We start from the raw sequence: 67,774 nt of genomic DNA, 5'->3' as shown, positions 1-67,774 counted from the left end.
ATTGGTAGATCCCATTTCTTCTAAATTTTACCCACTTAAGGAGAGTTGTTGTCACTCCCTAGTTTGAAATAATTATATATCTCTAAATATGTACTTACTTATCCTTTATTCCACTTTCCATTCCAATAATATTGATCCAAATATTTTTGAATGATTCTTTATTTTATTTTCCATTGCAATGCAATTTAATTTCTTTTTCCATTTCCATGTCAATCATGAACTAAACATACCCTAAATGATTGTGGACTTACCTCCATTTTAGGATGGGTGGGGTATAAAATATACGTCTCTTGGAACGCATATATAGTATTAGTCTATATTTTCTAGGATAAATTGTACATTTGGTCCTCAAACTATAAGGCTGCCACACTTTAGTTGTTGCAATTTTTAGTTGTTGTAATTTTTAGCATGAATTTTTAGAACTGTTGCAATCAAGTTTTACAATTCGATTTAATTAACTAAATATTTTTATACAAAAAATAATTAAGACACAAGTTAAAGTGAAAGTGTTCTTCGGACCTACAAATAATATTAAAACCATATTCTTCCTAAAAGTTGGTCAGATGATAAGCAACATCTCGGAAAATATAGGTACGTCGTTGAAGTTTGGCTTACGCGCACAAACAATAATAATAATAATAATAATAATAATAATAACAAAGTTTAAAGCATGCATGCACAGTGTGACCATCTGAAAATTTTCTGTTTTTAACCTACTTAAGTATTTGTATAAATTTTTCTACAAGCTTTTTGTTTTTGTTTTTAATCCATAAAAGAATTTTTCCACAAGCTTATCGATCCGGTCGAGCTCTTTGAGAACTTCATGAGTGATCTCAATTTCATGGAACTGATCATCTAAGTTTCGCATGCATCAAGATAGGTAGAAACAAACGTGCTCCAAAGACTTTGTTGGCGATTTTGTCGAATTGGTCTAAGTTTGGGATCAAGATACGGAGAAACAAAACTACTAGTTTGAGTTTCGCATCCAAATATGCAGAAACAAGTCAGAATATGTAGAAAATATGTATAAATTTGGATTTTAAATAGAACTTAGTCATGAAATGGCCGTGCTTTGCTATGGAGATATACTTTTTAACAATAAAATAGATAACCGACCGTCCCTAGAGCAAGTGGTAAAGGGTTTGGTGGTTGCATGGTACCCGAGACCCAAGTTCGAATCTTAGTTGATTCACATTTCCAACTAAGCTTATTTCTGAATGAAATAAACGACGCGGGTAGCTAGCGTGCTATCTATCCCTGAAAAAAAAAAAACAATAAAATAGATAAATTGTAAGTCTTTTCCTACAAGATTGACTAAGACCAGTACGACGAGTCTCACATCGTCTGATACTTGTGATTCTTTTAACCCGGATATAGTATTTTTTGTGTTGGCTAAACCCAAGAGGTTAAAAAAGTTATGCGTGCTAGAACTAGAATAGTTTTAGAATAGATGGCTTCCTGCGAAGTGGGGCGTCACAGTTGGTATAAGAGCCAACCACCAGTCAGAAGTGTGGTGTTACAGTTGGTGTAAGAGCCAACCACCAGTCAGAAGTGTGAGATAAGTCTTGACCAAACCAAGATCATATAGTAGGCAAAGCACAACTCCCCAACTGACAACTGTTGCGGATGAAGCATAGCTCCTCACAAGATCAGTTAAGATTAGTGATACGAGTCTCACATCATTTGATAATTGTAAATTTCTTAACCCGGTTATACTATATTTGGAGGTGGTCAGAACCGAGATGTTAAGAGGATTAAGTGTGCTAGAATAGTTCTATAATACATAACACCCCGAAAAGTGGGGCATCATAAAGTGTGAGTTAATATATGGTTGGGGTGGAAGAAATTCTTTCCTCCTCATCATCACACTATTTAATTATAATGGTGGACTTAATCAACACCTCATCTAAGAGGGGGTCAATTAATAAGGGCAAATGAGGGGAGCATGACAGATGTATCTAGAAGGATGAAAATTTTGCAGAGAAGTTCATTATATCGCAAATCAAATGCTAATCCAAATTAGTTTTTTTGATATTAATTCGATTTCAAAATTAAAATTCAAGACCATCTTGAACTCATAACCAACATTAAAATCTTAGATTTAGCCTTCGAAAAGTGTTTTTATAAGGATTTGATGCCAAGATTTAGGTTTGGATCTAATAACATATATCAATCTTTCACTCCTCTAATTATTATTTCATGCAAAAATTAAAATTCAAAAAAATAGTTTAATTTATGCTAATAAGAATAATTAGCAATTAAAGTATTTATTTAAAAATAGCTTAATTTTAGTTGAGGGGTTTATTATATATTTTCACTTATATTTTATATAAATATTATATTATATATTATACATTATTATATGATTATACATATATGACATTATAAGAAAAAAATAAAAAGTTAAAAATTTAACAAAATNTATTTTAAGATACAAAACTCAACGTTTGTTCGGGAGTTAAAATTTGATAAAAATGTAAAATACAAAATATAAAATTAAATTTAAAATAAAATTAATAAAAAAAACTATTGATTTGAAAAAACACATAGAGTTGGTTTATTATTTTAGTCCTTAGTTAATAAAAGTAAGGCTAACAATAAGATTTAGTTTACATAACTTCTTAAAATGATAAGGCAAAAGCTAAGGCCAGGTAGATTAAAATTAAGGATAAAACTTGGTTTAACCGGGTAACAAGAAGTTATCAACATCTCCTCCGAATACAATAAAACGTTTAATTTTATTTGAGGTCGATGATATGATAGTTATCATGCTTCGCGAATCACGAAAGCTTAAAAGGCAGCAATCTAAATAAAGAAACTGGTAAAGGTAGATAATCAAGTATAATAAATTGGTTGGTGGGTAAGTTGGAATTGGTGATAGTAGGATTAGGGTGTAGCGAAGCAGGTTTCCGGCTTTTGGATTATCGTTGTTACTAAACCACGATAATTATCATGTCATCGTAGAGAGAGAGAGAGAGAGAGAGAGAGAGAGAGAGAGAGAGAGAGAGAGAGAGAGAGAGAGAGAGAGAGATATATATATATATATATATATATATATATCTCATAAACCCGAGAAAACGATAATTAAAAAAGTGGACAATCTAGATGTGAAACTAGTTAAAATAGAAAATCTAGTATAATAAATTGATAGGTGGGTGAGTTGGGATCTTCCTGGTGATCGATCATTTGGGATCCATTGGTGATAGTAAGATTGGAATGTCAAAAAGTAGGTTATCAATTTTCGAGCTATCATTTTCTCAGTTTAAATTTAAATTTAAAGTCAAAATTAATTTAAAAATTTTCATCAAAATTTTAAAATGATATAAAAAATTTAAATATATTTTTTAGAAAATTTTAAAACTTGAATGCATACCCTTCTTAAAAAGTTAATTTTGTAAATATAATTAATATAATAATTAACACATATAATCAATACTTCTATACTAATATATATTATATATTAAAGTGGATAGAAAGTTTTTAGTTGATAGACGAAATTCTAGATGTTCATACTTCATACGCATTAAGGCAATAAATAAATAATAAACTAACTAAAAATAAATTAGCTTTGAAAACTAGAATCAATAAATTAGCTTTGAAAATTAGCTTGGATAGGTTTAAAAATAAACCTATCAAATCAATAATTATTAAATTCAAGTATAAGATTCAAAATTAAGTTTAGATTTTGAATTTGATTCGTAAATTAAGTCTAAATTCAAACCTTTAATTTAAAATTTAAAATTAATTCAAAATATTTAAAATTTGTGTCGTATAAATTAAAATAATTGTATGTTATGAAACATATATAAAATTATTTACAACATAACTAAATTACAAACATACTTAGATGGAAATCAAATTTAGAAAATAATTCAATTAAAATTTAGACTCAGCCCACCCGTAAATCATTTAAATTCAAAAACACAAATTCAAATATAATTTTATCTTAATATTTAAATTAGTTTATAAATGTAATGTATCGTACAAGCACTCTAGCTAGTATCTTTATCTTTATCAATTATTTTTATAAACATGAATTTTCAACCGTAAAATAGGCCTCCACTTATTTTGGGAATTTGTGTGGCCCACATACAATTTTTTTTTTAGAATTAATTACACAATAGTCTCCATCTTTTCCACTATTTTTTATTTTGATCCTTAATCTTTATTTTTTGCAATAAAAATTTCAAATCTAATTGGCTTATTTTTTATAAATAGACAGTTGTTATGAAACTTTTATTTTTTGGTAGTGCGCTATTTTGTATTCTCTTACTATTTTAATTTGGTAATATTTTATAGAGTGAGTCTACTATACTTTTGGAAACACGGAGCTTTTCGTGCTTTTAGGTCGTTCTCAATGTTGCGACTTTCGAATCGTCGATCGGCTCCGTTAAACTTGATCTAGAGTATATGAAGTATCTAGAAAATAAATTTTATGATTTTTCGATATCATTTGCCTAGTGATCGAAGGGGCTCAAAATCAATAATTTTAATGGCCGTAGTGAGCCGTTTGCAAATTTAACGATGTAGAAATATCTAAATCACGTGAAATTTTGATAGAAAATTCTTTATACTATATAAAATAAGATCAATATCTTTGATCTAAAATTTTAATGTCATATTATCACGTTTTGTAAGATTTTTATTTTCAGCTGTTAATTTTGAGCCCCTTCGTTCACTAGGCAAATAATATCGAAAAATCGCATAATTTATTTTCTAGGTACTTCAAATACTCTACATCAAGTTTAATGGAGCCGATCGACGATTCGAAAGTCGCAACATTGAAAACGACCCGGAAGCACGAAAGCTTCCGTGCTTCCAGAAGCATAGTAGCCTCACTTATATTTTATATTATTTTAATTTTATTTAATATTATAAAATTTCTGAAATGAGCGTGCTTCATATAAAGTTTGTGTGAAATATTATATCTAATTTGTGAGAGTGAATTTTCTATTTTGTGTATTACTATATATTTTTATATATTTATAAAACTATATGTGTCTAAAAGAAATATTTTTAAAAATAACTGAAATATTATCTGTCTGCGGCATCGCGTGGGCCCTTACCTACTTATATTATTATATAATATAAGTGCATTGAACAATCAAATTATATTGTATAATTGTATATTTTAGCCGTGTACGTAACAGTAGTGCACCACGCATTCAATTTTTGCAAAGTTTAAACTTTTTGCAACGCCACGTGGTCCAATTACTGAGTAAAGTTAATTCATAAAGTTATATAGTTTATAATTTCTCATATTCAAAAGGGTATACGTGAAAAAGTCTTTTTTTCTTATCCTTTTGTTTAGTTTTAGAAACCTCTTTTTGTGGCTCATGTTCCATCTCCAGCCGTTTTTTACCTCTTTCCCATATGGGACACGTGGCACCACTAGCCGCCACGAGTACAGGATCTTTATCCACAGTGACTTTTTTGCCCCTACTATATAATAATAATAATAATAATAATAATAATAATAATATATATGCATGATGTCAAACCCATAAATGCTATTTTATTGAGGGTGGGTTTGGTTTTTATTTTAAAAATAATTGGATAAACTTTAAATACAACCTCTGTAATTTTATATTTTTTTATTTTAATACTTTATAGTTTAAAGTGTATCAATTTAGTACTTTATGATCTCATTTTTCTCTTTCCGCCAGCTCATCCGTTAACATTTCGTTAAATTATATACAAAAACTTTCGATAACTAGAACAAAATTAGATTGTATCGACAAATTTTTCGGACACTTTTGTACAAGTGTCCTATTTATGCCTTTTTTTTAAAAAAAAAATTTACTAAAGCCTAAATATAGAGCCCAATCTAATTAAAAATAAAAAATTTCTTTACTCAACCAACCCTACTCAGCCACTCGTCTCGATACAAATAGAAAAAAGGAAAAAAAAAAAAAATCTCCATCTCCCTTTCTCCTCCTCAGTCTTGACAGCAGACGAGGTAGGGTTTCAGTGACTGAAGTTCAGCCGCGAGGATCTCGTAGAGACTGTAGAGAGCTACGATCGCTACGTGTCCTTCCGCCAAAAAATCGCTGGAGGAGTGGCTGCCAAACATCGAGACGACCTCACATATAGCGACCCCATATATAGCAGCACGTTTAAAAAGTGTCGATAATTTAGCCTGCAGTACTGATTTTTATCTGTACCGATATTTAAAAGTATCATTATACATCGTTTTTGCTATAGTGCTTGATGTAAAGATATACGGAGAATTTATGTTCTATTTATCGATTGTGAGCGATAACCAACAATTCCAAAAAAATCAATATAAAGAAAAAGACACACCTATCACATTTAAAGTGTGTAAATGTACCACGCTCACGGGTCCAACTAAAGCTTGGCCCAGTCTAATCTAGGCCACAAGACAGGACATTGGACCTATTTTAGCCAATAATTTTTCATGTCCCTGTCATTGGCTCTGATATTATTTTGCGAATCGTAAACACTAACCAACAATATCAGGTGGCCGACCTACACTACACTACACTACACTACACTACACTACAGGACAGATTTAGGACCTGTTTCATGCAGTACTAATCTATTCTCGAGTTTGAAGTTGTCCGTCAACTTTTATATGTTTTATTTACCTTCACGTAACAATCAATTTGTCTTGATAAGATTCTCTTTGTTAATAAAAATAATAATTTTTATAATTATTAACTATTATTATATGATGCCACTGAGGGAAAGAGAAGTAATTGATACGTAGCACAACAACAGCGACAGCTTAAAGCGGATGAGTCGTCTCCTTCAAACCAAATACTAAAGCCTATAACTCAAAAGAAGGTTTTTTCTTTTTGCTCTTAGTCTACTCAAAAAAAATAATTTTCATAAATAATTTTATAAAATTTATATTTACAATATTGATCTTATTCCTGTCATACAATTACCATACAGTGAGCACCACGTGTGCGTGACTAGTTGAGTTGAACTCGATAAACCATTCACCGTGTTTGGACATGGTGAATGATTTATTGTGTCATTTTCATATTTTATTTATATTGTGTTCTTTTCATATTTCCCGTATTTGTTGTATTAGATGTTGTTACGCGGTGAATGGTTCATCTTATTCAACTTAAACTCTGAGCGGCCAGTCATTCTTGCGTGATGAGGATAGAACCAATTGCGTAAATATAATTAATTTTGTGAAACTATTTGTAAAAAAAAATTTTCTGAAGGGGGCTCAGTACGTAAAGCCCTCAAAAAATTATAATTTCTACAAATCTTAATTCAAAGATTATACTTTACTAACTCCTTTCATATTTTTAGTGAAAAAAAGACAAGCAGAAAAAAAGAAAAAGAAAAAAAGAGGGTTGGATGGGAGAAGTTGTACACTTACAATTCAAAAAAGTTACAAAAAGAATGCTCAACATCCTGCCCTGTGATGAAAGATTAGGTTAGGCCGAATCACATTCAGAATAGTTGAGTCATGTTTCAAAGTGGCATGAAACTGGTTGGACCAAGTCACAATCAAAATTCGTAAACATTGTGCGTACGTTTTAAATGAATTAGATAGTTACATATTTTTACTAATTTAAGCTATTGAGATTAATGATAAACGCCAACGAGCTCACAATCGCTACAATCTCTCTCATCCAAGTGGTGATAGAGTTTAATAATGTTTTTGGGTGTTAGTAAAAACAAATAAATAAATTTGATGAGACAAGTGAAAAGAAAAAAGAGCCCTAGAATTGGGATGTTTGTAAGATTACAATCTTTTGGGGCACAGGCCTACCACTCCTTTTCTTTTTAGGGGTAAAATGTTTAAGCGTAAAATGTATAGAGACCCTTGAACTCTAGATTTTTCGCAAATAGATAATTTTAATTTTAATTTTAATAATTATATATTTCAAATGCATAGCAATTTCGATCGGTTGTCCACGTATCGTGTACGTAATCTTTTAATATTTCAATATATAAAAAATACTTTTTTTCCCTTCCCATTTTAGTAATTAAGTAGGACAAGCGAAAAAAAAGATTGAATTAAACTTCAAATTTTATCTTTTTTTTTTTTTAACATGGTAGAAGACAGGAAATAAATTTATTTATGTTTTAAGGTTTTATAAAACTGTACGCAATATGCATGACCAAAACGATTATGTAGTTAATAATGCGAGAAGCCCTATACATTAAATTATTTAATAAAATTTAGGGGGTATAATTGATAAAATTGAAATTGCACATGTTTACTTGTGAAAGCGCTGTAGTTTTGAGAGCGTAAATGAAAGCAAATAAAAGTTGGGGGTCCAAATTTTAAGATGAGGGATAATATAGTGGGCTATGCATATTTACCTTTATTTAACAAAAGGGCTCAATAAACAGGAAATGAGAGAGAGGGAGATATATATATAATATTCAAACATCCAGGTGCTTTTTGGACCTCAGCAAAATAAATATGATAGTATGATTAAATTAATTGGAAAAAAAAAATGTTGATGTGTCTCACGTGTTAAATTGCTTTTGGATTTGTGACCAAGGAGCATTGAGAATTTTATTTTGAATTAGGAAAGGGAAAGCAATGATAGAGACATTGTTTTGACCATTACCTTGATTTGTTACACGTGTGTGCGATTTGTATCGTCATTTGCTCTTTTATTAGGTGATGGCTTGAGAACTCAGCATGTTTAATAATACTATTCTCACGCTATCAATAATATTCTAACACCAATATATATATAGAGAGAGAGAAAATAAGAGAGTTGAGCTGTAATACTATTAATATTGTTAAACGCTTGGTGCTATCGAGTTTTTTGTCGTTAAATTTTCTTGACCATTGTCACGTCCGTTAGATCATATTATTCAATCAATTACCTACTCAACCTTAGTGAACCATTATCATCATAACCGCATATCGCTTCATTCAAGAGCTGAAAATCTAATAGCACTAATGATTTGGTGCTATCAATAGTATTCTAACCTAGTTCTTTCTCTTTCTCTCTCTCTATATATATAGAGAGAGAGAGAGAGAGAGAGAGAGAGAGAGAGAGAGAGAGAGAGCTGCTATACTATCGGTAGCACGGAAGCCTCCGTGCTACTGAGTTCTTTTCAATGATGTGACTTTCAAATAGATGATCGGCTCCGTTAGACTTGATCTAACTATTGAAAGTATTTAAAAACTAAATTTTATAATTTTTCGATATCATTTTCTTATCAAATAAGGAGGCTAAAAATAAACGGTCGAAAAATAAAAATCTCATAAAAAATGATAATAAAAGACTCGAATTTAAGATCAAAAGTAATGATCTTATTCTACAAATTCTTTTTTCAGATTTGAATTATTTTATACCGTTAAATTCACAAATACATCACATCAACAATTAAAATTATCAATTTTTAAACCTTTTTATCCCTAGCCAAATAATATCCAAAAATTATAAAATTTAGTTTTTAAATATTTTCAATAGTGTGGATCAAATTTAATGGAGCCGATCGTCGATTTGGAAGCCGTATTATTGAAAACAACTTAGTAGCACGGAGTCTCCGTGCTATTGATAGTATAGCACACACGCGCGCCCACACACACACATATATATATATATAGTTGAGCTAGAATATTATTGATAGTAAACGGATTCCAATGCTATTAATTTATTTTCAATGATAGAGACGAATCGACAATCCGTATCGTTGAATATGATTTACACCATTTAAAATATCTAGAAACCAACAGCCCGCACCGTTGAATCGTTTGCTACCAAAAGTATTCTAAAATACTTTTAATAGCATTTGGACTCTTTTACTACTAAATTTATAACCCTTGCATGTAAAATCGTAGCATTACTTTTAGTTCCTTTCACTACTAAGTTCATAACCCTTGAATGAAACGTGTTGGAATGATAGTGGTCTGAGTTTAGTAGTTGTCATAGTTGGCCAAATAGTACTGATCAAAAGATATAAATAATTAAAAGAGTATATCTTATAGTGGAAACTTATAAGTTGGGAGTTTGAATTCAAAGACCATGCAGCTAGCCTTGATTTGATATAGTACTATATTTAAACTATGAAGTGAATTATTTTATTCGAAAACTATGATTTGAAGACCGAGTATGATCTCTTTAATTCTAGACATTTGATTATACTCCTCCTCTGCAAGGTACGGAGTTCAACTCATTGAAAGACCTTGAAACTATCCTCGTGGTGCGATAGTAATGGTAAACTATGAAGTAATTTATTTTATTCCAAAGTAATAAAACTTGTTTACTCAAATAGAGTATATCCCTGTTTACTCAAAAAAAAAAAAAAAAAACTTGATTCCAAAATATAATATCTTACAAGTAATAAACTTGTGGGCAGTCTTCTGGTACGATAGTAAATTTAAGCTATAAAGTGATTTATATTACTTTTGAGAAAATTATTTGAACGGCGGATATGATATATTTTTCCGGACATTTGACTACTACTCTCTTTACATTAGGGATGTCAATGGGTACGGATACCAGAAATTTTATTCGAATCCGAATCGGAACCCAAACGGAGCGAATTTATCTGATGCTAAATGAATATAGTTTCGGATATATATGGATGTCAAAAACAAAAATCCGACAAATATGAATACAGATATGGATTTTGACGGTACCTGACCCGAACCTGATCCTAAGCCGAATTTATTTTACATTATATATATAATATGTAAATAAAAATTTGATATTATATTTGAATTTATATTTTAAAAATTAAAATTTAATATAATATATTTTGAAATATTGAAAAGCGAAATAATTGTTTCAGGTTCAAGTTTCTGGTTTCGGGTTTTTGGTCAGGTTCGAATTTGGATATGGATTTTTAAAATTCGTCGGGTTCGGATTCAGATTTGGGTTTCGGGTTTGGAGTCGGATTCGGGTTTTGAAAATCAGCCCCGAATCCGGGCCGTTTACATCCCTACTTTACATGTAGCTAAGTAATTACTGTTGGGCCTAATAATTGAGATTGTTGGATTTAAATGTGTGAAATATTTTGGGCCTGAAGCTTGTTTCTTTGGGCCTGGATTTGGGACAACCTAAATGCTTCTCTTGCTTCTCCGCTTCTCTAGTTCCGTACGAATAGATCTTGCAAACAGGTGGATTAGGCAACCAGGTGCGAGTCATTATACTCATGAATTATGCGAGCGTGGATAGAATTTATCTGTAAATATTTAGGTAGCTACCACCCTTACCCACAAGATACTCTTAGTTTGCTTTTTCTCTTGCTGTTCTTAGTAGTCCGTGAATATTCACGGGTATGGATCAAAACTGTCAGGTCTACATACGATTAATGGAAACAAAATATTAAGTTTTATTTCTGCTGTTAATTAACTTAGATACATGTATAAGACACTGGAAGGCAAGCATGCAACAATCACCAGATATATATAGGGTGATTTCTGAGAGGACGGATTGATTTAAACCTTCTTAGGAGGGTCCTGAGTTACAAGCTTCTCAAGAAATAAATTATACCTGTTCCCAAGCTTTTTTAGATAAAGAGCCAACAAGCAACACTCATAGATTAGAGAAAAGTGTAAAGAAAACAAAAAAAAAAACAGAGCATGCAACATCAGGGATGCAAACGGAGCGATTGGTAGAGCTCCCGTCTCGCTCAGTTCCTAATAGTGCGGTAAGTGCATAAACGAATTCGGAGCAGTAAACTGAATCATTTCTATGATCCGATATAGATTTGGGCTAGAAGACGTAAAAAGATTGATCCATGCAGAATAAATATTTCAATTATAGAATAATTTTTGAGTTTAAACCATATTTTTTCTTAATATATATATATATATATATATATACAATGAGTAGGTCTTGTGTGCTATTAAGAGCACAGGGACCTCCGTGCTCCTTAATCGTTTTCAATGATGAAATTTCTGAATCAACGTTCGACTCCATTAAACTTGATCTAGTGTAGCACACTGGACCTTTGCAAATTGCGAGGTTCGAGTGTTTGATATGGATTCCGAACTTTTCTACACTTGGCGGAATGTCATAAATGGTATTCCGACCTAAAAGTTCGATTTATGGAGTTTAGGCAATGTCCTGAGAGTTTTCACTCTCGGGGACCGGTTCGTGATAGGAGAGACCGGTCCCCTCGGAACAGTGTTGCGGCTGCCTGCGAGGCAACCGGTCCCTGGCGGATAAAACTGGTCCCCGAATGCGACTACGCGGGGAGAGACCGGTCCCATGCGGGGAGAGACAGGTTCCCGAACGTTGGATTTTCGGGGTAGGCTGAGAGACCAGTCCCTCAGTCCGAAAACTGCCCAGACCGAGCAGTGCACAGTGTTGATTGTTGAGGGACCTAAGTGGATTTTGTTACTTGGGATGGCTTATATGGTCCTTTCTCTTCCTCTCATTCTTATTTCTTTCCCTCATACTCACACTAGAGAGAGAAAGAGAAGGAGAAGAAGAAGAAAGAGAGGGGAAGAGCTTGCTTGAAGGCCTTGGAGCATCATCTTCTTCCTCTCATCACACTTTGGAGGCTTGGAGCTCGTGGTTGAAGCATTGTGGAGGATCAAACTTCAACCTTTCTTGGTTTAGATCTTGGTTTGGAGCTTCTCTTGAGATTGGTAACTTGTCTTCCCCATTTAATACAAGTTTTTTTAGATTTTGCTAGATGAAATCCTAGATTTTGGGATTTAGGGTTTATTTTGGGGATTTCGATTTGAGGGCTTTGAAACCTAATTGATGGGTTTAGAACCTTTATTTAGGTTGGATTTGAAGAACTCTAACTCCCATTTGGAGCTTGAGAGAGGATTTCTTCACTTGAGGTAAGTTTCTCCACCTTAGCTTGAGGTGGTTAATGATTGAGCTTAGTGTTGTTCGTATGATTTGTTTAACCTTTGTTCCTACATCTTTAGGGTGCTAGGGGACTAGTGGACACCTTCGTCGGAGCAAACGAAGGAGCGCAAAAAGTGTGGTGGGTTTGGCTTCATGAAAACGGGGCACAATAGTCCCTATGCTTTCTATACTTGTCGTAACGTCATTTTGAATGCAAATTCATGCTAGATAGGATTTATGAAAATTTTAGAACATTTAAAATGAATGCCTTATGTATCATAAAAATTTCACTCTATATAGTAGGGCATTCTGGGCATTTTGCATGTATATGAGAAATGTTCGTGTTAGCGACTTGGAAACATGTCTCTTATGTTAGAATTTCCTCAAATTATGAATTTGTAAACAATAAACTCATGTTTGGACTTAGTGGACAAAAATGCCATAAAGAAGCACTTGACATAGTAAACTGTGAAACTACAACATAGAGATATAATGATAGGCCATTGAACATCTGCTATATTCTATGTTAGAGACATGATGACATAAAGATAGGCCTTTGAGACATTCGACGTATATTTCATATTTTTAGACATGAGGACTTGGTACTTGAGACAGATCTTTCGCTTGCTTGCCATTGTGCTCATTCGCACATACTTGTGAGGGTCGCTCCCTACAAGCCGGCACTCCGAAGATAGCCATCGCTACATATGCTCGCTCGTGCGGGATTGGGCGCCAAAATGGGATGCCGTGGGGGAGGATCATTCCTAGAGTGGGGATGTTGACTACCACAGCGCCATTAGGCACGGCGCAGGCCGGACTACCCACGGGTAGGTCCTACAGGATTGGATCATTGATGACTTAGCATACTGACTGGACATTGACTAGAATAGTAAACAAGACACTTTACTATTTAGCTTGTGGACATCATGCTAGTGATATTTTGGTATATTCATGTTAGAATAGTCTTTTATTACTTATGCAAATCATGCTAAGTAGAGATATCATGTTGTAGTAAGTTTACATGTTTACTTACATATCGATTCTATTACTTTTATTGTTACTTACCTGTTTAGTTCTTTTGGGCCTAGTGGTGCTTTCACTGAAGTCAGTAATTGCCCACTGGGAACTATTATTTAATAGTTCTCACCCCCATGTTTTATGATTTTTCTTTTAGAGCACTCTGCACCGGTGGAGGCACGGGATCCCGGCAAGGGGATCGCTAGCTAGATAGCGAGGATTTACTGTTACTTAGGTGGTTTTCTCTCTTTTTGTTGTTGTTGAGAGAGAGAGAGAGGTTTTGTATCCATGTATAGAGACCACCTTTGAATTTGCTTATAGCACTTGTTTTGGAATTTCTATTGTACTACCTTTGATTTACTTATGGTTGATGTTAGCTCATTTACTTGTTTTCTATTATAGAATCTAGATACTGTACTATGCTCTGATATTCCTAAATGTCTTTTATTACTGCTTTATTTACCGTTGTTTTATAGACGCCTTATATGTTTTAGACGTATGGCGGGTCTGGACACGTGCCGGGCGAACTTCCGCTGGGTCCCGGGGCGTGACAGATTAGTTTGGTATCAGAGCCTAGGGTTGAGTCTTAGTGGACCTAGCAAACCTTAGGCCGGTTGGACTATAGAAAATAGGTTCGTGAGAGACGAGGTCTATTTGACTTGTAAGCGAAAGTATCGTGATTGGGTATCTTAATAACTCTAGAAAGTGGAGTTAAATTGAAGTGTATAGCTCCTAACTTCGCGGAGAGTTACGTTGGCGGCCGACAACGTAACATCGGGAGTTAGTAGTAAAGCACACTTCATTACTTTCGCAAGATTTAGGGTATTATCTGCTTGAGCGGGGATACGATAGCGTGGGGTTACTAACTTACGCTTTTATGATGTTGTAATGAGATGCCGATTACTTGCTCCCAATCTGCCGGAGCGGATAATGCGGCAAACTTGGAGGAGGTCGAGACCTCCGCTACCTTCGGATCTGGCGAGGTCCAGGAGTTGAGGAGCCAGCTTGCGGCCCTCACCAACCTAGTGACTCAGCAGGCGGAGGCGGCCCGACAGCAGACTGAGGCGGCGCACTGGCAGGAGGCGCGGATGAAGCGCCTAGAGGACCTTCTTCTGCAGCAGGCGACAGCTTCTAGGGAGACCCAGGCCCCTACACCGCCAGCACTAGTTGTGGACGTCGCGCGAGAGCGCCGTCTCCCGCACCGAGTTCGTCGCGTGCGGCGCCCGTGGCCGCGCCTCAGGAGGAGACATTGGCTGCGCCATCTTTTCAGGCGCCCCCGATTGGAGCTGTTTTTCCCGTGTTGGTCGAGGGAGCGGAGCGGGACCGACTGATGGAGCGCCTCAACGAGTTCACGAGGTGCGGTCCCCAGATCTTCGACGGCGAGAAGGTCAACCATTGGATCGTGGAGAAGTGGTTGGTGCATATGGAGAAGCTCTTCCGCGACACCTTCGTGGAGGAGAGAGATCGAGTTTCGCTGGCCACACACCATTTGGACCAGAGGTCTACCGCTGGTGGTTGGATCTCCAGGCGAACCCCAGCACTGATTTGGCGGCTATTACTTGGAACAGATTCAAGGAGCTTCTTTTGGCACATTACTTCCCGACTAGCGTCAAGAGGAAGATGGAGCAGGACTTGCGCAACTTGCGCCAAGGAGACAGGATAGAAGCCGAGTACGAGCGGGAGTTTTCTAGGCTTCTACACTACGTGCCTTTCGTTGTGCGGGACGACGAGGACAAGGCCCGCATCTTCGAGCGAGGGTTGCGACCGTCGATCTTCCGGTTTGTGTAATCTTCTAACCTCCAAACCTACCGGGAGGTGGTGGATCGCGCGCTCATCGTGGAGAGCGGCGCCGTAGATGTCCAGGAGCGGCGAGAGGCTATGGATAAGGGTAAGGCCAAGAGGCCTATGGCTGAGGGTGCGAGCCAGACGCACTCTAGGAGGCCGCCGAAGCACCCTAGGAGCCAGCAGCGTGGGCGTGGCTCGGCGACTCACCGTGAAGGTTCTGACCGACACCGCGCGACCTCCCCAGTGGTGATATAGCATTAAAATTTTTGATCAGAAATACTGATCTTGCTGCAAATAGTATAAAGAATTTTTTATCAAAAATTTTATCTGATTTGAATACTTTTACACTGTTAAACTTGCAAATGATATACATCAACCATTAAAAATTGTTAATTTTAAATCCTTTTGATCGCTAGGTAAATGATATCGAAAAATCGCAAAATTTATTTTCTATATAGTTCAAATATACTAAATTAAGTCTAACAGAGCCGATCGTCGGTTCAAAAGCTCGATCATCGAAAACGGCTTAGGAGCACGGAGACCCCCGTGCTGCTAATAGCACACAAGACCTACTATATATATAATTTAAAGGCAAAAATACATAAAATTTTATTGTAAATATTCGTTTTTTGCTTTCTCTCTCTGACTTTTAAAAATTTATATCTTGCTCGCTTAAAATTTTAGAAATATTTTCAGATGTGTACGGCGTTAATAGAGAGGACAAAATGACCAAGTTTCGCCTCCTTCGTCTATAAGGAAAATATATTTTTTAATATATTACTATCATTTTGAAAGATATTTTTGGTATAAATTATAAGAAATGAATGGAATAGTGATGGAACCTTGATAGAGTGGGATAAATGTAATAGCTTGAAATATTGAGGGAGGTAAATGTAGACTTTTAAAAGTTGTGGGAAAAAGTAAAAAAAAGGGGTATTTATAAAGATATTTTCCTTAATTTAGCCTAATTTAAAAAATAGTTATTTGAACGATAATTTTATTTTTTTAAAATTATTTTAATTAAAATAATAAAAATTTAATCATCAATTATTTAAATTTGAAAAAAAAAGAAAAAAAAGTTGGTTGTGCGGCTTTGGAGCTCCTACCATAAATGGATTTTTAGACTAAACAGTTGTCAATGTGTTCACTGGAAAAATTGTGCAAAGATCCCTTGAACTCTAACATTTTGGTAAGAGGGATCGGAACTTTTAATTTTGTAAATTAGGCTAACTTTATCAAATAAGTCAATAAATTCTACTTCTTACTAATTACGATAATCTTGTAAATCTTGAAATCTAAAAAAAAAAAATAAAAATCTGTCTCTTTTACTCGAATGCATGAAAAAAGTAGCAGAAATTGAAAATAAGTGCACTATTTCCTTTAATTCTGATGCTTAATTATCATAATTAGAAGAGAGAAAAAATATATATTTTTGTGTTTTGAAGTTATATAAAATTATGCATAAGATACGCTACTAAAACTGTAATTGGTACTTTTTGCTCAAGGAGAGGGATCATTAAATTGTTTGATATAAAGTTTATAGAGTCCAATTGTTAAATTTTTTTTTTTTTTTTTTTTTGAGAGATAGGTAGCACGCTACCCGCTTCGTTTATTTCATTCAGAAATAAATTTAGCTAGAAATGTGAATCAATTAGGATTCGAACTTGGGTCTCGGGTATCAACTATCAAGTCCTTTGCCACTTGCTCTAGGGACGGTCGGTTCTAATTGTTAAAATTAAAAATTCAGATGAGTGTTTGCCACACAATTCAGAGGTCTTTGTACACTTTGCCTCTTTATTTCATTATTTTGGGTAGTTTGCAGTTGGGGGTGAGAGCAAAGACTCCTAAAACCTTCCTAGTTGGCTATTAGCCTTGATCTTTGTAGTGCATCTCACCTAATATGTGATTATGAATATTTATTTACAGGGCTAGTTGTCTCGCTGTTTATGCTAAGTTTATTTTCCGAATGAATGAAACTGGTGCACTATTCTTTTCTAAAAAAAAAATATTTGTTTACTGGGGCAATTGCTCATATAACTCTAAAAAGTTTCAGGCATTCTAATTTATCCTACTTAGAAGGCTAATATAAAAAAAATATATTGTTTGTAATGTTTCAAGTTGTTTCAAATATAACTATGGAGTTAGATTCTATTAGTGAGCTATTAGGAATAATCATTATCTCTGTAAAATTACTATTTTTTTCTTTCAAATATACGCTTCCATCGTCACTAATTTTTTTTATTTGCTCTTAAGTTAAGGGCAAAAAAAATATTTTGATATTTGTCTTTTCAAATATACTCTTCTATCATTATATTTTTTTTCTTTTTTTTTTTTTAAGAAATAGGTAGCACGCTACCCGCTTCGTTTATTTCATTTAGAAATAAACTTAGCTGGAAATGTGAATCAACTAGGATTCGAACTTGGGTTTCGGGTACCAACCACCAAACCCTTTGCCACTTGCTTTAGGGACGGTCGGTTAATATACTCTTCTATTATTATCAATTTTTCTTATTTGTCCTTAAATTAGGGACAAGAGAGATATTCTAACTTCTTTTTAATTCTAGTAGAAATTTAACCTAGTTTTAATCTGAGATGACTTAACGAATACTAATAACAGAGCTATTTTTGAATAACGAAGAAATATACGAGTAATATATTTGAAACAAAAAAAAAGAAAATATTTTAAAAGTTTTGAGGAATATATAGATAATTATCAATTATTTATAATTTATTTATAATAGAGTTTTAGGCCTTGTTTAGAAGCATGACATATTTGGTCCATGAGGAATATGATCAAAAATGTTTAGAGTGAATGCTATATTTGATTTCAAGTTATAATTTTAGAATAAAATAAATCACCTTGTAAAACTAAATATAATATTCTTATCAAATTATGGATGCGAAAATTCTTTAATATTTTAAAATCAAACTTCTAACTTTCAATCACAAAAGAAAATATTCACACCCAATAACTTATGGTTTGATATCTTATTTCGGTACCCAAATCGAGCATTAGGCTCTACCCAAATCGAGCATATTTTATTCCTGTCCGTCAGATTCCTGTAATAAAATAAATATGAGATTTCACAATTCTGACGTCTTATTCTCAGGCATCTTAAAAAATTACAGTGAAAAGAGGAATAGCTTATTTTTAAAGGAGAGTATTAAGAAAAAAATAGCTTTTTTTCACCTTATTTGGTAAAATAAAGAGGATAAACTCCTTTATTTCCTATTTATCCCCCAATCAAACATGTCCTTGGGGTATTTTTATTATTTTTAGATAATCCAAAAAAGTATCAAAATATTTTTTTTAATATTAAACATTATTTTAAGGGACTTTTGCTTATTTACTCCTCACTACTATTCAAAATTTTTAATTTTATTTCTAAAATTACCAAAATACTTTTCTAAACTCCAAATCCCATAAGTAAACCTTAGGTATCATTTCGTTCGGAAATAAAATATTTTAGGGCACCCCTGGGATAGGTAAACTTTTGAAATAAACAGGAATAAAATTAATTTTGTGTTTGGATGAAAACTGATTTTTTCTCGGGAATAAGAAAATTAACGTTTGGATGGTTAGATTAGAAAGTTAAGATAAGAATAATTATACTTTTAATATAATAATATTTTATCCAATTAATTAATAGAAAATATTGATTAATAGAACATATTGATTAAATAATAATTCAACTTACCTAATTTACCAAGCTATTCTGGAATAGCCGGAAATAGGAATGTTTGACCGAAATAAAATATTCCAGGCTAAAAACACCCCATTTGGCGGGATAGCGGAGATAAGTTTTATTATTCCTGCTTTATCCCTGAACCAAATGGGTGGGGCCTAGGAGTTTGGGAATGTTTGAAAGGATTCTTGAAAATTAAAAAGAGTAATTTGGTCAATTTGAAATATATAAAATATTTTTGAAGTTTTGAAAAGTACGTTAAATCACTACAACAAAAACGGTGTACAGCGATACTTTTAAATATCGGTGTCGGTCAAAAAAATACTGCTGGCCAAATTACCGACACTTTTTAAAAGTGTTGTTATATACGGGGTCGCTATATGTAAGGTCGTCTTGATGTTTGGCACCCACTTTTTCAGAAACCTGTAGCGAAGGGACAGGTGGCGATCGTAGCCTACTACGGCACCTGCAAGATCCTCGAGGCTGAACTCCAGCTGCCAGAATCCTACCTCGTCCGTTGCGACGGCGGAGGAGGAGAAGGGGAGATAGTGATCATTTTTTTTTTTTTTTTTTATTTGTAAGCAGGCCAAGTGGGCTGGGTGAAGTTGGTTGAGTAAAAGAATTTTTTGTTTTTGATTGGCTTGGACTTTATATTTAGGCCTTAAAAAGTTTAGGCATAAATGAGACACTTACACAAAAATGTTTCAAAAATGTGTCCGTATAATCTAATTCTATTGTAGTGAATATCATTCTTCTTTTGCTAATAATAATACACAAAAATACTTTACTACTACAAAATTTCTAAATTCCTAATAATACAACAACCACATAGATACGTGCTACAGTTGAGCAAATAAATTCATCATAGTACAATGTTCTAGAAAAGTAAAAAAAAAAAGAAAAAGAAAAAAGTCTTCAAAATATTAATAGTCGATAGCATCACGGCAACGACTAAATTTGGCGCTTTGCCAATCAACTAAGCTGGGGTGGTGGTGTGGAATTAAACCACCCTCAAGTTTGAAAATATTCTTAGAACAACAAAGAAAATCTCAACTTTTTTAAGGTTCAAAAAAAGTACATTTGAAGTAAGGTAAAATTGTAGAAATTTTGGTAAACCAACCTGGAGTGGAGAATTATGAATTATTATTAACTAAGATACCACAATATTATTACTGATGCTTTATTGCTCTATATTTTATCTTTTTCTAATTTATTTTTTGAATGGGGAAATTATTTTTTATAGTCATATTTAGATTTTCTCTGCTTCCATTACAGACATTTATTTTTTTCTTTGCAAATCTTTTTTCTAAAATCTAGCGCACCACGAAATATTCGATAAATCACGGCACAAAATCAAACTCGATAATCAAAATTCGAGATATATCTAAAAGTTTGACTATAATTTATTGGGAGATTGGCTTTTTGAATTATATTTCTATTCTTTTTTAACAAAGAAGAGTGATCGTAATAGTAAAATTTTTATAGACCAAGTGATGATCCAGTTAAACCTTCCCCCTTTTAAGATCGATGGTTAAGAAGAACCTTTTTTTTTAAAACGACCCAATTAAATTTTCTAATTGGATAACTAACCCCATAAAATTTTTTTTTGGCAAACTAATCCTTTTTTTACCATGTAGGAGCTACGGTAAATGTTTTTTTAAAAAATAGTGTACGATTCACCGTGTTTATAAAAATGGTTAACGATTCATCGCTTTTCTAATTTTCCATAAAAGCCGTAAATTATTCACCATCTTTTGCTTATTTACTGTTTTTTTTATATCTCATACATAATTCTAATAGCCACATAAAAATTTCAACAAATGATATATATAATCTTAACAACCTGAAAATTCTAATAATATATCCATACAATCCTAACAATCAAATAAAAATTTTAATAATCCACATATAATCCTAACAACCTCACTTTTTTTCATTTCCCATATAATTCACGTACAACCTAACAACAATTATAAAGACGATGAATTATTAATCATCTTAATGACGAACGATTCACCGTCTTTAAAATGCCACATTCAGAATGCGATAAACGATTCACCGCGTTTCAGAAAAAAATCCTATATAGCGAAGAGAGGGTTAGTTTGTTAAATATAAATTTGGCAGAGTTATTTACAAATTATAAAATTTTAGAGAATTATTTTGTAAAAAAGTCCGGTTAAAAATGACCTCAAAATCTTATTCTTGCATGATGCAGGAACATTAATTTTCACATGGCTAAATATTTTGCCTACTTAATTGTAAAGTTTTATTTCTAACAATAGGTAACATCTTCCTCTTGTTATTTTGATTACAAAAATAATCATTTATCTCATAAATTATATGGTAAATTGCACGTTTGGTTCTCAAATTGTAATTTATTATAATTTTTTGTTCGAACTTTCATAATTAAGCCCTACAATTCAATTTAGTTGACCAAATATTAAGGTATCGTTAATATAGATATGATGTAGCAGTATTGTGATTCTGCACCAATAATTAACATATCATATTATTTTTACATCAACGACCAAATTGCATTGTATAATTTGATCGCAACAATTCTAAAAATTCAAAATAAATTAAAAGTACTATAAATTAAAATTTGAAAACTAAAGCATTACCTGTCTCATAGTTTGAGGACCTTGTGTGCAATTTATTGTAAATTAATATACTAATTCTTTAGTCAAAATTGAGATGGTGGTGGACATATAAATGACACTGATACACACTAAGCAGATATTGTAGGCGCTAAGTAATTTCAACTTTTCATTTCCCACTTTTTAATTCTACTTTTGCACACTCACTTTTCATGCATTAAAGTGGTATAATTAAATACCTTTGAATATTATATAATATAATAATATAGAATAAACTAAATTACTTTGTGATAAGAACATCATTTAATTAAAAAGTGATCATGTGCACCAAACTTTGCAACCAAACAAAGCATCAATTAAAGTTATACTCATTATTGAATTAAATATTATTTACCCACATAAGAAGAACCAACTTTGCCTCACCAAACTAACAGGTATTTCATTATTAAGTAATAAACTATCCAAAAAATAATAATAATATATTGTGTAAAGTAAACATCACTATCAAAGAAGAAAAAAAGAAGAACAAAGTTCTTTTTCTCATACTCTTTTTTTTTTTTTGAGAGATAGGTAGCACGCTATCCGCTTCATTTATTTAATTTAGAAATAAACTTAGCTGGAAATATAAATGAACTAGAATTCGAATTTAGGTCTCAGGTACCAACAACCAAGTCCTTTGCCACTTGCTCTAAGGACGACCGGTTTTTCTCATACTTTTTTTATGGAAGAACCATCTCGACTATCTTCTGTTAAAACTTTATAAAAATTAAGATCTATCTCTTATTATAATTTTAATTTTCAAATTTGAATTGTAGACAGAAATTTTTGCTTGTAGTTCGTTTTCATTCACAATCTGTAAAAAAGCGAAACATTTCGAATCTAATTTTCTTATCTTCGGAGATAGAGCCGTTACAGAAATTAAAATTAGGATTAAACCGGAACTCTCGTATGTTATATATTTATATATAACAAAATGCAAGAATGTTAAATCACGTCCGTCTATCAAGAACGTGTTAAAAAATTTTGGCTCGGTAATAAGGGGGGAATAAATTCTTGTTCCCCTATTTATTTTCAAACACTGTGTTCGATATCCAAGAACAGTAGTTCTCAGATTTTTAAAATAATCTGGTAAAAGACTGAAACTGCTATTCCATCATTTTTCAAGAAACAAGCTTGTTCCCAAGTAAAAATAAGATTAATAAAATCTAAATTTAATTTTAATTATAGTATTAAATTATTAATTAATCTAATTAATACATTCAAATCATTATTTATTACTTAAATAATAAAATAATTAATTAATTATTATTTATAATTAATTATTAATAATTTGTAAGATATGGATCCCGAGGATCTAAAAGGTAAGTAACACCTAGAGGGGGGTGAATAGGTGTAAAAACGGCAAACTCAAAAATCTCGATGCAAATAAAACAAAATAGCGGAAAATAAAAGAACACACCGAGAATTTAACGTAGGAAAACTCCAAATCGGAGTAAAAAATTCACGGGATCAATCACGCAAAGAAAATCCATTAAGAAAACATGAGTACAAGTGATTTAGACCAAAACACACGACTCAATTTACCGATTTCCCGTAGATGACGATCTTCGCCGGTCCTCGATCGATAGGAATCCTCCAATCGACCTTGCTGCAACTCCTCGCAGCGTCAACGCCTCAATTCCTCGAAGCGTCCACCGAATCCTCGGCTTCACGCAAGATCCACGCGCCGAACCTCCTTCCGGAGCTTGTAGAATCGAAGATTTGTGGTGATTTAACTTTTGAAAACCATAAGCTATGAGGGTTCACCTTTAATCAACCATCTACTTGATTCTCGTAAGAAGTATCGAGTAAAAACGAAGAATCAAGCCGATTGTTGGTTATTAGAAACTCATTATGTGAATCGAAGCATTGAACGGAGAAAAATAAGTTTCTAGGGTTTAGAATCAGTAAATATTCAAAACCTTAAACTTTTTGATGACCCACATAGCTTATTTATATGTTTAGAAGACTTAGAAGTAGACTAGGATTGCAAAAAGTCCTTTTTAAAAACCTGTGTCGTCCTAAGAGACCGGAAGACCGGTCTGTGAGAGACCGGTCTCTCAAGTGAGGAACCGGTCCCTCGCTGCGTGACAAAAATCCCAACGTTCGAAAATCGGTCTCTCAAGCTTGAGACCGATCCCTCCCTGCGCGACAGAAACACCATGGTTCGGGAACCGGTTTCTCATTATAGGGGACCGGTTGCATCAAGGTTCACGCAGTGAGGACCTTAGAGGAACCGGTCTCTTGACCTCAGGGACCGGTCCCAGAACACAGAAAAGTTCAGTAAAGAGTTTTTGAAGTAATCTAAACCTTCTGAACTTAGTCTAATTAGGTATATTCACCACAAATAATCTTTTCTTTATACCTTGGGTGTCGAGCTTTCCGAATGAGTCTTATTCTTTCAATTTGAATCTTTTCTTCAAAACTTCTGCGATCAACTCTTCAAGACTCCAACCAACTTTACGAAATTCGCCAACCTATAAAATTCTTAACATAATTTAATGTATTTGTACATAAACTAATATTTATATTGATGAACCATTAATATTTTTATTAATCTAATTATTTTTTTAATTAACTAGTTAAAATAATTTATTAACTAATTAAAAAAATCAAATTATTTTTTATATTTAATTAATTAATTAATATATTTTTATTATTTTATATAATATTCATAGCTAATAAATTTATTTATTTTTTATTAATATTTTAATATTAATTATTTAGATAAAATAATTTTATTTTAAAATTTTTATTTTTATTTTTTTTTGTTCAACAAACAATCCAAATACTATTATTTTATTTCTAAGAATAACCTAATTTTCATCCAAATTTAAAATTGGTTATCCAAACACTGTTATTTTATTCCTAAGAATAACCTAATTTTCATCCTAATTTAAAATGGTTTAATTTTTTTTTTTTTTTTTTTTTTGAGAGAGACAGGTAGCACGCTACCCGTTTCGTTTAGTGAATTAATTAGAATTCGAAATTAGGATCTCGGGTATCAACCACCAAACGCTTTATTACCGTTTGGTTTGGGGTTAAGGAAAAACTAGTTATTCCAAAGATAGGGTTAAGTTCAGGGTTAAGGTGGTGTTAGATTATTTTTGTGTTTGATTGAGAATTGGAGTTAGTTCAGGATTAAAAAAAATAGTGTTTGGTTGAAGTAGATGGGATAAAAAGAATAGTGAGTAAAATAATATTTTGTTTGGTTGGAGTAGTTGGATGGGGTGGAGTTAGCTAATCCCACCCTCTAAAATCATGTTTGGAAATAAGAGTTATCCCACCCCTTAATCCCGAACCAAACACAAGCTTTGTCACTTGCTCTAGGAATGAATAAATTGGTTTAATTTCTGATTATATTTGAACTTATATCTATTCTTGAAATAGATCGTTCTTATTTATACCTGAACCAAATGTAACTAAAAAAATAATATTTATTTTTATAGAAAATCGTCGCTGCCGTAGAAGAAAGAAGAAAAAGGAGAAGACGAAGAAAATGACTCTTACCTTNCAAAACCCTAAGTTCAAATCCAATCTGTCTCCTCCCTCCGATGCCTCCTCGGCTCCCCGATCGGCGCTCCCGCTCCCGCCCCCGCCCCCAATTCCTCCTCCTCCCCCTCCTCCTCCATCGCCGCCACTCCTGGTTCCTCCTCCTCACCCTCGCCCTCCTCCTCCTCCTCCTCCTCCTCGTCCACGCCGCCGCCCCCGCCGCGCTCCGCCGCGCCAACGCCCTCGGCCGCCGCTGCTCCGTCGCCGCCTCCGCCGTCGCCGGAGGTGGGGCGGAGGGTACGGCGGGGCAGCCGCGGCGGCGGAGGATCGCGATGGTGAGCTTCGCCGCGGAGGAGGGGAATGGAGGAGGGGGAGGGGGGAGGAGGTCGTTCGAAGGGGTGATGGAGGCGGTGGAAGGGAACAAGAGGGGGTACGCGGCGCGGATGGGCTACGACTACGTGGACGCCCGCGGAGCCGTCGATCCCCGCCGCCCCCCAAGCTGGAGCAAGATCCTCGCCGTCCGATCGCTGCTCCCCAGCTACGACTGGGTGTTCTGGAACGACGCCGTAAGTCCCCCCAAAAAAACAAGTTCCCCTTCGTTTGCTGCGTTTGTCTTTTCTTTCCTTTTCTTTTTTATTTTAATCGCTAAATTGCACAGTGGGTCCTCAATCTATGAAGCCATGAGAATTTAGTCCTCAAACCATATATTTTCTTATAAGACTAAAATATAGAAAACTCCTCATGTAAAATCTATATTATGTCTTTTTAAAATTTGAAAAATATTTTCACAGAGTTATTGTATTAATAGAGAGAACAAAATGATCAAATCTCTCCTTATATATTTTTTTCTTATTTTTAAAGATATTTTTGGTATAAATTATAAAAAATAAACATAATAGTGGTCGAATTAAATGCATCAATTTGAAATTTTGAAAAATAAAAAATATATTTTTTTGGAAGTCAGCAGGAAAAAAAAAAATCAGACATTTATAAATAATTTTCTATATTTTAACCTTATTATAATTTTAAATTTAAAATATTTAAATTACTATAATTAAAACGATGTGGTATTTTAATTATTATTATTATATTATTAATCATAATATTTTTATATTACTGTTGCATTAGCAAAATATTTCGATCTAATTAAACTAATTAAATTGTAATGCCCAATATTTACTTGAACTGAGTAAAAAATTACACATGATGGTCGAAATATCACGTATCTTTCAGTTTGAGGACCAAAATGCAATTTGGCCTTCAATTTTAAGCGACGCTACTAATGGAAATACGCTCATAAAAAGGCATTATTATCACACCAAATGCATCGAGAACCCTCAAACTTTAGTCTATTTTGAAATTGGACTTGTCTACTTGAATTTTGGTACAAATTCTATGGAGAAAGTAACCCCTCAATTACAGACTCTTTGAAATGGGTACTTTTTTTTTTTTTAATTGACACTGCTTTCAAGTTTTTGAACTTTTTTTAAAAAGAAAATTTAAGTTATTCTGGAGATTGATTTGGGAATGTTGAAATTTACAATTTTTTTAGCTGTAACTTGTTGACGATTAATGAGCTCTGTAATTTTATTTACTAAAATACATTCAGAAAAATTAAATTCAGCAAATCACTCTCGAATTTACTAGAACAAGAAATTAATACTTGCGTGCTCCATTTCAAAATGTGCTATAATTGTGGAGGGTTTTTTTTACATAAATTTCAATGTTAATATTCAAAACAACCCCTACACTTTTCATTCTTCGAATTTGACTACTATTCTGTTTAATCAAGTAGGCATTTCGGTAAAATTATATCAGAATTATCAAATTCTTAGAGGATTGAAAAGCCCATTTCAAAACGTTCTAAAGTTGAGGGTTTTCTTTACATATTTACCTTTCTCTTGTGTACGTTGTAACTTTGATATATATATTAAGTACCTTTTTATTGCATTTCAGGACACAGTGATAACCAATCCAAACATTTCACTGGTAAGAGCGTGCCCTTAATAATTCGCCACATTTTTTTATTTTAATTTTTAAAATCTCATTTTTTTTTTTTTACTATTTTAGATCAGGCTAAAAATGGGATGTTATCGTTTTTAATAATATATTGGTAAATTCATAGTGTGTAAGCTAATTAATGAAAAATCTCTATATTATAAATATCAATATATCAATAATAAATAAAAGAGATTTCTAATTTGTTAATGCTATCAAAATTGATAATTTGTTAAATAATTCTGTTTAATTTATATAAATTCTACTGTGTTAATTATTGCCAACTTTATTTGTCAATTTATTTCTACAAAATTTTTATAGTTGAATTTAACAATTATTTTTTATTTTTGGAGCTATTTAAAATAAAGGCAAAATAGAAAGAGTAATAGCAAAAATTCTAATGCAGTACGTAACTACGCGGGGAGCTAAAGTGCCAGAGATTTTTTTGTTTTAATTTAGCTAAAAAGATTATTTATTAAAAATTTTTAAAACATAGTATATCAATTGGAAAGTTGTGATTAGTGTTGGCAATCCAACAATTATTTGTGATTAGTTTTTAATAAACGAGGCGGACACGAGCAATGCTCGAGTCAACTCGATATAGCTCCAGAATATATATATATATATATAGAGTAGGGGTATTATATTCTTATAAGTATATATTGCTTTATACTTATAAATTTTCGTCTGCCAAATGAAGGATGTGCTATTAAGATAATAGTAATTTCTAGTTAGAATAATAATGATTCTCTAAGGTTGAGTAGGTGATTAGTTGAATGGTATGATCTAACGGGTGAAAATGATTAAAGAGGTAGATCTAACAGCTGAAAATTTATGAGTATTACGGAGACTACTTATAAGAGTATAATAGCTGGACTATATATATATATATATATATATATANATATATATATATATATATATATATATGAGTGAGGCTACTATGCTTCTGGAAGTACGAAGCCTTCCGTGCTTCCAGGTCGTTTTTTCGATATTAGGGCTTTCGAATTGTCAATCGGCTCCGTTAAACTTGATTTAGAGTATTTGAAGTACCTAGAAAATAAATTATCCGATTTTTCGATATTATTTGCCTAGTGAACGAAGAGGCTCAAAATCAACGGCTGAAAATAAAAATCTTACAAAACATGATAATATGACATTAAAATTTTAGATCAAAGATATTGATCTTGTTTTATATAGTATAAAGAATTTTCTATCAAAATTTCTCGTGATTTGAATATTTCCACACTATTAAACTTGCAAACGGCTCACTACAGTCATTAAAATTATTGATTTTGAATCTCTTTGATCACTAGACAAATAATATCAAAAAATTATAAAATTTATTTTTTCGATACTTCAAATACTCTAGATCAAGTTTAACGGAACCTATCGACGATTCGAAAGTCACAATATCGAAAACGAACTGAAAGCACGAAAGGCTCCGTGCTTCAGCCTCACTCTATATATATATATATAGAGAGAGAGAGAGAGAGAGAGAGAGAGAGAGAGAGAGAGAGAGAGAGTAGGATTAGCTATTAAGAGGATGGAGACTTCTATACACTTCTATATCGTTTTTTATGATAGAACTTCCGAATCGGCTATTGACCTCTTTAAACTTGATTTAACGTATTTAAAGTACCTAAAAATAAATTCTATAATTTTTTGATATAATTTTGACCGTAAGGATTCAAAATCAATAATTTTTATAATTGATATGTGTCGTTTATATATTTAACAGTGTAAAAGTATTTAAATAAAATAAAATTTTGATAGAAAAATTTTTATACAATTTATAGTAAGATTAATATTTCTAATTGAAAATTGTAATACTACATCATAATTTTTTGTAGAAATTTTATTTTTAGCCGTGCACTTTGTACCATGAATATCTATGTATATGTATAGTACAAATTTCTACTAGTTCGACTTTAGGCTAACCCAAATGGTAAAAAAAAAAAAAAAAAAGGAAAAAATATTTTATAAATTTTAATTATTAAATTAAGATTCTAATTTTTTAATTTTTTTTTAACTTTTTATTTAGTAGTAGTAGTAGGGAGATAATTGAACTTTTTATTTATGAGCGAGCTCGTTTTCGACTCGTTAATAAATAAACCGAATACGAGTTGCGAGCCAACTCGTGTTCGATTCGTTTGTTAAATGAGTCGAACTACGAGCTAGCTCCAGCTCGCTCGTGTTCGGTTCGCTGATAGTCCTAATCTTGATGGAGATACAAATAATTGAATCTTTTAAATTTTTATGTTGGGTTAGGATTAGTCCATTAATTGAACGCGCCTCCCTATTGTCCTCTTCTAAATTATTGGTATGAATGGATGTTTTACAGGAAAGCATTTTGCTTTCCGCGATTGGGCACAGCGATTTCGACGCATCCCCTGATCTGGTCGTCACAGAGGATTTTGGTGGAATTAATGCAGGTAATGATCATAAAACCCTTTCTTCTTTTTTTCTTTCTTTTCTTTTTCTTTTTTTTTTTCTTCTAAGTTTTCATCTTCTAGTTTGGATTTATTAATAATTGGAAGTCGATAGAAGTGGAATTAAGTGGATTAAAATACAGAAATTTTTTATAATTTGTCTTAATCTTTTAAAAATATCTATTATTAATGTTCTCCTAAAAAAATTTAAAATTTTTTGGCCCCGGGATAAGCGGGGATAACAAAAGTTATCCCCGCTATTCCGCCAAACGGGATGAAATTTGGCTGGAATATTTTATCGCGGTCAAACCTTGCTATTCCCGATTATCCCGGAATAGTAAGAAATTTGCTATTCCACCATTTTGGTGGAATAGCACTATTCCCATGCTTAATTTCAAACTTAATTAAAATTATGAATTGAATTAAAACTAAATTATATAAATATAATATATTATATATTATAATACATTATTTTTATTATAAAATTATTAATAGTACTATATTAATACATATTATTTATATTTAAATATTATAATAAAATTTATAATAAATTATATTTAAATATTATAATAAATTTTTTATTAAATTTAAGTTTAATTAGAATTTTTAAAAAATTTATAAATTTATTATAATAAATAGTTTTTATTAATTGTTACCACCCTATTTTATTTAAAAATTTAAAATTAAATTTAATTTTTTAAAATTTATATATTATATACAGTATTTTATTATAAAATTATTATTGTACTATATTAATAATTATTATTTATATTTAAATATTATAATAAATTTATAGATATTATTTAATATTATAATAAATTCTTTTTATTAAATTTAAGTTTAAGTAGAATTTTAAAAAAATTTATACATTTATTATAATAATTATTTTTTATTAATTGTTCCCACCCTATTCTTATTTTAAAAATGAAAAATAAAATGTAAATTTTTAAATTTATACTATATAATCTCAAAATTAAAGTTTATAATTTTAAATTTAAATTTAAATTTGATATTTTAATTTGAATTTAAAATTGATATTTTTATTTTTCAAATTAAATTGATCTTAAATTTAAAGTTTGAAATTTAAATTTAAAATTTTGAATTTAAAATTTGAGATTTTAAGTTTCAAATTAAAATTTCAAAGTTAAAATTTTAAATTTAAATATATATATTTAAAAATTTAAAATTTAAATTCAAATATAATAAGAGGATATATGATTATTTTTATTTATAAAACCATATCTTCTTATTCCATCTAATCTATCCAAACGCTATTATTTTTATTTCCAGAATAAACCCAATTTTATCCAAACGCAAAATTGATCTAATCCCCGCTTATACCTATTTATACCTATTCCTGAAATAGTCACTTTGCTTATCCTCGAACCAAACGATACTTAGTACTTAATCAGTATCATTACTATTCCGTTGCTATTCTTACATAAATTGTATAATATAGCATAGAGATGTAAACGGGTGTCTGGGGGGGAGGGGCGGGGCAACAACTAATAATCCATGGCCCTGCCTCCCGCCCCGAATCCATGACGGATTAAAAAATATATCCCATAATCGTCCCACCTTGTAACCCGCCTCTCGCCGGCCCCTCCATTCCGCCTCGCCAACTAATATTTTTTAATAAAATTATAATATTATTAATATTTTATAAAATATAAATTAATAATTTTTAATAATATTATATATATAATTAACAACATTAATTATAAAAATAAAAAATATCAATAACAATTCGAAGCGAAATTCAAAATTTCAAATACATGAGAAATGAGAGCATTAATTTATTTGTATTTTGAATTTTTTTTTTTTTTTGTTGTAAACACATTATTTTTAAAAAAATATTTTTAAAATATAAATAATTTTCGGAGCGAATTCGGGGTGGATTCGGGCGGATCATGGCAGGGCGGATTCAAAACGGGTCAAAATTTTTTCCATTTTCTACCTTGAATCCATCTAGGATCATAAAAATTGCCTCATTTTACGCCCCGAATTTGTTTATTTTCTCTCGTTTACTGTCCCATTCGGGGCAGATCGGGGTGGGAGCTCCATCAATCCGGATCCGTTTGCATCCCTAATATAGGCAAATGAATTACTCAGGATACCTATGATACCTTTAATTACAAGTAGTGAGAGTGCACAAGAAATTTTTACTTTTTCTCAAATTTAATAACTTTATGAAAGTGATACTAATTATTTTTTTTCGTTTGTTCTCATTTATGAGATAAATTGGATATATTTGTAGTTATCCAGTTGTATCATGCAATATATGCACGGAACGATGACAAAATAGTAATAATGTAAGATTTAAGTGCTACAATTTTAAATTTTGAATGCGCAAAATAAAGATTTTTTTAAAAAAGTACGGGTATACATGTAGGGTCCTCAATATCAATACTCATATATACAAATCCTTGCAAAATAATCTTAAACTTTCAATGGATTTGCATGTAATGAAAAGTGAAATATTACAGAGGTATACATCTAGGGTTGTAAATGGTTCGGTTTGGTTCAATTTGGTTCAGTTTTTACGCGATTTTTAAACCACCAAATTGAACTTTTCGGCTTGAACAAATTTGCAACCGAGCCGGGCTGATTTATCCTTAAAACTGATCGAAACCAAACCGGAAGTTTAAGAATCAAAATTCGATTTAAAACAGTTAGATTTTTTGATTTTCTATCTTTTACAAGTTAATTTGTAATTTAAAGAATCAAAATTGAATCGTTATGAACGTTACGCACAAAAAAATTTAATCGTAAATATAGAATTTTGAAAAATATGTTAATATGTAATCAAATTTGATCATTATTAGAAAATTTTAGTCAGCGACTTTTTTAATTTTTGCCATTTGCAAAACCAAACCAAGTTATCTTACCTTGTTTGGATCAATTTGATTTTCGATTTGGAGCCAAACTGTAAACACTTCTATATACAAGTAAATCGATTATCTTGCAAAAAGATAAAGTAACCAAACAAAGATCTGAGCAAATTTAGGCCATTCTTTATCAGACCTGAGTCTTTTAGCCCATGTAGGTATAACATGGGCTATTCTATTTTCATTCATCAACACCAATTCCATGAGCTTATTCTGGATCCCCACAAGCCCAAGTTGCAGAAAATTTAGGTGAAAGTTAAAGAGTCATGTAATCGAGAATTAGGAAAATTAATTCTTTTTTTTTTTTTTTGAGAGAGAGAAAGGTAGTATAGTACCCGCTTCATTTATTTCTTTTAGAAATAAACTTAGTTGAAAATATGAATCAACTAGAATTCGAACTTGAGATCTCAGATAGCAACTACCAAGTCCTTTGCTACTTGTGCTAGTAACTTGGTAGGATAATTAATTCTATTATTACGACAATTTTTGGATTGTATTATATATGATTGATCTTTCAGGTCACGTGATATTGGAGTCATTAGTCTCATGTCCCAGAGTTTAGAACCCTAAATAATAAAAGTTCGAAGAGCTCAAAGACATTGTTTACTTTATATCGTTCGAAATAATTCTTCTGTAGATTTGAATAAAAAACATGAAGTAACACCGACCGACTCTAGAGCAAGTGGCAAAGGACTTGGTGGTTGGTACCCGAAACGCAATTTCGAATCCTAATTGATTTACATTTCCAGCTAAGTTTATTTCTAAATGAAATAAACGAAACGAAATGGGTAGCGTGCTATTTATTTCTCTCAAAAAAGAAAAAAAAAACAAAAAAAGAAAACATGAAGTAACAATTTCTACTTTGATTTTCAAACTCAAAATCTTGTTTTGGCTTGAAGAGTCCCTCAACCGTAGGCGATTACGAAATAGACCCTCAAATTTTATTATAGAATCTTTTCGACTTCTCTTTTTTTTTTTAATTAACTAGTTTTTTCGAAGGATTAAAGTGTCAATCGGTAGGGGTTGTATTTATCGTACCATATCGTGCAAGCAAAATATCGGTACGATACAGCTCTCGTACCGATGGCACAATTCAAAACCCTATATTCTTAAAATTGTAAGTAATTTTCTTAATAAAAGTTAAAAGATTTGATAAAAATATATAATATATAGTTGTCATATTTTGTTGCTAAAGAAAATAAATATTTCATACCATTACGTGTCGACGCACATATATTTTTTGTGACCTGTACGGCTCGGCATACATCATGCCGGCTAGTTTCCTGCACGATCATGTACCACGACACTTAAATCTTGATTTTTATACTTAGTTTTATTAAGAATTTTATCAAATTTAATAAATTTTATTATTAATCACTAATTGATCTAATTTTATTTGCTAATATGAATTGAGGCTCAGAAGAATATTTGGATAATTTAAAAATTTTGAATAATAGTAAAAAATAAATAAAAAATAACGCATATATATATATATATATATATAGTGAGGCTACTATGCTATCGGAAGCATGGAGCCTTCCGTGCTTCCAGCTCGTTTTCGATGTTGCGACTTTCGAATCGTCGATCGGCTCCGTTAAACTTGATCTAGAGTATTTGAAGTACCTAGAAAATAAATTTTATGATTTTACGATATCATTTGCCTAGTGAACGAAGAGGCTCAAAATCAACGGCTGAAAATAAAAATCTTACAAAATGTAATAATACGACATTGAAATTTAAATCAAAATATTGATCTTGTTTTATATAGTATAAAGATTTTCTATCAAATTTCACGTGATTTTGATATTTCTACACCGTTAAACTTGCAAACGGCTCACTACGGCATTGAAATTTTGTTGATTTTGAGCCATTCGATCACTAGGCAAATGATATCGAAAAATAATAAATTTATTTTCTAGGTACTCCAAATACTCTTAGATCAAGTTTAACGAGCCGATCGCGATTCGAAGTCGCAACATCGAAAACGAGCTGGAAGCACGGAAGGCCGTGCTTCCGATAGCATAGTAGCCTCACTCTATATATATATATATATATATAGAGAGAGAGAGAGAGAGAGAGAGAGAGGAGAGAGGGGGGGGGGGGCTACTGTGTATATTAGGAACACAGCAATTTTCCTAATTTATTTTTCTCTCTTATCTAACCATCATGGTTAGAAAGTTAGGAGCATAAAAGCTGCATATTTTTAATAGCACAGTAGCCTTACTCTCTCTCTCTCTCTCTCTCTCTCTCTCTCTCTATATATATTATATATATATATATATTATGAGTCCGGCTATGGTGCTTTTAAAAATATTAAGCACTTGGTGCTGTAAATTTTTTCCGTTAGATCTACGCCTTTGATCATTTTCACCCGTTAGATTATACTATTCAAACACAACCCACTCAACCTAGGGCGTCCACATTATTTTAATCGCACATCTCTTATTCAAGAGCTAAAAACTTAAGCACAATGACTCTGGTGGCTTTTAAAAGTATAGAAGCTCAATTATATATATATATATATATATATATATATATATATATATATATATATATATATATAATATATATATATATATTGTTATATCATATTTAATAATAATAATATTTGATTTTAGTATCTTATTAAAAAAGGAAATAAAAAAAAAAATGAAAAAAAAAGGGTGGCAGGGGTGTGGTTGGTGCGGCGATCGGCGTGGAGCGAGCGGTTTCTGGAGGCGTGGTGGAACGCGACGTCGTTCGTGCGGTTGGGGTCGACGAGGAGCGGCGACAACGCGGCGATGCAGCACCTGATCGCGGCGCTCTCCGCCGAGGAATCGCGGGCGCACGTGCGCGTCTCCCCCATGCAGTGCCTCTTCAACTCCTACCCCTGGACCCCCACCCCCAAGTCCCTCTACCGTCTCTTCATCTCCCCCGCCTCCACCTGGAGAGGTTAACTTTAAATTTTGAATTTTGCATTTTAAATTTATAGCTTATTTTTACATGTTTAGGTAGTATATTTTTTATAATTTTTTACAGCTATAAGTTTATTATAATAAACAATTATTTTAAATTTTAAATTAAAAGTTGACCGACTCAAATTAAAGAAATTGAGAGATTAGATAGTAATATTAAAACTTTGAAGGAGCTGGTAATCGATTTAAAATGGTCCATAGTTCTGGTACACTCTGTACGTTTTAATCCTTTCCTGTTGTTTGGTGCAGTATATTTATTTTACTGAAAGTGGAGCGAGGCAAAATAGTTTTCGGTTATAAATTAATGCCTATCCTAATAATCCATCTCTACCATGCATCTATAGACTAATTTATGCCTAACAAAAAACAAAAACTTTAATTCTACTACAATAAAAACAAAAACGACAGAATCAAAATAATTTTTACTTGAACTCTAGTTCATCTGAAAGCCTGTTTCAATCTGAAATTTTATTTTGATGAAACAAACGCGCCCTTAGTGTGCCACTTTGTGGTTTGAACTATTTGCTTTATGGTTTTATCTTTATTTCCTTTAAGTAAGATACTAAAATAATAAAATGTATAAACTAGGGAATAATAATTGATATATTTATCAAATTACAGAATAACTATGTAAAAATATAGATATATTATAGGCAACAAAAATAAGTAACAAAAAGATATTTGTTTCTACAGGAGCCTATTCTGATGGAGACTTCATGGTGCACCTTGCGGGCATAGATGACAAAAAGAGGTGGACAGCAAAAATACTCCAAGAAATGATGAGTACTAGTTAAAGTTAATTACTGAATTTTTTTTGTTAATAATTAAAAAATTACTTTCATAATTAAGATAGGAACAATAAAATATGATAGGAATAATTTAAAAAAAAGGGAAAACTAGGGGGAACCAAAAAGCTGTAAATTAGAATAAAGCAGTACTACTTCAATCCATAGCTTTATACACACTTAAAGGTCAATATTCATGTAGACAGTTTTTTGGCCCATATATATCAAAAGCTCAATATATATATATATATATATATAGAGTCCGGCTATTATATATACTCTTATGAGTACGATTGCTTTCGTACTCATAAGTCGTTTTCCATGATAGAGCTTCCGAATCGACGATCCATACCGTTAAATATTATCTAGCACATTTAAAATTTTTGGAAATCAAATTTTATAATTTTTCGATATCATTTACCTTACGATCAAAAGTTCACAAAATTGACAATTTTTAACGGCCGGTATGTGATACTTACTAGTTTAGCGGTGTAAAAAAATTGGAATAGGTTGAATTTTTAATAGAAAATTTCATTCACTACCTAAATAAAGATCAATAACTCCGATCTTAAATTGAAGAATCCGATCATCTATTTTTAGGACGTCCTTCGATTTTGACCGTTCATTTTATACCCTCTTGATGGACTTTATTATGATTTCGAAAAATTACGAAATTTATTTTCTAGAAGTTTCAAATACTCTACATCATATTTAACAGAGGGGATTATCAATTCGGAAGCTCCATCATCGACAACAACTTATGAGTACGAATGGCCCTATACTCATAAGAGTATAGTAGTCCTACTCTCTCTCTCTCTCTCTCTCTCTCTCTCTCTCTCTCTCTCTCTCTCTCTCTCTCTCTCTATATATATATATATATATATATATATATATATATTGATGTAATGAGTTAACATATTAACCACCCGAGTTGGATCAAATAAACAGTTTGTGTAGCTATATATGCTATTTGGCAATATATCCTTGTGTATGCATATACATATATACCTTTCCCAACAAATTAAGAGGATGGATCATGCATAATGTGCAGTATTATGATGCTTTTATGTATCTACTTTAAGTTATGTAGTTGAACATTTTTTTGGGAGGGAAAAATGTATAGTGACATTATGAACTTCAGAAAAAGCTATTTGTACAAAATATTTTGGGGTGTATGATATATATACCTGTCCATCTAATGGATCAGGTTATTTTACTAGTTAATTAGATTGCGCGATAAGTAAAATAATCTCACTTGATGGATGAATAGTGTGTATGATATATTCACCCCTTTTGGGATTTATTGGTAGCATTGCTCATGGACTTTATTTTTTTGGCAAAAAGCACATGAACTTTAGTTTTTGACAATTAGACCCTTTTAACTTTTTTAAGTAGTTACCGATCGTCCCTAGAGCAAGTGGCAAAGGGCTTGGTGGTTGGTACCCGAGATCTAAGTTCCAATCCTAGTTGATTCACATTTTTAGCTAAGTTTATTTCTAAATGAAATAAACGAAGCGGATAGCGTGCTACCTATCTCTCAGAAAATAAATAAATAAATAAATTTTTTCAAGTAGTTCAATAGGCTCCCCATTCTCGACCCAGTGTGGTGAAGTTGCAGCCCATCTGGCCTTCAAGTTGTTGATGTTAAGTTTTGTCTCTAACACATGCTGTGCGGTGCAATAATTCGTCGAAACATTCTATTTGAGATTGGGAGGATAGCGAACGCAAGTTTCATGAGCAATTTTACCAAGTGGAACTCGAGGTCTCCATTGCGAACCTTGCGAACATCAAGCAGCAGCTTGATAAACCTGTTAAGTCGTACTTGGCGTGGTTCAAGCCCACCCGGAGTGGATGCGTGCAACGACCCGACCCGCCAGCAATAATAACTTGTTGAGCCCAAACCACCGGCCTAAAATGCTTAAATCCAGCTATAAACTGATCGAAATCAATATTCCATCCGATGTGGGACTATTGAGGCGTTACAAACTCCCCCTATTTAGACCCTGACGTACTCGTCGGGTCCAAATTAGATTACAAACAGATTAGGATCAGAATTATCAGGCCATATGAGATTCTAGAGGTGGCTCCTACGGGTTCAAGAGGTGGCTCTCACCAAATTCGTTGGTGTAGCACTTTGTCCCGCATAGCACTTAGCTCATACACTTTCGGTTGGTATTCGGCTCTAATACCAATTGCAACGACCCAACCCGCTAACAATAATAACTCGTTGGGCCCAAATCACCGGCCCAAAATGCTTAAGCTCAGTTATTATTACTAGCGTGTAGCCCTCATATAAACTGATCGAAATTAATATCCCACCCGATGTTGAACTATTGGGGTGTTACAATGCGATTCGGAGATATCCGAGGTTGGACACAAAAAACTGGCTGTCGAAGATTGCAATTTCGACTCTGGGTTCATTTCAAAAGAGTTAGTTAAGTTCCCAAACCTCTTTTATGTAGCTCGGTCTCCAGGTTGCTCAATATGAGCAGTTCTATGAGCATACGTACAGATGAATGGCCAAGGTACTTCGAACGCCGGACAACGAAAAAGAACAACATATCGTATCTCGAGTACGAGGAAGTTGAAGAGCAAAAGGACAGTTCGGATGAAATTGAATGTGAAATTTGCATTGCCTAGCTTGTCTTATACACTCAATACATATATGCAGGGTTGATCGCATGAAAGGGTTCGGAGGGATATTATTTGATGCCGTGACGGGCTTAGTTTAGACTGGGCGAGATCAGCTGCTGATTGAGAACTTGAATTAACGCTGCGTTAGCTAACAATAGGGAGAAAATTGGAGGATTGAGATTGTTATCGACAAAACAAATTAAAATGTGATAGACCTACTTTCAAACTCTCTTTCTTTTACTAGTATTGTGCTTGTGCAATACTTTAGCCGTCCGATGAATAGGATCGAGTAATGAGAGATCTCAGCAGCCTGATGAATTGTGGCACCCTAATAGTCTAATATCAGATAAGGTGAGAGAGTGTGAGAGGCTTATATATGACAGACACACCAGAACTGGTGGTTTGAACACAACGAGTTATTAGTGCTAGTGTGTTGAGTCACTATAGTTGGTATCGGAGCTGATTTATTGGCCGCAAGTGTATGGTCACCTCACATTGCCTAGTGATCTTAGGCTATGTGTGTGATTCGGCTCACGAGAACGCACGTCCAGACCTAAAACGGAAAAAATATGTGACACACTAATAATCTCATATCAGATAATGTGGGGGAGAATGTGAGGGCATTATATACTTTCGAGATTCAGCCGAGATTATCGAAGTCAGTTATCAAACGAGATTTCGGCCGAAATCATCATGATTCAGTTTTCAAATGAGACTCGAGTTCATCAGGAAAGTCGAACTTTGATTCGGGGTGCAGCTAAGCCTGTAAATACAACCCAGGCGAATAGAGACACCACCTTCTTTCTTAGCAACAACAACATATCAATTATTGAGGTGATTCTACATTAGGAGAGACACTACCTTCTTCCACAACAACAACAACGTATCAATTATATATTCAGGCAATCCAAAGTAGGAGTAGTTCCTTTGTTCACAATAAAAGTATGATAGCATAGTTCGAGTCTTCAATAGGAAAGTAGTAGAAGTGGCACTAGGTAGCTACATTAGCCTGGTATTTTAGCTATCTAGCTAGAGATCCATGCTGAAATCTCAGATATTTAGGGTCCTTCAGTTGAAGCCAAAGGCCAACCAAAACCATCCGTCCAAGTTTGGTTAGAGTCAAGCGGCCGAACGTAGTGTGCTTTCGTAGAGGTCAAGTCACAGTGCGCACTGTGACTTGACCTCTACGAACGAGAAAAAAAAAGTTAATAGACAAAATTATATGCAAGACAATTCGAAAGAATAGGACCAGCTTAAGACTGGCTCTGATACTATGTTATCTATATGAAATATATGTATCAAAAATCGACTCAAGATTAATTTTAGCACTTCAAGATTTGTTTTTGATGATACTACATAAAAGAATGATTTAATAGAAATTTATTTAATAATATATATGTCGTAATACCCAACTCTAAGTGCATAGTAGAGATAAAATAAGTAGATGTTTGGTCTAGATTTTGAGAACTGATTTTAGGGTGGAAAGTGATTTTTCCTTCAATAGAGAGTTTGGTAACGTCTTTTTCAAAATTTGATTCTATTTTTTAGAATCAGGTTTCAGATTTTTGAGACCCAAGACAAAAAAAAAGCTAAAACTGCTCTCTAAAATTTGATTCTAATTTTGGACTCAAATTTTAAATTTTAAATTTAGATATTAAATTTCAAAATTCAACTTTTAAATTTTAAATTTTAAATTTAAGATAAAATTTAAATTTTGAAAATTTATAATTTAAATTTGAAAATATATTTTTCATTTGCAAATTTCAAATTTTAAATTTTAAAATTCAAAATTTAATTTTTTATATTTTATATTTGAGATAATTGCTCATACCCTTCGAAACTTCAAAAATATTTCATTTACCCCTACTTTTTTTTTTCTTTTCAATATAACTCTTATATGTTCATCTGTTATTCCAAAATACTTCTATAGTTACCACCCCTTAAGTTAACTTAGATTAAACGTAAACTAGTTATCTTCCAGAGTTAAAAAAAATCAAAATGCCTCTTTTGCCCTTAATTTAAGGACAAATAAGAAATGTTGGTGATGGTAGAAGGAATTATTTGAAAAGACCAAAAATCAAAATACTTTTTGTAGCCCTAACTTAAGGGCAAATAAGAAAAGTTGGTGATGGTAGAAAGGTATATTTGAAAGGGCAAAATAGTAATTTTATAGAGATCACAGCTATTGCTAACAGTTCATTAATAGAATTTAACTCTAGGGGTATATTGCTAATTGGTTGGAATGTAAAAAGAGTATTTTCAATATTAAACTTCTAAGAGGGCTAAATCAGAAAGTCAGAAACTTTTCAGAAGTATATAAGTAATTGCCTCTTTATATTTTATATTTTAAGTTTTATATGTTGACATGTCAAAGTTTAAATTCTTTCAAATTTAAAAATTTAAAATTTAAATTTAGATTTTAAATTGAGATTTTAAATTGAAATTTGAAATTTAAAATTTAAAATTTATATTTTATATTTTATATTTTAAGTGGAAATGTTTTAATTTTTAAGTTTTACTTTTTATTTTTAAAATTAGAATATTAAAATTTAAAATTTTGTTTAGATTTAAATTTAAACTTTCAAAATTTAAATTTAAATAATTTAAAAATTAGTAAAAAAATTTATTATTTGCAAATAATAAAAAAATTTTGCCAAAACAGTTTTACAAAATTACTTCAAAAAATTGCTTTGTATCTAAACTCAACCAACGCTCTACAACTTATAACCAAAATTAATTTTTCAAACTAAAATTAATTATGCAAAAATTATTTCTCCGGTTGCTAAGCCAAACAGATCCTAAATAAACTTTGCGAGGTGCACCAATAAGAAAGGCAATATCCATCTCATGAGAGGGTGTAGAAGTGGTAATTAATGCTCAATACCATCTTATACAAAATATTGATCTAATTAATAAGATACAAATTAAGTAGAAATGGTCTTTAACACAAAGCGTTTGATTCCAACTAGCTAGACTGGTCAAAATATTCATCTCTATAGCTACTAATAATGATGCATGGTGTACAAGTGCTTTTGCCTCCCTTTTCCCTTCTTTCCCTGCTAGTGCTAATATTCTTGACACAACCCTATCCCCTCACCCCACCCCACCAATGAAAAGCAATACCTTCATATGGTATACAATCCACTGAGCTATGTCCCTCAAGCTGAATGACTTGAGAGACTTGGTGCTTAATTATGACTTCTCTCTCTTCTTCTCTTTTTTAAACCAAGTTAATATTTCTTGTGATGAGATAGATTGATGGAATGTGTTCATAGTAGGAAGTGACACCTCCACCAATCATGAGCCTTGTGGCTCTGCCCCCCTCTAGCTAGATGCCTCATCAAAGTTAGATTCCCTGTAGACAATCAAAAATCCCTATAGATCAGAAGAACTTCAAAGAAACCCTGGTGAGATTTCATGTCAAACTCATGACTCACAAAGTTGGTATGGTTTTTTTGGGCTTTAGGAGTGGCTCAGTGAGAGGGGTACCAAAGGATGGTTGTAAAATGCAAAGACTAATTTGAGTTGGAGTGAGTAAGAAGCAAAGGACTGGTCATCTCTGCTGGGTAACATCTGCAGCTTTGGCCATGCAATCAATATTAAAGGTAGAGCTCCATTTAGCAAACAAGGGGTTCATGCAATTGGGTATCTTTGTCTCCCAAATCTAAGGCTAGCTAGGGTTTGGTGGGATCCCTTTGTCCCACGTGGGTCTTTTTTGCACCTCTAAATCACAAGTTAACTCTAGCTAGCTACTGTGCGAGAGGTAAGGTGCGTGGTTCTTTGGAGTCTTAGTTTGTAACTTGAATCCAATGCTCCATTTGATTCAATCTCGCAAGCAAATTAATAAGTTGCTATCTACATAGTTTGTGTGTAGATGAGCATACATATATATACATATATATCTCCTCCTTTTTAGAAAGCTTAAGTAGATTTTAGGTGCCATTATTATATTCTGCAGAAAGAACTTATTTAGTACGACATGCGAAAAGAATTAATTTAGACAACTCAATTAATGTGTGTTCAAGAGAAATTGTTGTGAATTAGATAAATAAGCCATGCAAGATATATTTTTCTTACAAACTTGTTTGATTTTGCTGCAGAAAAACATATTATAATCTAGTGTTTCTCTCAACAGTGCTATTTAAATATTACTTTATTAAACAATATTGCACCCTACAATATTTAACGCCTAATATATAGGCTCTAATGCAAGGCCCAGCTAAACCAAATTAAGATCCACAAATTCAAGTTCAACTTGTGATCAATCATAAACAATAAGAATTCAATGCAGTGTTTCACTTCATTTGTGTCATGACTGTGAGGAGTAAGTGCTGTCCCTCCAAATTCATGCTACTTCACTTACCAAGTGTCCTTACTACTGGCTAGAACTTGAACTAGCTACAAATATACATGTAAATTAAACTCCATTTGGACTGAAGATATCTTATCAAAGGACCCTCATGATCTTTCCATGTTAAAGTGCTAGTCTATATCTAACCATCAAATATTAGCCTAAACCTAAAGGCCTGTTCGAACTTTTCCGGAAATTTATTAGTTTGTATTGTTTGAGTAATGCTATACCCTTTTTTCTGCGAACGAATTTGAATTAGAGCTTCTGCTTTTATCGCCGATGTAGAAAGTATTACTTTGCTAAAACGTTTAGAAGAGAGATTATACTAAAACTAGCTCTTTCGACAAATTCTTTTCGCCAGAAAAGGTAGAAGCAACGCCAAGCTAGAGCTTTTGAAATCTCACTTAATGATGAATCTCTTGACTGTAGGACATATATGAGACAATATTTTATCTTGTTTGCAAACAACTACTGTTGCCGAAGAAGCTAGTGGGACCGTGTATACATACATGCTCTAGCTATATATATATATCCGATCGATCGGCATCAAACTAATGTTAGGGTCATATATATATCATTATCATTCATTCATATGTTTTAATTTTGTATAATGTTCCAATAAATATATGTACCTAGCTAGCTATCTCATGATCAAGTGCCCATTCCTCTCTCACGTGCAGAACCCTGAAGAGTTAAGGGTGATCGAGTTGGAAGATGCAGTTGACGAGAAGAGCAAAGTGGGGTATAAGGTGACAGCACCCAGGTTGCCGCATTTGCTAAGCTTTAGCCTCTTATGGTAAGGGACATTTGCAGGGAGGTACCGCGAATGGGATTTTCAGTTTCGGGGTCACAACTTGATGGGCACTCCTGTGTCCCCCATTACTCCTCCGTCAGATCGAGAGCTATATACACAACACTACTTATGAGTTTTATGTACAAGAGAGAGAGAGAGAGAGAGAGTTATTATTGCATGGACCATGGTCTATGGAATGCGTGTTAAATTATATAATAATACAGTTGTTATTCTCCAAAAATTTTAGCCAGTAAAAAACGAATTCAGAACATCCTGCTATATTATCATGTTGAATTATGGGGAGCATTAAATATAAAAATATAAAAATATCATTGTTTACTAACTTGAACTCATGGAGTACAACAGTTGTTTCACAAAATTTAACTTGGTATTAGAGCATGAGGCTCTGAATTCTATCAAAAGATTTTTATGTCTCGTTAGGATCCTAGTCTTATTTAATTTTCTCCTATTTAATTTAAGTTCTCGTCTTGGACACACCGTTCTTTGATAACTTAATTTGTTTAGAAAATAACAGCTGTTTCATTTTTTTAATAATGCGGAGATGCAAGAAAAGTTGTTGTGCCATATATATATATGGTGTCAAAGCAAACTTTTAATTGATTTCAAATCCAACAAGGGTTTAATCGTAGTGATCAATATCCAATCATTGACAAGAAATCGACTTGTTGGGCTTGTGGTCAAAATCTGGCCTAATATGAGGGAGAAAAGAGAATATAAATGATTAAAAACGAATTATTCTTTAGTAGCTTAATATTTTTGAGAAAAATGATTGTTTCATAACCATAAATGGTTCACATATCAAAATTCATGATATTTCCAAACCTTTTACTTTGGCGTGCATTTGGTAGCTTGTTGCAAAACCCATGAGACTGAAAAACTTTGTTCTTCTTTTTCATGAGTGAGGAGAATATGAAAATTTTGATATTCAACTTTTTTATTAATTGTAGATCACAGTACACTAAGATCTCCAGGTTTTTTTGAGTTTCAGAAACCCTAATCTAGTGGTCTCAGTCCATGCAATAATTGAGACAGACACAGAGAGAGAGAGAGAGAGAGAGAGAGAGAGAGAGAGAGAGTTTATACATGTTATGATGATTGTACTGCTCAGGTGAGTGAGCACTAAGTACTTGACATCTTCTTTAGTTACAACTTCCAACGTATTTAGAAAGTTGGTCATCTAGTTGTTGGTCCCCTTAAAGGTTCAAGTGCTAGCACTGGTTCCTCTCAAGGTTTGAGTTCACAGTAGAGAAGCATATCCATGGATAGATTTGGTAGAAGCTCTAGAGCTAACAATGAGCTCTGGAGGTATAACCAAGTAGGAAGAGAAGGGGTAGACCCTCTTTATGGTGGCTTCTTAGGAGGTCTCTCATGGCCTCCAAGGTCATACACCTGTAGCTTTTGCAAGAGAGAATTTAGATCAGCTCAAGCCCTTGGAGGCCACATGAATGTGCACAGAAGAGATAGGGCTAGGTTGAGGCAATCTCCACCATGGGATACCTCAATTCCTAACCCTAACCCTAACCCTAGTCCTAACCTTCACCTTCATGATGGCAGTAAACCTAACATTCCAAACCTCAACCTTGCACCACCTCCTAATTCCACCACCAACATTGATGCCAAGTTCTGCCCAGCAACCTACACGTTTTCGTCCTTGCTCTCTCCGCTCTCGTTCCCGCGGGTGTCTTCTTCGGAACCTCGGTGCTCGAATCGCGACGAGCTGAGTCCCGTCGAAGTGGCGAAGGAATTATTCGGAGCAGGACGGTCGAAAGATCTCATGGTTGAGAAAAATGGTGGTGCAAAGGAAGAGGTTGTGGGATTGGACATGGAGGTCACAATGTGCAACGATTTGGAGGACGATGTGGATTTAGAGCTTAGACTTGGGTACACATAAAAAATTAATTTGCGATCTCCAGATCATGTACTCAATTATGTTCCTTTGTGTTTTTTTCCTTTTTTTTTCTTTTGCTTTGTTTTATTTTTCTTGTTTCGCAACTCTATGTTTGGAAAGGAATGATAGATATCCACTACTAATTATGTGCTTCATGTGAGGGGGTATATATTTTACCATTAACTTGAAATATCATGCATGTAGATTTATCTAAAAAATATCATTTCTAGAATATTCTTGTAAGATTCAAGAACAATTAATGATGATCGATCTATATATGGCTCCATCTATGGAGGAATTAAATGATGCTTGCTTCTCTCAATTGTTTTAATTGGTTTCATTTCCTAAAATTGGTCTATTAAGTTTGAATTATGACTTCATTTTTTCCACAATAAGTTTTAAATGTACTAGTAGATGTTTCTGTTTTCTGTAATTAATCATGATTCAAAATATCCTTGTAAAAGCTATATTGCACTGTATAGATCAATCGACTGAATTAGGTAGGTATAATTAATTATATTTATGTTACATCTTATTGTAGTCCATCAAAACTATGCACCTTAAGTAATTCATAACAACCTTAGATTATTCATGCATGCGAAGGATTGATTATTATGATATGCTTGTTGAGTACATTTTCTTAGTTGATGGGCCAAGAAAGTGTTGGCACTTCGAAGCAATGTGAAATAAGATTTAGCTTGGTTTCAGGTATAGGTATAGTAGTAATATATAATTTCGAACTCAATCTAAAGATTGTTTTATATTATGTTGGAAGTTTAACAGCAAACCATAGCATTATTTAGCATACATATTGACTTAATTTGCAAACTTGACAAAGTTTGAGCTTCAATATATAAATTTACCTTAGAGTTTACTTCCAAGATTGCTATCATAGAGAAATGTTCATTAGTAGTTTTGCTAATAAAACATAAATGCATAATACTAGATATCTAGGGAGATAAAAATCAACTATATATATCAACAATACTTTATTTTTGTCTATCCTTTGAGTGGAAAGGAAAAATAATTGTGAATATATAATACTTTAGCAATATATGGATATAATTGAGGGAGGACACATCAGGAGGCCACTCCACTTTATCTTGCACAAGAAATGTGATGAAAACAAGAACCATTTTTAAACTAACTTTAAGAATTATCAAGAATTATCTATCTAATTTTTTTGGGAACTTATTGTTTTTTTATCAATTTTCAGAATAATTCACTAGATTATTCTTGAATTACTATTTCAGTATTGGATAAGTTAATTAGTTTTCTTGCAATTTATTTCATCAACATTCATGCAGTAGCGAATAAAACTCGGGAAATGTCTATTGATATTTTGGTACTGAGGTTGTTGATATTTTGGACTCATTTTGTGAGGATTCTTGGAATCGTTACCAAAATGATATTCCTTGTGATTGAACCTAGCTACTAGATTTAATTACTATATATATATGGAGATCAAAGAATGATATGATTAATAATGTTTGACTCTAAAAGTTCTATTGTAGGCATAATATACGGAAAAATGACAGTAAAATGATTATTTATTTTCTTTTCTCTCCTTAAACTGGCATAACAACTTTTAATTTTTCTTTTCCTTTCTAACATGTATACCCAATGCAATAGGAGAGATACTGTATATACTACTTTTAATTTCTCTTCTTTATTTTATGTTCTTTAGCCCCCTCAACTCTCAAGCATCCAAATAACTTGGAAATTAAGTTGATTTCACGATTAATATACATTATAGTTAGCTTGTTAGAGGAATCTGTATGCACAATAAAGCGAGCACAATAAACTAATTAAGAGGGATATTTCAGTAAATTAGTTTGGTGGATTAATCAGCCAGCGCGTAGATTGTTCTTTACATTCTACAACATTATTATTGTTGCATGTGTCATATTTCCTTAATAAGCATGCACGTTTTGGACCTATCTAGCAATGTGAAACACATCAATTATCAAATCAACTTCGTAGTTTATGCCTAGATAAAACAAAGTTGTGAATACTTAAACGTATAATATCACTTTCGCTCGGACAGCTAGAGGGGCTACTAGAATTGATAAAGTTAAGTGTTGTTATTAAGCAAATATAGAACAGTAAAGCACAATTTTGGAAGTTTAAACTTTCCAAAAAGTTGATTAATTAACATAGTATGTGGGCAAATAGTCCTAATTTTAAGTTTCACTGAGCCCAAATATGAGAGGAATAGTAAGTACAAAATATTAATGCATTGCTTAATTTCTAGTAGCTTATACTCATGTACTGGACAATCAGGTGGCCTAAAGGTGATATTTAAGGAGAGTGAATCTAATAGCATACAAAATATGTTTATCCTCCATTAATTAGATGGAACAATCAAGTTACTACACTTAAATTTGTTGGATATGTACACCAGAATACTTTCTCTCATATTTACAGAAGCAATGTATGGCATACACTAGCAATGGATATAGCATTGTGCCTTTGAAATCATTTTTTATTGCCACACAGTTAACTCTCTAGTTTTTAAAGAGAAGAGAGTTTTAGTTGATAAAAAATGGTCAAAAAGTAGTACTCTTAAACTCTCCCTCACATCCAAGGGGGATATCAAATAAATTATGTCGCGTGTATACTAACTAGAGATGTATGGTAGACACAACATACAAAAATATAATTTGTATCATTAACAGGTGGAGGAAATTAAATATTATATCTTTTCAAAGAGGAGGAACTTAGGATCAATTTTTGTATCACATTATTGAAGAAATTAATGCATAGAGATGATCTACAAATAGTCTTAACTATAATTTCATCATAACCCAATAGCATTGTAGCCAAGTAGACTATATTACTTACGTTGATCAGTGCCGGCCGGTCTATATATATATCGAGGAGACAATGGACAAAAATTTTGTATCATTAATAAAATTAAAGTGGAGGAAAATGAATTCATAAAGTATCGGAACTGAAGTGACTTATTACAACTAGCGCTGATACTGTATTACTAAACAAATCAATCTAATAAAAAATAACTTGAAAATAATCTTTAACACAAAGCTTAGTTATTAGAGCTGAATATAATGGCCACAGATCAACAACATTAAGGCCCTCACACAACATTTGTTCCATGTGGTAACATCACATGACCCCACTTAACTGCAGTCCTAGTATAGCAACTTCCTTGTCCCCTTGGCTACTTTGAAGTAAGCTTTTTATAAGTTGATGTAGATGATGCATTTCCCAATGCATGGGCTGGTGATCTTTTCCTTCAAGCCTTTAATGAATTAATGTCACGTAGTGCTCCCTCCCAATCCAATCCCATGCGGTGTGTGAGAGAGAGAGAGAGGGAGAGAGAGAGAGAGAGAGAGAGAGTTTGAGAGAGAGTTTGATTGAGTCAGGAGATGCATGATGGCTGTTTCTAAAGGAGGAGTGGAAGGGGGGATGGTGTCAGACCCGAGGAGAAAAGCAAAAGTGTTAAAAGAGTTTGAGATCATTGCGAACAAGAGAGAGGGTCAGTGTAGTTGAAATTAAGAAGAGTCACTCATATGTGTGTGTATGTGTTTAAGTTGAGGATTATAAATGCAGGAGAACAATCTAAATTTTTATCTACTTACAAATGTTTTATCAAAATTTTTAAAATTTTGTAACTAATCATCTGAGTTCCTATTCGATTAATGTAACATCACTAATATTACCCAAATGGTTAATTAACCAAATAGTTAAAAGATAGTAAATGATGCATGCGATGATGTGAACTTCCGTGTTATCGAAAATTATTTACAGCGGTTAAGTGAATACAATTATTAGAGCTTTTCAAGTTTTTCTAGCTTGCACTTCCCCTGAGTCGAATTCAAATTTAATGTGCTTTATCTAAAACTTCTTAATGAAGTGTGAATTGAATGGTGTTCTATCGAGAAATATTATCTCTTCGGTGTTTTTCTCTACAATAGAAGGAAAGTTTCTAAATTGAAGCATACGACAGTATCTTATTTTAGTTTCTATACATTATACGGAAAAGTATTAGAGTAAATTTTCAATTTATTAAAAGATTTTTTTTAATAAAAATCTTTTAAGCCTTACTAGATATGACTGCACCAAAAATTTTGTCACTAAAATTCCACAAACAACCTTCAACTTCAGCAGAAGTAAACATCTAGTCCATTAAGCAGTGGAGATGATTCAGAAACTATACCAGACACAAAATTTGAGATGAATCGAAAAGTTTGTATAGTTAAAAATGGGATCGATCTAGCCACGCCTACAAGTTGGAGCAATGCTAACTATACACCTATAACAAAAGTGTATATCCTACACCTCAGGCTCTGAAAGGTCCAGATTTACTTACTTATCTTATCAATTTTCTTTTAAATTGCTGAAAATTTAAAAAGAGTGCTTAAATATACGTATGATAGGATGTAAGATATTTACCTCTACAATTGGCATTTTTGAAAAAAATATTCTCTTATGTACTCTGTGTTGTATCATGGATTCCATTAGGGATTGATACAACCCGTGCCACGCTAGCCCGGCCCAATCTTAGTTGAAATCCAATAGAATAAGAAATAAGCTCTATGGGCTTTGTCCTACTAGGGCCGAACTTTGTTAGTTAATCCGCGAATTATTCGCGAATCATTCGCGAATTATTAAAAATCCGAATTAAACGGTCCGTTTACGAATTTTTTTCCAAAGAAACGAAATTATTCACGAATTTTTGGGCAAACCAAATTATTCGTGAATAATTTGCGAATTATTCCCAAATTATTAAAAACCTGAATAAAAAATTTATATGTTTAAATATAGATTATTTTATATTTTATACCGATCCGTTTTTTAAGCCAACTTTTTCAACGAATTTGAAAATTAGAAAACGAATTTTATGCATAATATATCCGTACCGAATTTTTTGCCGAATCCGAATTAACTAACTATGGGGCCGAATACAACAATAAAAATGTAATAAAACTACACCATGTTCTAGCTTTAACAATTAATCCTTTGTTTGTGATGGATCATTGCATTCATTTTCAAGAGAATACCTAATTATAAGCCTAATCCATTTTGTCTGAACGAAACTAATGCACTTTTTAGAGTCCATTTGTTTGTCGGTTTCAAATTGAAAATAACTTTTCATTGACGTGATCGATGTTCTTTCACCGCTATTTATTTGATGGAAAGTCATTACCTTTCGGAACTGAAATCCTCCTAACCTTTCTGCTTGTCTCACCGAAAACTTCGACATTACCATACTAGAGTGTGAGGAAAAGTTAATTTTTTTATTCTTTTTTTTTTGCCTCTTTTTGCAATTGACTCACTACCAGGCAAATTAAAGTCAAGAATGTCACTGTAGAAAAATTGAGTCATGGTCGAACATAGTTTAAAGCGAACGAAATAACAGAAATGAGTATTTATAGCCGAAAATCACTTTATTCCTGTCCACTTTTGATGAAAACAATTAACATGCCAAATTAAAGTAGGCCTCATTATGGTGAGAGAATGGCTTATTATTCAACTAAAACTGCGATTGCAAAAATCCTTTTCTTGTTATATATTTCTAGACATCTCATAAAAACTTTTCATAAAAATAGTAAAAGAAAACTTATGTTTTAATATCTAGTGATTCTATCGAATTGGGAAGCCTACAAAACACTTGATCCAATTCGGATTCATATATATACCACAAAAATGAAAGAGAGAAAAAAAAAACTTTTTTAAAAGAATAAAAGAAAATACAAATTGATGATAAGAACTATTAGGAGGACGGAGACCTTTGTCCTCCTAAGTTGTTTTAGATGATAGAAATATCGAATCAATTATCGGAATCGTTAAAGTTGATCTAGAGTATTTAAAGTGTCTAAAAACTAAATTTCATGAATTTTAAAAATTATTTATACAGTAATAAAAAAATCACAAAATCGACAATTTTCGTTTGCTTCTAGTATAACCCCAACCGCTTCTTTCCGCAGCAAAATCAAGGACAACATATCCAATGCTATTGAAAAAAATAATAATAATAATTCAGAACCTTCTTCCTTTGCGAATTATTATACTGAGGTCTCGTTTGGTATCGTTGTCTTTTTTTTTACTATTTATAACACTAATAATACATAATTTGATGTACTACCAAAAGAATTTTTCTCTTATTATCATAATTGATTAGTTTGCAATACATCTTTTAAGTGATAGATGACAAATTTATTTTTTTAAAAAAATTAGAAGCTAAAAAAAGATTGTTTCTAATTTTTAAACTTTTTATTGTTAAATAAACATTTTATATGAGTAGTATTGGAATTAATCCATTATCTACTCCTATATTTTTTATGTAAAAACTTTATTTAAGAAAATAAAAGGGTAAAATACAGAAAACTTCTTGTAAACACCTACTTTTTCACTTTTCCTCTTTAACTTTCAAAAATTTACATTTTGCCCTCTTAAAATTTCAAATATATTTTCAAAGGGTACGGCATTAATAAAGAGGGCAAAATGACCAAATTATTCTTATTTTTTTTTATAAAAAAAATAATTTTTTAATATATTTATGTTATTTTGAAGGTATTTTCGGCATAAATAATAAGAAACAGACATAATAGTGATGGAACCCTAACGGATTAAAATTATAAGAAACAGACATAATTTTAAGATTAAAATTATAATTTTTCGAATATCGTAAAAATGATTTAGCATGCTATATCTAAAATATAAATTTTAAGAAATTAAAATAAATATTTATACGAAAGTTTATGTAATTTATCGAAATAAAAAATAAATATGATAAAAAAGAGGCCTAAAACAGAGATAAAAGTAGGGCCAAATGAGCCCTAGTACCACTAAGGCTTAGTTTGGTATTAAAATCTATGTGACGCTGTTAGATAAAATGGAGTTAAAAAAAAAGTATATCGAAATATACTTCTGCGTTCTCTGATAAGACCGTAGAAAATATATTATAACCGACTCATCGCAATATGCGCAATATTACGTACAGAAATAAACAGAATATTTTTTTATCGTACTTTCTCATCGTACGTAACGTAATCTTGCTGCAATCCCAAACAAAGCCTAAGCAATAGCTTGTTAATTTGGTCCAGTGATGTGGCCTTCAATCTGAGCTTCCTCGTTTCATTACTTTTTTTGGTGTGCATTTCATGCCGTTCACGTGCAGAATCACGAGTCAAATAGAGCGCATTATCACATAAATCGTGGAAAATGCATTATTCACCGTCTTTTTTTTGTTTTTTTTTTTTTTAATGCAGAATCACGCGCTAAATAGCGTGCTATCACATTTATCTTGGAAAATGCATTATTCACCTTCTTTCTTTTTTCTTTTTTCTTTTTTCTTTTTTCTTTTTTTTTTTTAGGAAGAGAAAGAAAAGTAGCATACTATATCTAGTTTGAAATTAGTAAACTTAAATAGAAATGTGAAACGGTTAAACTTTGAACTTAGCTAGAATTGTAGAAAAAAATTAAACTTCGAACTTGAAATCTCGGGTACTAACTATATATTAAGTCTGTTGACACTTGCACTAGGAATAACTTGTACAAGTTCTTAAGTTGGGGTGTTTTATGTGTCGGATCGTTGGTGCTAACCATTAATTCCAAAAGCTCTAGCTGTTAGAAATACGCAACCAATTCACTTAAAGCGTACAGAAACAGCGCTCACGGGTCTCGATTGTGACTCGACCCACCTGGCCTCACGCCACTTCGAACATGACTCGGCCCAATCCAGCCTCGCGCCATTTCGAACATGACTCGGCCCACATGGCCTCTCGCCACAGGGCAGGATGCTGGCCCATTTAAGCCAACATTATATACAAGTTAAAATTAAGTTGAAGAACTGAACTGAAACTAGTATGTAAATGTTTAGAAGCTATCGGTGAAACAGTTCAACTAGCTAATTAACTAAATGATAAGTATATACAAAAAAAAAGGGGTTAATTACATATCTTAGTTTAACTAGGAAGACAAAAATTCAAGTGCCAAAAATGATGAACAACTTCTCAAAAAGGCGCTCTAATATGAATGATTTCATCAAGCTCAATTAGTATTAATTAATTATTAGATGATGATCTCTTCCAAACATATGACAGAATAAATATTTGAACTTCTAGCTAAGCCCCGTTTGGTTCTGGGGATAAGCAGGGATAACAAAAGTTATCCCCGCTATTCTGCCAAACGGGATGAAATTTGTCCGGAATATTTTATCCCGGTCAAATATATCTTGCTATTCCTCGTTATTTCGGAATAGCAAGGGATTTGCTATTCCACCATTTTGGTGGAATAGTGATATTCCAATGCTTAATTTAAAACTTAATTAGAACTATAAATTGAATTAAAACTAAATTATATAAATATAATATGTTATATATTATAATACATTATTTTTATTTTAAAGTTTGAAATTTAAAATTTAATATTTTGAATTTAAATTTTGAGATTTTAAATTTGAAATTTTGAAATTTCAAAGTTAAAATTTTAAATTTAAAAATATAAATTTAAAAATTTAAAAATTTAAATTCAAATATAATAAGATATATGATTATTTTTTATTTATAAAAATTTACTATTTTTCTTATTCCATCTTACCTAACCAAACACTATTTTTTTTATTTTCAGGATAAAACCAATTTTCATCCAAACGCTAAATTTATATAATTCCCGCTTATACCTCAATTTATACATATTTCTGGAATAGCCACTTTTTGCTTATCTCCGATACATACGATATTCTAGAGTTAGTGACAAAGAACTTTATAATTGAAATACGAGGTTTATAGCTCAGAAGCCTAATTATTTAGCATTTGCTACTAAATTCGTTTCTATAATAATAATTGGGACTTATTAATGCAATGAGTTAATATAAGGGGTGTACACATTTCACAAGAGTCACCATCTAGCTACGGGTTACAAATATTGCCCAAAATGTACTATGTTTGTCTATAATATTTATCACACGATACCCCCTCTTCCTTCGCTTGTGTGTGTGTACATCTATGTATAGAGTAAAGTCTCCTATACTTTCGCATGGAGATCTCCGTATTTGTAAGTTGTTTTCGATGATAGAAAATTCGATTCGACGATCGGCTCCGTTAAGTATAATCTATCCTATTGAAACTATTTAGAAACCAAATTTTATAATTTTTTGACATCATTTACCAAGCGATCAAAAGGTCTCAAAAATGACTATTTTAATGGCCGATGTGGCACGTTTTTAAATTCAACGGTGTAGAAGTATCCAAATTAGATGAAAATTTAATAGAAAATTCTACTTAACATCAATAGCAAGACCGATCGCCGAATTGGATGTCCCATTATTAAAAACAACTTACAAGTACGGAGGCTCCCGTACTTTCGAAAGAATAGGAGCCTAGCTCTCTCTCTCTCTCTCTCTCTCTCTCTCTCTCTCTCTCTCTCGCTCTCTCTCTCTCTCTCTCTCTCTCTCTCTATATACATATAGGGGCAATTGCCTATATATTCCTAAAAAGTTTTCAATTTTTTTATTTACCCCTCTTAGAAGGCTAATATTGAAAATATCTTTCTTATGTTTCAAATTCTTTCTAATATACCTTTAGGGCTTGTTTGATTCATCCATTTTGGGTATGGAATGGAAATTTGTTTGATCAAATCCGGTTAATTTTGTTTGGTTCGCATGAATCGGTTTGGGATTTCTATTCCAGACTGGAATGGGAATGGTCCATTAGCCTTCAACTTGATTCCGGTCTTCTAACCCGGATTGAGATTTTATTCCGGAAGCCTACTAAGTTCTCGAAGCCCATGTGACAATCTCACCCTCCTTCTCTTCACCCCTTTCTCATCAAAAAAAAAAAAAATCTATCCTCGCTCAAAACCCTATCCCTAACCCGCATCAATAAAAGTTTTTTAAAAATAAATTTTATATTTTTTTTGGAAAACTTTTTAGAGAATAGTTTTATATTTTTCATAAATTTTAAATAATATAAATTTATATTTGAGAGTAAAATTAGTATTATAGTATGCTATAATTTTTTTAGTTTATACGAACCAAACAATGAAATATGAATAACTCATGCCAATTCCTAATCCACAAATAAACCAAACGTCTTGGGAGAGTGGGTCATTCCAATTACCATTCCAATTTATTTCCATTCCATTATCTATTCCAATTCCACCCTGAACCAAACAAGCCCTTATAGTTAAATTTCGTTAGTGAGGTGTTAACAGTTGCCGTTATTTATAAAAAATTATCATTTTATCTATTCCAATATACCCTTATACCATAACTAACTTTTCTTATATACCCTTCATATAGCAAATACTTTTCTTATTTGCCCTTCAAATATCAATTAATTAATTAAGCACGGTGGAGCGAGCAGATGAACGGATGAGATCGATCGCAGCTAAACCAACCTTGGTGGCTGAAGACATAGTTAGTTAATTCGGATTCGGTGAAAATTCGATATGGATATAATTCGGATAAAATTCGTCTTTTAATTTTTAAATTCGTTGAAATATACGACTAAAAAACGGATTCGACAACTATTCAGATACGTGATTTATACGGATATTATACGTTCACCAATTAAAAATTCGGGATAAAAAATTCGGATATATAATAAATATATAATAATTAATATAATATATATATTATTATTATAATTTTTATATATAGATTAAATATATTTAAAATTATAATAAACATATATTAATAATATATAAGAGTTATATATTTAAAAATATTAATAAATAATTACAAATTTATAAATAAAATATTATATAATAATATTTCTATATAAAAATAAAATACTATATGAATAAATCTATTAGTTATTATTATTATTATTATCATCAGAAAACACGACAGTTGATTTACAGGAACATAGTTATTAAATAATTAAGCGCTAATTACTTAATAATTGTCATTAGTGACAGGATGATATGTACAGCTAATAGGGGTGGTTTAGACTTTAGATCGAGCACCTGGGAGGCGACGATGTGGCGCANTTAAAATTTAAGTTTTAGATATTTTTAATAGTATTGATTAAGTCTAACAAAATTGATCGTCAATTTGAAAATCGCATTACTGAAAATAATTTGATGGTGTGGAAACCTCGGCACAACTATAGTATACTAGCAGTACTGCTTGAAGAAGCCTCACTTTTATATGTCAAATTTATTTCACTATATATATTTTTTATTGTAGATTCATAAACTCGAAAGTAGGTGCTTATGAATCTAGATCCTAGTACTTGTTAAGCTGTTTCTCTCTACTATTTATTACTAACAGTTATATTCAGTAGAGTGTTTTGATATTGTTTTAGACTATAAATAGAATTCGAAGCCTCACTTTTATACGCAAATATTTTTTTTTTGAGAGATAGGTAGCACGCTAATCACTTCGTTTATTTTATTTAGAAATAAACTTAGTAAGAAATGTAAATCAATTAGGATTCAAATATAGGTCTCGGATACCAACCATCAAGTCTTTTACCACTTGCTCTAGGGACGGTCGGTTATACGCAAATGTTATAGTCACATTCTGTTCGAAAGTACTATTTACTCGGCACTTTATCAATTAATACTATATCAAAATACTATACAGATTATAAAAACTCATTTACCTCTCACCATAGTAAAAGTAATTATTAAAATCTCTGCCAAATTAAGCACACCTGAAATCAGATGCCAGCGGATACACAAGCCAAACACCTAAAAACAAAAAAATTTTATTGTGTCATACTTACATTACATCATCATCAGTAACAAGTCAATGAAATCTTTTTAATATATATATATAATAAAAATATTTTTTTATTAATTATGATGGGATAAATGAATCTAAAAAATATAATTTTATTGATTGAAAACGTTATGTAAGCAATATAACTAGTGCATTCTAGATTTTTTTTTTTTTAACTTGAAAACAACCAAAATGTGAGAGAAGTAGCGCCTACACCATGTGCATTAGACCACCCAATAAAAGCTCGACATGGTCATTTGAAAACCAGCTTGATCCACTCCACGACGTGTCCCCCACACCCCTCCTAAATAAAACGACAACCAACTAAAACTCCCTCCCATTAGAAGGACCCACGCGCATCCCCCACCCCCAAAACCACCACCGTCATGCTCGCCGGAGAATCTCCCCATCATCATCTCCGGCGACTCACTTCGTAAATCTCAACAATCTTCAGATTAAAATTTTCACAACACTTCTTTTGATATGTCGTGGCAGCTCCTTATCGCATCCTTCGCGGTGTTGGCGGCGGCACAGACGGGCCCGACGGAGGACACGACGTTGCTGTCGTTGTCCCCGCCGAGCGGCGGCTCCCGGCCGCAGCGGAGGAGGACGACGACGAGAGCAAGTTGGGAGGGAGAGAAAGAGAGGATATCTTAAGAAAATAGTTTAATAAGATAGGGGCAAAATAGATATTTTGTTTAGGTTTTAACTTTAGAATATATTTAATCCATATTTAACCCGAGTTAAGCTAACAGGAGATAACTGCGGGGGTATTTTGGAATAACGATGGAACATATAAGAAATATTTTAGAAAGAAAAAAAAAGAATAAATCAGATACTTCCAAACGTACGAGGGGTATATAGGCATTATCCCTTATTTATATATATATATATACACACGTCTCAATCAATGCAAATTGTAGCAAAAAGGTTTTACAGGCCCACAGTATTATTATTATTATTATATATTATAAGATGCTCCTACGTACATGCATTATTAGGTATGAGCCCACCATGCATGCATCTTAGGTGACCCTTCCATTTCACGAGCCGTGTACGAAATCGCAGCAAATTTTACCCAAACCACACGTGCTTAAATTAGAAATGCTATATACACCTACATTTCGAAAATTAATCCATAGATTATGTAATCCCATTCCTTAGGATTTAATATAAAGTGTGGAACTTTATCTTTCTTTAGGCTGAACATTTAAAATCTCCCGAACGTGGTTTCTATTATCCCAAAACAACCATAACTTTTCGGGATTCAACAAATCTCTGCATCATGTTCACATCATCATAATCACTAAAATAGATCCAAGAAAAAAAAATTGGTAGCATATATATATATATATATATATATATATATATATATATATATAAAGAGTAGGGCTACTATATTCTTATCATGAATATCACTGCAACAAAAACGATGTATAGCGGCACTACAACAAAAATGCTTTTTAATGGCGACTTTTTGGTGGCGACAAGTACTGTCGTCACCAATGTATTAAATATGACGGCGACATATAGGAGTCGTCGCCGTTACGGGATTATTGGCGGCGACATATAGGAGTTGTCGCCGATACGGGATTATTGGCGGCGACATATAAGAGTCGCCACCGATACGGGATTATTGGCGGCGACATATAGGAGTCGCCGCCGAAAAATGAGTATTAGTGACGATATTTGTCACCACGATATCTCCTTATTTACCGCCCCACAGGTTCCCTCCTTTTTTTTCAGCACTCACCTACCTTTGTGCATAAAGACCAATTTACCCTCACTTACTCTATGGCGGCGACATGTAAGAGTCGCCGCCAATCCATGAAAAATGGCGGCGACATATAGGAATCGCCACCGATACGGGTTTCGTTGGCGGCGACATATAGTAGTCGCCACCGATATGGGATTATTGGCGGCGACATATAAGAGTCGCCGCCGAAAAATGAGTATTAGTGGCAATATTTGTCGCCACGATATCTCCTTATTTACCGCGCCACAAGTTCCCTCCTTTTTTTCGGTACTCACCTACTCTATGCAAAAAGACCAATTTACCCTCACTTATTCTATATACATTGTATTAAATTGTGGGGCTTTATTGTCTTTTTATATTTAAAAATAGTAAAAAATTTTAACCTTACTTCTAAACCTATCTCAAACCCATGGTGGTCTCAATTACTTTCCTCTCTCTCTCTACGTTTCCCTAGCTCTTCGTCCCCTCCGCCCCCTCCACCCGCGTTTCCAGCAAGCCTCACGCCTCCGCCAAGCCCTGCGCCTCCGTCTTCATCGGAAGCGAGCCCCGGGCCTCCGCCGCCTGTGGCTCTAGCACCCCCACGGGGGGCTTCGCTGCAGGCCAGTAGCACCTCACGGCGGGCTTCGCTGTAGGCCAACGCACCTGCACGTCGCCTCGTCGAGCCGCAACTGCGCGTCGCCTCGTCGAGCCGCAACTGCGCGTCGCCTCGTCGAGCCGCAGGTTCAAGCCACACCTTCGCTGCAGGCGAGCCGCAGGTTCAAGCCGCACCTTCGCTGCAGGCGAGCCGCAGGTTCAAGCCATCACCTGCGCGTCTACAGATCCGACCCAACTCCTCCACCATGTTTTTGTGATTGTTCTTTACTGATTTTAACCTTTCTCTGCTCGGCATGTTCTGTATTTATGTAGCTACTATAACGAAGGCAGAGAATGGTCCCAGATGTCACCTTGCTTCTGTTTTAATGTGTTGATTGAGCTACATAAAGTAATCATCAAAATATCGAACTAAAAACCAGATGCTGAGTGGTCTATATTCTTATTGTCCTTTAACAGTTAGTGTAAATGCGGCGCTAGGCTGAAAAAATGGCTTGTAAATTCCTGTTCTGTTGGCCCATTCCAGTTTCTACTGCGTACAGAGACCCTCATTCACTGTTCGCCAAATTCAATCTGCAGTTTTATCTGATTCATGATAGATATTACATGTATTTCTCAGCATTCCATTTGTCGCCATCGACTTTTTAAGAGTGGTTGCGCTGTAACAACTCAGTAGTGTGATTCACTACCCTCTTGATCTCCTTGTAGCTGGGTATTCATGATGCTTTTAAGCCTAGAAATTCTTCTTTATTATTGTTTAAGTTACTATACGTACGTAGCGATCAAGTTGGCAACTACACAATAACAACTTTCTTTTAGACAGAAAAAGCGCTTTCAGGTGATAGCACTTTGTTGTCTAGTTTCAATAAATTGTGTTTGATTATTGAGGCGGCCGAATTCAGTGCATTTGTGCCTGCTTTTGGGGTCCATTTGGTCAACAATTTGTTCTTCCCTGGGACCATCCAAAGGATTTAGCCGACACACTCACATTTAGTCCATTCAAAGATGAGCAGTACTATTTTATTCACTCGAAATTTTGATTACTTTGGCCAAAAAAGGGATCATAACTAATACCGTACGATTAAGAAAATAAGATTTGAAGCGCTTCAAATCTGATTGTTTTGTTTGTGTTTGAAATATGAGCTAAAATAAACGTTACTTGTTACTTCATTCGCAATAGTAACTTGTTACTTCATTCGCATTCGTATCCTGTTTTGTAATTTCTTTTTATGTAATACTAGTCATATTTGTAATTATTATTCTGATTTCTCAAAATTACTCAGTTTCTTTGTTACTCTTAATGCTCAATATTTGGTTACATGAATTTAATTAATGTCGGTTTCTGTCTGTTATATAGTTCATAGCCAATATTATTATCTACGTACTTGCCCTCTTTATTCTTATATTATTTGCATTATCAGTTCAGGGATCAACAAATATTGAAAAGCTAATTTTTATTTTTATTTGCAGATTTATAAGAGGTGGTGACGAGAAATTTTTTGGCAGGTCACTGGCAATATATTGAATCAAGTTTAAGAATTTAGACATATTTTGAAACTTTACATTTAATAGCATGTGGAAATGACCAAAACACTATTATTGTGTTTTATTTTTTGTTGTGTTGGGTGATTGTATTACTTATATATGATGATTTAGTCTTACTTATATATGTTGTCCCAAACTTTTATCTGTTGTGAGAGACACTTCGATGCAAAATGTAGGATTTCTACTTGTTGATCTGTGGTTTGTTTGGAAAGCTTTCTATCATATTTATGAGAATTGGCTCTCTTTGTCCTAAATTTTATTTGGTTTTGAGAGAATTTAATTAAAATTAAAGGTTAAAAATTAAGAATGAGAAATTTTTATAACTATATGTTATGTTTTAGCAATTTATATTAAATTACTAATATTTATTACTACTAATTATTTTTTAAAAAAAAATTAATTTAAAAAAAATAATTTTATATCAGAAAAATGGTGGCGATAATAGTCGCCACCATAAAACTCTAATTATGTAAAGTTTTCGCGGCGACAGTTGATCGCCGCTAATTATATAACTTTTAGCGGCGACAAACTGTCGCCACCAAATATTCCGGTCCGGGTAATTAACTATTTTTTCGCGGCGCTGATATGTCGCCGCTAATTATGTAACTTTTAGCAGCGACGGTATGTCGCCACTAATTATCTAACTTTTAGCGGCGACGGTATATCGCTACTAATTATTTAACTTTTAGCGGCGACTCATTGTCGCCACCAAATAGTTTTGCCGACGGGGCTTTAGGCGGCGGCATGCGGCGACAGATTGTCGCCGCCAAAATGTTTTCCGTGGCGACAATACTAGCTATGGCGGCGACATTTGTCGCCACTAAATCTTGTACCTGTAGTAGTGCGGGCCGGGTGGGCTGAGTGCGGTTGATTGAGTAGAGTAACTTTTTGTTTTGAAAAAACTTCAAAAATCCCCCATGTGGTTTCGCAGTTTCTCACTTTGCCCCCCTATGATTTAAAATGTATCAAGTTGCCCCCCTGTGGTTTCTTTTTTCTCTTTTTCTAATCAATTTCATTATTTTTTTTCTTAAATCAGTGATAAAGTTAAAATTAAAGGATACTAAAGTGAATATTTGATAAATCTAGATAGCTATCTGAAATTTTTTGTATATAATTTAATAAAATATTAACGAAAAAACTACCAAAAAAATAAAAACGAAGCCCCAGGGGGGGCAAATTGATACATTTTAAACCACATCGGGGCAAAGTGAAAAACTACGAAACCACAGGGGAGGGGTTTTGAAGTTTTCCGTTTTGTTTTTAATTGGATTGGGCTTTATATTTAAGCCTTAATAGATTTTTTTAAAAAAAGTTAGGTATAAATGGTACACTTATATAAAAGTGTCCCAAAAATGTGTTCCTATAATCTAATTCTGTTGTAGTGTATATAACCCTTCGTATTCATAAGTTGTTTTCGATGATGGAGTTTTTGAATCGTCGATCCGCTCTGTTAAATATGATCTAGAGTATTTAAAACTTCTAAAAAATAAATTTTGTAATTTTTCGAAATCATAATAAATTCCATCAAACGGACATAAAATGAACAGTCAAAATCGAACGACATCCTAAAAATGGATAACCGGATCCTTCAATCTAAGATTAGAGTTATTAATCTTTATCTAGATAGTGAATAGAATCTTCTATCAAAAATTCAATCTATTTCGATCCTTTTACACCATTAAACTAACAAATATTCCTTATCGGTCGTTAAAAATAATTAATTTTGAGATTTTTTGATCGTAAGGTAAATAATGCCAAAAAATTATAAATTTTGATTTCTAAAAATTTTAAATGCTTTAGATAATGTTTAACCATATGAATCATCACTTTAAAAACTATATTATCAAAAACAACTTATGAGTACGAAACTGAACATACTCATAAAAATATAGTAATCGAACTATATATATATAGTTGTGCTGATATGCTTATGGAAGCACGGAGGCCTCCGTGCTTTCAAGTCATTTTCGATGTTTGGACTTTCGAATCGACGATCGGCTCCGTTAGAGTTGATCTAGAGTATTTGAAGTACCTAGAAAATAAATTTTGCGATTTTTCGATATCATTTGCCTAGTGACTCGGAGGCTAAAAATCGAATCAATTTTAACGGGCGTGGTGAGCCGTTATTGCAAGTTTAACGTTGTAAGAAATATCCAATACATGAAATTTTGACTAAAAAATTCTTTATACCTATTAAAACAAGATCAATAACTTTGACTCTAAAATTTTAATGTCATACTGCATCATATTTTGTAAAGATTTTTATTACAGCGCTTGTTTTGAGTCCACTTCGATCACCTAGCGCAAATGAATCGAAAAATCGTCGAACAATTTAAGTTTTTCTAAGATATCTTTAAATAGCTCTAGATCAGTAATAACGCAGGCCGACTTGTACTATTGTGTTTTCGACTGGTTGATAAAGGATGTGCGGATAGGCATCGAAGTAGTGGTCGCCCGGTTAAATTGATTAGTGGTCCCCTGTGTTGATGTGGATAATTGGTTTAATAGTAATAATCTAACGTGTTTGGAAATGATCAAAGGTGATCTAACGGTAGAAAATCATAGTACTGTGGCTTGATACATATCGAATATTGATCAGTATGCCGACTCTATCTATATAGTAGTATATTATATATAGTATATATTATATATATATATATATATATATAATATATATATATATATATATGATATATACTAACTAGGTCTACTATACTTATCCAGCTAGCACGGAGCGCTCCCGTGCTCCCAGCTGTTTTAGATGATAACGGCTTCCAAATCGATCGATCGGGACATCCGTTAGACTTGATCATACACTTATTGAAAGTATTTTAGAAAATAAATTTTATAATTTTTCGATAAATATTTACCTATTCAAGACAAGTAGTCTAAAATTGACCGTGCTGAAAATAAAGAATCTCACTGCAAAAAATGATGATAAAAGATTTATATTCAAGATCAGATATACTGATGCTTACTCTAAATAGTGAATAAGAATTTCTATAAAATCTTTCATGCGCATTTGGATTGTTTATCACCGTTAAACTCACAAACACAAACCGACAATCGGACCATTTTTAAAATTGTCAATCTTTGAAGATCATTTTGATAGGTAAACGGTATCGAAAAGTTATGAAATTTAGTTTCTAAATATTTTTAATAGTGTAGATCAAGTCTAACGGAGCCGATCGTCGATTTGGAAGCCGCATCATCGAAAACAACTTGGCAGCACGGAGCGCTCCGTGCTACAGATAGCATAGTAGCCGAACTCTATATATATATATATATATATATATATATAATAACTTATTTTGACATTCAAATAAGTTGGTGTGCTTTTGGATATATGAAGAATTTATACATCTAGCCATAATTTAAAGGACACTAATTAATTAATTGAGGCACAGTTTAGAGCCAAATTGAGGATCACTTGTGCGAATCAAATCAGAGATACACACTTAATTAAGATTTTACGTTTGTTTTGTTAGGGCATCTTTCATAAGAGCCATAATAAAATATTATCATATTTAGCAAGTACAAAATAGTCATAATCATAACTATTTTGGGATTAATTATAAATTGTATATACGAGTTGATTCAATATCATATTCTTGCAAAAAGGATTGATTGTTAAAATCTTCAACCTATCTACCCAACAAGCAAAATATAATTGGATTAAACAGGAAAAGATACCCTGATTGCTGAGTAAGATACTCCATTCAAAAAAAAAACATGACAAAGAATATATTTCCATGCATGGCTTAATTGAGTGAGCTAATCTCAATTTATAATTATCTCTCTCTGTTTTTGAAAAAAAAAAAGGAAAAAAAGGAACCAAAAAAAAAATCCAAGATTTGATCACTGCAGCTAGTGTATTTATATATCTGAGTTGTAATAAAAGTGTGGAACTTTATCTTTCTTTAGGCTGAACATTTAAAAACTCCCGAAGGTGGTTTCTATTATCCTAAAACAAGCACAACTTATCGGGATTCAACAAATCTCTTCGTCATGTTCAGATCATCATAATCACTATAATAGATTCAAGAAAGATAAAGAAAAAATAGCATATGTATATATAGAGAGAGAGAGAGAGAAAGAGAGAGAAAGAGAGTTGAGCTGGAATACTATCAGTAGCAAATGAGCTATGTTGCCACCCATTTATTTTCGATGATGGTGTGGTGTCCCTGGTGTTCTGCAGTCCTTGGGCTTCAGCATCTGAGACTTGTCGAAACGTCTGAAGAGTGTCGGGACAAGTCAGAGTCGTTTTGGCGCGAAATGGACGCAAAACGGACTCAATGCGACGCGAAAGTAGAGTTTTGACATTGGAATCTGCAAAGTACAGGTTTTCAGTATTGAGTACTGGTACCAGGCAGAGGAGTACCGATACCCCAGTGTAATTCCATAACAGAATGCTCTCGGGTTGCGCCAACTGATGCTGAGTACCGGTACAGTATCGGGTTGATACCGGTACCCTGTGTGCGAGCTTGCAGGTTGAGAGGCCAAGCACCGGTAACCAAATTGGGTACCGGTACTTCAGTTGGATATGTGAGTAGGTAAGGGATATTTTGGTCCAGTGGTGTATCGATACCCTCAACCTTATTCTCGGCCCTTATATATTTGCAGAGAGCTCTGAGATGAGGTTTCGTTTGATGCTCTCTGTCTCTCTAGTTTTTGGACGTGGTCGTGGTGGAGTCACGGCTCGAGCTCGGGTATACTTTGACGTTGCCCCGAGGAGCCGTTCGAGCGCGCGGGCGTCGTGGTTGCATCATTGGAAAGCCAACCGAATGCGTGGTTTCTTCTTCTTTAGACTTCTCGCCGTAGTTGGACTAGCGTGTTGAGGTGGGTTAATGTTTACCGAAATCGTCGGAACTCCTCCTAAGTTTTAGCATCGTCGATATGTATCATTAGTTTATTTTCTTGCTAGTACTCGAATTCATAGATTAGAGTATAAAATCTGAATTTGTAGTTAAACTAGAATTATAATTTTACATGTTGGACTTGAAATTGACTTAGGAGAAAACATATAGATCCTACACCGTCATTTTTGAAAATTACCAGATTTAGTTTTAGGAACTGTTGTTCGTTTGTATCGCCGTTGTTCGTATGCGGTGGATACCCAGATTAGTGTAGGATGAGTTTACGCTCGAGTTGGGAAGCCGAGCTTATTTTTACAGTAGTATGTAGACTGTTTTGGACTGTTGAGTGCCGTCACGGTTGACGGTGGACCCAGATTTCTTTGTTTTGCCTCAGATTGTGCCAATGGCAAATGAGCTTTGGTTGTTAGACCGGTTAGACTCATTTGCATTGATTATAGTCCGTGAGAGCCTGATTGAGCTCGACAGAGACACACTTGCATACTCGGTTGGGTCGCACCCACGAGTGCCGCTCCGGAGTTTGGCTATGTGCTTTTGCGTTGATGTCGTAGTGTCTGGTTAGGACTTTGCTCTCGACCGGTAGCCTTCGGGGTGGTGTGCGGTGTAGCTTCGACAGGTGGGACGGGTGCGTTCACAGTCCCTAGTGAGTTTGAGTCAGAGATTGCAATTTGTTTTATCTACAGATAGTTAGTGTTGGTTAGCGATAGTATAGTGGCATACAGCTATAGGGCTTCCAGCTTTCCTTACTATCTCTTATGCACTTTTCTGTAGATTTAGTGGGTGAGCCTTTGAGATCGGTGACAATATCCACTGAGGACTACTTCTTTTTGCAGTAGTTCTCACACCCAGTTGTTTACCCTTTTTGCATAGCCTTCGTCCACGGCTGTTGTTATCACCGATTCTGATCGTGAAAATGGAGTCGCGAGCTAGATCCCTTCCAGCTTTGCTGCAATATTAGAGGAGTACCTTCCAGAGATAGTTTTGGGCTTTCCTTGCACATACTGTGTTGTTGTCGGGGTACTCGCTGGAGCGAGTTGTGATGTAGACTTTTTATATATACAAGAACCCCTCGAGGTTTATATATATATATATATATGTTTTATTTTCAGTTTAGCAGCTCCATATTATTGGTTGTAGTTATGTTGTGATTACAGGTACAACTATCGCTTCGTATACACGAAAAATT

General features: G+C 33.1%; 2 protein-coding genes across 3 annotated transcripts; both read left to right on the top strand.

Annotated features, from left to right (window-relative positions):
• LOC109707154 (probable alpha-1,6-mannosyltransferase MNN10) lies at positions 25,412 to 36,782 on the top strand. Of its 2 annotated transcripts, XM_020228256.1 has the most exons (5): positions 25,412 to 25,949; positions 27,340 to 27,372; positions 29,726 to 29,816; positions 35,372 to 35,632; positions 36,349 to 36,782. In XM_020228256.1, the coding sequence occupies exons 1-5, from the start codon at positions 25,446 to 25,448 to the stop codon at positions 36,447 to 36,449; spliced, it is 990 nt and encodes a 329-aa protein (XP_020083845.1). In that variant the 5' UTR covers positions 25,412 to 25,445; the 3' UTR covers positions 36,450 to 36,782. The 2 variants fall into 2 exon arrangements, with proteins under 2 accessions (XP_020083845.1, XP_020083846.1); XM_020228257.1 differs by lacking the exon at positions 35,372 to 35,632.
• On the top strand, positions 45,498 to 46,130 carry LOC109707441 (transcriptional regulator SUPERMAN-like). Its single transcript, XM_020228690.1, has one exon. The coding sequence runs from the start codon at positions 45,498 to 45,500 to the stop codon at positions 46,128 to 46,130; it is 633 nt and encodes a 210-aa protein (XP_020084279.1).

The sequence above is a fragment of the Ananas comosus genome, linkage group 3 (genome assembly GCF_001540865.1).
Source record: "Ananas comosus cultivar F153 linkage group 3, ASM154086v1, whole genome shotgun sequence".
In the NCBI taxonomy this organism is placed as follows: domain Eukaryota; kingdom Viridiplantae; phylum Streptophyta; class Magnoliopsida; order Poales; family Bromeliaceae; genus Ananas; species Ananas comosus.
This window is presented reverse-complemented; position numbering and strand designations above follow the sequence as displayed.

What these genes read in the sequence shown, in the direction of transcription:
- LOC109707154 (XM_020228256.1), top strand. Translation starts at nt 25,446, where the DNA reads ATGCCTCCTCGGCTCCCCGATCGGCGCTCCCGCTCCCGCCCCCGCCCC. An exon ending in CCAATCCAAACATTTCACTG is followed by an intron (nt 27,373 to 29,725) that starts GTAAGAGCGTGC and finishes GATGTTTTACAG; the next exon opens with GAAAGCATTTTGCTTTCCGC. An exon ending in TTTTGGTGGAATTAATGCAG is followed by an intron (nt 29,817 to 35,371) that starts GTAATGATCATA and finishes AAAGGGTGGCAG; the next exon opens with GGGTGTGGTTGGTGCGGCGA.
- LOC109707441 (XM_020228690.1), top strand. Translation starts at nt 45,498, where the DNA reads ATGGATAGATTTGGTAGAAGCTCTAGAGCTAACAATGAGCTCTGGAGG.